Source organism: Coffea arabica, chromosome 10c (assembly GCF_036785885.1).
Source record: "Coffea arabica cultivar ET-39 chromosome 10c, Coffea Arabica ET-39 HiFi, whole genome shotgun sequence".
Taxonomy (NCBI): Eukaryota; Viridiplantae; Streptophyta; class Magnoliopsida; order Gentianales; family Rubiaceae; genus Coffea; species Coffea arabica.
Genome location: NC_092329.1, coordinates 49,516,238 through 49,584,045, shown reverse-complemented (window position 1 = coordinate 49,584,045; position 67,808 = coordinate 49,516,238). Strand labels below are relative to the sequence as shown.

General features: G+C 35.5%; 5 protein-coding genes and 1 long non-coding RNA gene across 11 annotated transcripts; 1 reads left to right on the top strand and 5 right to left on the bottom strand.

Annotated features, from left to right (window-relative positions):
• Positions 1–11,321: 11,321 nt before the first annotated feature.
• On the bottom strand, positions 11,322–14,856 carry LOC140015626 (uncharacterized). Its single transcript, XR_011822267.1, has 7 exons — positions 14,760–14,856; positions 14,381–14,641; positions 12,748–12,810; positions 12,569–12,640; positions 12,083–12,251; positions 11,877–11,974; positions 11,322–11,599 (listed from the first exon to the last, which is right to left on the bottom strand). It is a non-coding gene; the product is annotated as an uncharacterized lncRNA (long non-coding RNA).
• An 8,166-nt stretch (positions 14,857–23,022) lies between these two features.
• On the bottom strand, positions 23,023–27,922 carry LOC113713831 (uncharacterized). Of its 3 annotated transcripts, XM_027237628.2 has the most exons (11): positions 27,161–27,921; positions 26,944–27,054; positions 26,221–26,243; positions 25,639–25,833; positions 25,117–25,545; positions 24,961–25,041; positions 24,722–24,888; positions 24,274–24,406; positions 24,026–24,168; positions 23,673–23,814; positions 23,023–23,488 (listed from the first exon to the last, which is right to left on the bottom strand). In XM_027237628.2, the coding sequence occupies exons 1-11, from the start codon at positions 27,790–27,792 to the stop codon at positions 23,124–23,126; spliced, it is 2,421 nt and encodes an 806-aa protein (XP_027093429.1). In that variant the 5' UTR covers positions 27,793–27,921; the 3' UTR covers positions 23,023–23,123. The 3 variants fall into 3 exon arrangements, with proteins under 3 accessions (XP_027093429.1, XP_071924363.1, XP_027093428.1); XM_072068262.1 differs by having other exon boundaries at positions 23,023–23,425; positions 24,722–25,041; positions 27,161–27,922; XM_027237627.2 differs by having other exon boundaries at positions 24,722–25,041.
• A 2,554-nt stretch (positions 27,923–30,476) lies between these two features.
• LOC113713256 (proline-rich receptor-like protein kinase PERK9) lies at positions 30,477–35,318 on the bottom strand. 3 transcript variants are annotated; one of them, XM_072069501.1, is made up of 9 exons: positions 34,414–35,318; positions 34,207–34,317; positions 33,536–33,558; positions 32,619–33,044; positions 32,252–32,544; positions 31,802–31,955; positions 31,554–31,696; positions 31,218–31,340; positions 30,477–31,058 (listed from the first exon to the last, which is right to left on the bottom strand). In XM_072069501.1, the coding sequence occupies exons 1-8, from the start codon at positions 35,040–35,042 to the stop codon at positions 31,236–31,238; spliced, it is 1,884 nt and encodes a 627-aa protein (XP_071925602.1). In that variant the 5' UTR covers positions 35,043–35,318; the 3' UTR covers positions 30,477–31,058; positions 31,218–31,235. The 3 variants fall into 3 exon arrangements, with proteins under 3 accessions (XP_071925602.1, XP_027092735.1, XP_027092736.1); XM_027236934.2 differs by having other exon boundaries at positions 31,218–31,362; positions 34,414–35,316; XM_027236935.2 differs by having other exon boundaries at positions 31,218–31,362; positions 31,802–31,937; positions 34,414–35,315.
• Positions 35,319–39,599: 4,281 nt separating this feature from the next.
• Positions 39,600–44,678, bottom strand: LOC113714347 (probable serine/threonine-protein kinase PBL3). 2 transcript variants are annotated; one of them, XR_011822258.1, is made up of 5 exons: positions 43,568–44,678; positions 41,753–43,423; positions 41,058–41,416; positions 40,048–40,570; positions 39,600–39,975 (listed from the first exon to the last, which is right to left on the bottom strand). XR_011822258.1 is itself a non-coding variant. In XM_027238148.2 (5 exons), exons 2-5 carry the CDS (start codon positions 42,537–42,539, stop codon positions 41,107–41,109), a joined length of 903 nt encoding a protein of 300 aa, XP_027093949.1. In that variant the 5' UTR covers positions 42,540–43,423; positions 43,568–44,678; the 3' UTR covers positions 40,962–41,106. The 2 variants fall into 2 exon arrangements, 1 of the variants encoding a protein (XP_027093949.1); XM_027238148.2 differs by lacking the exons at positions 39,600–39,975; positions 40,048–40,570 and having other exon boundaries at positions 40,962–41,162; positions 41,281–41,416; positions 41,753–42,072; positions 42,149–43,423.
• Positions 44,679–44,815: 137 nt separating this feature from the next.
• On the bottom strand, positions 44,816–47,529 carry LOC113713363 (protein LYK5). The gene has a single exon (XM_027237082.2). It carries the CDS (start codon positions 47,318–47,320, stop codon positions 45,290–45,292), a length of 2,031 nt encoding a protein of 676 aa, XP_027092883.1. The 5' UTR covers positions 47,321–47,529; the 3' UTR covers positions 44,816–45,289.
• Positions 47,530–50,705: 3,176 nt separating this feature from the next.
• Positions 50,706–54,338, top strand: LOC113713637 (uncharacterized). Its single transcript, XM_027237413.2, has 2 exons — positions 50,706–53,690; positions 53,841–54,338. The coding sequence occupies exons 1-2, from the start codon at positions 50,957–50,959 to the stop codon at positions 54,233–54,235; spliced, it is 3,129 nt and encodes a 1,042-aa protein (XP_027093214.1). The 5' UTR covers positions 50,706–50,956; the 3' UTR covers positions 54,236–54,338.
• Positions 54,339–67,808: the final 13,470 nt, after the last annotated feature.

Sequence of the window (67,808 nt, the reverse complement as noted above, 5' to 3'; positions counted from 1 at the left end):
CAATGTGCATTGAACTTAGATTATTTGCTCTTTATTTGAGTACTATTAAGGTAAATAAGGGGTGTAAATATCCATCCAAATTTGGCATTTTTTTTACATTTTTTCATATTTTTTTTGGCAAACCCCATATACAAAACTATTATTTAAAGTACATAAACCCCGTATATAGTTACTATTATATACTTAACTATTATATAAACCCCGTATATTTTTTCTTATATGTATATATATAAAGTTCATAACTATGCAAATGGCCCATGATTTTTTTATAAAGATTTTTGAAGTCAATAAAGAAATTCTTTTCTTGCATGTTTTAAGCTTTTCCTAAGAATCCAACAATCTTAAAATTCTAACTATTTAACATTTTGCATTTCTTTGAGCTAGAAATTGTAAACATAAGATAAACGGAAATGGAGCGCAAATATTGACAAATAGTTTTAAATGGGAGAAATTTTGATCTTAATCAATAACATTATTAAATCAATTGGTAACATTTTAGTTTTTATTTTGATTACTAACATTATTGAATCAATTGGGAATGTTCAATTCGTTTAAGTAGTACCATAATCAAAATGAAATAATTCTAGACCATTTATAACTAAGATAAAAAAAAATGACATTTAGTACTTAGAATAAGTTCATTTGGTTATCATTTAGAATTAATTTGTTAATTTAGTTGTAAAGAATGTCATTTAGTACTATACTTGCAATAAGTTCATTTGGTTGCACGAAACTGTCTTGCATTAGAGAGGTTATTTTCGTTGATTTTCCACTTTCCATTAACCCAAACGGTGGTTACGCATGTGAATGGCTCCCTCTCCTTGAAACTTCCTCCGTTTTCTCTCTGGAATCCATTCTCTTTTCCTTCTCTTTAACACTCCTCCAATTTGACTTCCAACAGGGAAAGACTAGACAATCTGGTCTTCCCCTGCGGGTAGGAACTCTTTACCTAGTTATTTTCTTTTCTTGAATAAATTCTCTTTTACGGTTTCCTAACGAGAGATTGATCTCTCCTAGGTTTCCTAGTGAGACATTCTTCTTCTCTAAATTTTTTAGTGGACGTTTTATTTTCTCTAAAATATTCTCATGAGAGTGTTTTTCATTTTTCACCTTTTTCAGCTGGAGAAATTAAAGATTTGGTAAATCTTAACAACCAATTTTGGAAATCAAATCTAAAATTTTCTTTGAGCTTGAAGCAGTTTTTATCAAAATTCGACTATCTAACAATCGAACGGTGGTTACGCATGTGAATGGCTCCCTCTTCTTGAAACTTCCTCCGTTTTCTCTCTGGAATCCATTCTCTTTTCCTTCTCTTTAACACTCCTCCAATTTGACTCCCCAATAGGGAAAGACTAGACAATCTGGTCTTCCCTTGCGGGTAGGAACTCTTTACCTAGTTATTTCCTTTTCTTGAATAAATTCTCTTTTACGGTTTCCTAACGAGAGATTGATCTCTCCTAGGTTTCCTAGTGAGATATTCTTCTTCTCTAAATTTTTTAGTGGACGTTTTATTTTCTCTAAAATATTCTCATGAGAGTGTTTTTCATTTTTTGCCTTTTTCAGTTGGAGAAATTAAAGATTTGGTAAATCTTAACAACCAATTCTGGAAATCAAATCTAAAATTTTCTTTGAGCTTGAAGCAGTTTTTATCAAATTCGACTATCTAACAATCAAACGGTGGTTACGCATGTGAATGGCTCCCTCTCCTTGAAACTTCCTCCGTTTTCTCTCTGGAATCCATTCTCTTTTCCTTCTCTTTAACACTCCTCCAATTTGACTCTCCAACAGGGAAAGACTAGACAATCTGGTCTTCCCCTGCGGGTAGGAACTCTTTACCTAGTTATTTTCTTTTCTTGAATAAATTCTCTTTTACGGTTTACTAACGAGAGATTGATCTCTCCTAGGTTTCCTAGTGAGACATTCTTCTTCTCTAAATTTTTTAGTGGACGTTTTATTTTCTCTAAAATATTCTCATGAGAGTGTTTTTCATTTTTCGCCTTTTTCAGTTGGGGAAATTAAAGATTTGGTAAATCTCAACAACCAATTCTGGAAATCAAATCTAAAATTTTCTTTGAGCTTGAAGCAATTTTTATCAAATTCAACTATCTAACAATCGAACGGTGGTTACGCATGTGAATGGCTCCCTCTCCTTGAAACTTCCTCCGTTTTCTCTCTGGAATCCATTCTCTTTAACACTCCTCCAATTTGACTTCCAACAGGGAAAGACTAGACAATCTGGTCTTCCCCTGCGGGTAGGAACTCTTTACCTAGTTATTTTCTTTTCTTGAATAAATTCTCTTTTACGGTTTACTAATGAGAGATTGATCTCTCCTAGGTTTCCTAGTGAGACATTCTTCTTCTCTAAATTTTTTAGTGGACATTTTATTTTCTCTAAAATATTCTCATGAGAGTGTTTTTCATTTTTCACCTTTTTCAGCTGGAGAAATTAAAGATTTGGTAAATCTCAACAATCAAATCTAAAATTTTCTTTGAGCTTGAACTTGAAGCAGTTTTTATCAAATTCGACTATCTAACAAAAAGACATGGATACAGATTTGTTAAATTGTAATGATATACATCTGTTGGAAGATATTTCTGGAGTTTCAATGCTATGATCAAATTTATAATTTTTTAGATTTGTTGTATCATTTGATTTTCAAATCGATAAATATTTGTATCATGTTTGATGTACTTGTTGTCACTAGTGCAAATATTGAAATGAAATTATCCTTTTTATCAAAAAAAAAAAAAAAAAGTTAAACCAAGGGGTGGTTATGCTGCTATTTACTAACCATAGGGGATTATGTGATAATAAGTAAAATCACTGGGCAGGATTTGTAATTTATCCTATATTAGCAAATCTGGTTTCTTGGAATTTCAATTAAAGCACCAGAGCAAGTGCTTGGAAGTTTCTTGCTACGTGCCACGAATGCCAAAGTCATGTCCACAAAATTGAGAATTCTCCTGTCCATACATTAATCTGGAAAACAACTAATACTGTGTCCGGATTTCTTAGCCAATTATCCGGATTTCTTAGCCGATTATCCGGAAAACACCTAATCTGGAAAACACCTAATACTGTGTCCGGATTACTGTTGCAGTTTGTTTGGATAGCCAATTATTCTAAATAATATTTCGTTTGCATCATAAACACATTTTTTAACCCATCTTTTTATATTTTCATCCATTTTTTTATCTCACATACATTAAATCAGAAAAAATGTTACAGTAATTATTCCAAATAATATTCTATCCAAACAAAGTTTGGATCTAAGTTGCAATCAATGTTTTGAAAATCGAACCGGACCAGCCGGTTCGAGCGGTTGAACCACGAACCGGTCATGGCACCGGTCCAGTTCTATACTAAAGTTGACTTTGTAATGAAACCGGTCAAACTCATCAGAACTGGTGAACCGAGTCGAACCGGTGATTTCCAGTTTTTCAACTTTCCCCTCAATATTTTTTTAAGTTTTGCAAAACGCAATTACCAAAGATCAAACTCAAGACCTTTGTGATAGAAAACCAATATAGTAACCATTGTACCATCACATCCTATTAGTTTTTTGTTATAACACATTTATATAAACAAACATCCATCTTTTTTTTCTTTGTTTTTCTTACAAAATTTCATTCTATCATGATTCTTTTTTTCTAATGATCAACTCTTTCTCTCTCTCTCTCTTCTTTTCTTTTGTCACTCTCTTTTTAATCAAACCTCTTTAGTTTTAATTTATTGATGTTTTCTTCCATCTTTTAATTTTATTTTTGTCCATTAAATTGAAAAAAATTAAAAAAAAAGAATTATTTTTCTTTAACTCTAAAAACTAATTATTAAATGCCACAACCATTCACTTTTATCTCATTTTTTGTTTCTTATCAAATTTGCATTTCTATTTTCGATTCTCCTAACTTCTTTCAAACTCCAAATTTCTTTTTTTTTTTAATTGCAATCTCTAAATCTCAAAAACATAAATTAAATTTTAAACTCACAATGTCTAAATTCCCATAGATGTGAATTTTGTATAATTTCAAAATATTGTGGTATTTTTGGGTTGGATTTAAGATTATTTTTTGTTAGATATAATTGAAATTGAAATGAAATTTATTTGTTTCAACTTATAATTTTAAAAATTTATTTTTGAAAATCCAAGTTATTCGAAAATATTAAACTTTTCATCATATAAAGTTTTAAATTAGTCCATTGCATGTCTTATTTTGTGCATATATATATTGATATAAATTATTTTAAAAAAAAATTCATTGAACCAGATTTGAATCAGTCCGACCGGTTGAACCTTGACCCGAACACCTCACCGGTTCAATTAACGGTTTGAGCTTTAAAACATTGGTTGCAATTGGCAAAATCCCATTATGATCTCTACAAAAAGTTTCACGTAAGCTTGGGCTCATTTATCTTTTGAACTTTTTTGAGTCTTTGAACTAATTATCCAATATCAAATCCTTTATCCTTCCCATTGTAATCATATGGCCAAGACCTCTTGAACTATTGCTAGTTTGCTACAACTTTCATTCAGGTTTTCAAACAATAAAAGAGGTGAAAGTTCCCTTTAATTGTGATATAGATTGAGAATCCTCAGGTTCAAGAATCTCTCGTTTGCATCGATAATACTTAGTTTAGAGTTTTTAATTAGTATCTTTACTGTAGTTCTATTGTTATTTTTATTTATTTTAGCAAGGTATTATTGTTGTTGTTTATTGGGAATAATACAAGAGAAAATGACTAAAAATTACAAAGCAAATAATGCAGAAAAATTTCAAATTGTGACTTGAGATCACTTTCTTTTAGGTTTTATTTGTCTAGAAATTTATGTGCAAAGATTTTGGATAAATATCCTTTAGCACAATTTGAAAGATATTTGCCTTAACTCTTGCATAAAATTAGACAAATTTACTTGAACTATGGTGTGCTTTTGCAAAAAAAAAATTAGCAATAGGAAACCATCCCTACTAGATCTTTATAGAGTTGAGATTGGAAATGATCAAGAGTTGCAATCTGTCACCACTAATTTGTGTATTTGTGTTGGCCAAAAGGTTTCTCAACATCAATACAAGTCTTCAGACGATTTTTTGGATGTTTAAACACCAATTAGATGGTAATTAACTATAAAAAATATGAAGAGGTGTCAAATAGATTTGAATAATTTCTAAACAATGCAAGAACCAAATAGTGATGGATCTTATGTCGGGTTCTAAGACGGACCCCCATCATGCTAATGATCAAATTTTGAAAAATATCTAATAATCTCTCATCATTTTCAAGATTTAGAAAATAGACTTCTACTTTCAAAAGGTCACATAATAATCTAACAATTATATATATATATATATATATAATGGTGTCTTTTGATTGAACCACTATCTTAATTAGAGTTCTTTGAAACTAATCAATACAAAATAATGGACCAGTTTTGAGCCACTTGTACATTAGATTAACATCATAAAGACATCACATATAGATCAATACACAACTATAGTTTTTTGATGATACATTTTACGGTCTTGTATCACTATCCTTTCATGAATGTTTCAAATCAAAATTCTTAACTCTGTAGTTTGCCAAACTTACATTCATATAGGCAACATCTTAGTGCCCCCGTCACTAATAGCACTTTCAAGATTCATTAAAAGTCAACAACTCAACCTAACTATGAATAGGGAAGAATAAAATACACTATTTTACCTTGGAATGAAAAATGAAATAGTGCTCCAATCATTAGAATGATGTGCTTAAGGATGGCAATGGAGGCGGGTTCCTGCGCCGCGAGGGTAGAAATGGGGCGAGGGATGGAGCGGGGACGGGGGCAAAATATTTCCCCCCGCCTTAAAACGGGGCGGGGGGCGGGGGGCGGGGGGTGGGGAAACATACACCCGCCCCATCCCCCGCCTCGTCCCCCATATACAATAAATATATATATAATACAATCCTAAATTTCCTAGAGTTGTACCCTTACTTACAAGTACAACGCTAATCAGTATCAACGGCCGTCGCAAAAACTGAAGAAATTTCTTGGACTATTGTTGATTTGTTTGTAACGCCCCCTTCCCAAAGACTAAGCTATCCAATTCCAACCTGTTTTGGTTCTAACCCTTTTTTATTTCGATCGGTTCCCTTCCTCCGCACTGAATGTAACTTGACTTGTTATGCTTTATTTCTATCTTGACAGCTTTTTAATCTTATTTAACATTGTTTATAATTGTATTATTGTAAATAAACATTTATGATAAGTTAATTTTTTCCCCACGGTTGAAACGGAACTGGGAATGGGGCGGGGGACGGAGAGAGTTATTTGATAATGGGATGGGGGGTAGGGGATCCTTCCCCCACCCCAATCCCGCCCCATTGCCACCCCTAGATGTGCTTTCACTCATTGAATTCAAGGTTAGACGTTGTATCTAACGTTGAATTGAGATTCCACCATTAATAGTTATTAAGTTTGGACTTTAAATCCATCCCCATTGATGTTTTTAACATCAAGTCTTTTGATAATTTTTTGTCAAAGTATCACTCAACTTGCTACTAGATTTCACAAAGTCAATTGATATGACACCATTTGTGATCAAATCTTTCACATAACTATGTCTCAACTAATATGCCTTGATTTGTCATTATACACTTAACTATATGTTTCAACAAGTGTAGTTGTACTGTTACTATGTATTGAGATAGGCGACAATGATTTTGGCCACAATGGTATATCATAACGTAAATTTCGTAACCATTCAAGTTCTTTACAAACTGAAACAAGAGCTACAAACACAACTAACATTGTGGAATCGATGATACAAGTTTACATCTTAAATCCCCAGAAAACTGCACCACCACCTAACATAAAAATCCAATCACTTGTCAACGAGTGATTATCTCTATTAGTGATCCAACTAGTATTTGAAAATCTTTCTAAAATTGAAGGATAACTAGTATAACAAATACTATAGTCCTTAGTGGCTTTCAAGTACTTCAAATATCTAATTACACATTGCCAATGTAACCTATTAGAATTCCTTGTATATCTATTTAATATACCAACAGCATATGCAATATTTGTTCTAGTACATGTCATTGCATACATTAAATATCCTATAATTTTGGCATATTCTAATTGAGAAATTGGATTCCTTTCATTTTTCACAAAGGTTATTTTAGGATCCGATTGTGTTGAAGTTGGCACACATTCATCTTGATTGAACTTGCTAAGAATCTTTTCAATATAATGTGATTGAGACAACATTATATTGTTTGTCTCTTGTGATTTTTATGCTCAATATGACATTTGTTTCACCCATGTCTTTCATATCAAACGTGTTAGAAAGTAAAGTTTTGGTGAATTTGACTTGCTCTAAATCAGTCTCAAATATTAACATGTCATCCACATATAAGCAAATTATGACATCTTTACCTTTATTAAACTTGCTATAAATGCACTTATTAGATTCATTAACCTTGAATCCATTAGTAAGTATAACTTGGTCAAATTTTTTATGCCATTGTTTAGGTGTTTGTTTTAACCTATATAAGGATTTAACAGGTTTATGCATCTTGTACTCTTGTCCAAGTACTACAAATCGTTCAAGTTATTGCATGTAAATTTTTTCATCCAAATCACCATTAAAAAATGCTATTTTAACATCCATTTGGTGTACGATTAAAATTTGGTTTGAAACTAGAGTAAGCAGTACTTGAATTGTAGCAATTCTTGCTACTAGAGAATAGGTGTCAAAATAGTCCACACTATAGTTTTATGCGTACCCTTTCACACCTAACTTGGTCTTGAACTTATCAATAGTTTCATCAACTTTCATTTTCTTCTTGAAAATTCACTTACAACCTATTGGTTTTAAACCAAGTGGTAAGTCTACCAATTTTTAAATTTTATTATCCATAATTGAGTCCATTTCATCATTTATTGCTTCCTTCCAAAAGGGATTATCATGTGATCTCATTGCTTCTTCAAATGTCTTAAGACTAGCCTCAGTATTGAAGCAATTAGAGATTTGATTGCTTAACATATCTCTAGTTCTTTCGACTAGATACATATAAAAGTCCAAACCAAAGTCTTTTGACTTTTTAGCTCTTTTGCTCCTTCTTAACTCAATAGATTCATTTCCATCATTTTTTGTTAATTCATCCTTTTTTTAATCCACTTGATTTTGAAATATCATCCTTTATTTTAGAAATGACGGTGAATTTATTTTCTTCAAAAATAACATCTTTAAACTCAATTATGATATTAACCAAAATTGAATCATTAGATTCAAATACCATGAACCTATAAGCTTTGCTATTATATGCATATTTTAACAATATGCACTCAACACCTCGTTTCTTAGGTTTTGGAAGTTTAACAATAACCCTACAATCCCAAACTCTCAAATAGTTGAGATTAGAGTTCCTTTTATTTCAAAGATCATAGAGGGTATAGAATTCCTTTTATTTGGCATTCTATTTAGAATGTGACAAGACATCAATAAAGTTTCATCCCAAAAACCTTTACTAAGGTTAGAATTTCACAAAAGTGCATTAACCATTTCTGTCAATACACGATTTTTCCTTTCAACTACATCATTTTATTGTGGTATATAAGGAGTCGTAACTTCATTTTTAGTCCCTATTGACTCAAAATATATAGTTGACATCAATTTTAATCCCAGTTGATATGCTTCACCTCTATCGGACCTTAAGTACTTCATAAATGTTTCATGATGAAATTCAACTTCACTTTTATAACTTTTAAATTTATGCATGACTTCATCTTTCGAATGTAACAAATAAACAGAGTAGTATCTAAAGAAATCATTTATAAATATGACAAAATACTTATTCCCTCCTAAAGTAGGTGTGTCATGTAAGTCATATACTCCACTATAAATCAAGTCCAATACTTTGGAAATTCTTTCAATTTTCGAAAATGGACTTCTTGTAATCTTTGTTAACATGCATATATTACATTTTCCTTCATTTTTGTCATAATATGGTAAAATATCAAGTTTCATCATTTCATGCATTCTTCTATAATTAACATGACCAAATTTATTATGCCACAAACTAAAAGAAAACTCAACCAAATATGCAGAAATAACATTATTCTTATTGTTAGTAATAGCAAGTATATTCAAGTTGAACATTCCATTACAAAGATAACTCTTGCATATAAATATACTACTCTTGGACAAAACAAACTCGTTAGGCTCAAAAATAAGTTTAAAGCCAAATTTGTTTAATAAACCATCCGACAATAAGTTCTTCCTAACTTTTGATACATAAAGTACGTTAGTTAAAGTTACAATATTTTCGAAAGTTAATTTTAATTCTATTTCATTGACTCCTTGAACCGGAATGGTGGTAGAATTTCCTATATGCACCACATTCATCTGAATGTTTCATGGACTTGGAAGAATTTCTTGTTGTTGCAAATGTGTCATGTAGCACCAGAATCAACCCACCAATCAAAATCATCTTCTACCAAGTTGGTTTCAGAGATCATAGCAACTAGATTTTTGCTTGCGTTGTTCGAAGAGTCTTGTTTCTCCTTCTCCTTCTTGTTTTTAAGGATTTTGCATTCAAACTTGTAGTGTCCTTCCTTTTCGCAATAGAAACATTTTTCGTTCTTCCTTTTCTTATTGTTTTTGGGTTGACTCTTTGACTGTTGGCCTCTCTTGCTACCTTAGAACTTGCTTGATTGTCTCTCTTCAATCACATGCACTTTTGTGATAGAGTCTTCATTCTTTTCAAAGATTTGATTATCATTCTTTTCCTACATGTGAATTTCCTCTTCTAAACAAAGGGATTTAGCAAGAGTTTTAAGAGAGATTTCCTCTTTCTTATGTTTAAGATCCCTCTTAAAATTTTTTCCAGATCAAAGTTGGCATTTTATCTATAATAGAACACATAACAATGGCTTCATCTATGTGTAAGTCGTGTTGATTGTAATAGTTAAAAAACCTTTCAAGTTCAGCCAATTGTTCCACTATATATTTATTGTCTACCATTTTATAATTATTAAAAGATGAAACAAGGAACTTTTTACTTATTGCATCCTTATGCATGTGTTTTGACTCCAACTGGTTCCAAAATTTCTTTACGGTTGTAATGGTATGGTTGACATCAAAAAATTCGTCACTCATGATGTTGAGAATATGTCTGTGAAAAATCTCATCATCATTCTCCCACTTTTGATGCCGTTGAATGTCATCAAGAGTATCTTCCTCAAGATTGATGGTGAGTGGTTTTGCAATGGTTAATACATAGATCACTTGCAGGGATGTGAGAAGGAAATGAACTCGTTTTTGCCACCTTATGAAATCTCCTCCATCAAAATGATCAAACTTCACAAAGTTGGTTGCTAATTCCTTCAATGAACTTGCCATTGTTACACAAGAAGAATAAAGTCTAAAGATTGTTGGAGATAATACAAGAGAAAATCGTTAAAAGTTACAAAGCAAATAATTCAAAAAGATTTCAAATCGCGACTCAAGATCACTTTTCTTTAGACTTTATTTGTCCAAAATTTTGTGTGCAACCTTGGACAAATATCTTTTAGGATAATTTGAAAGTTTTTTGCCTTAATTCTTGCAAAAAATTAGACAAATCTACTTGAACTATGGTGTGTTTTTGCAAAGAATTCTAATAGTAGGAAAATGATCTTTTGCAGCAAACCATCACTACAAAAAAAAAGATTTCTAGTGACAACAATATTTGTCAGGAAAAGATACGTATTTTGTCAGGAAAAGTTTTCGTGACACCAATGTCGTCAGAGAAGATTAGTCACCTATACGCCGTCGGCAAAAGGTTTTCCTGACAACTATTGGAATTGTCGTCAGGAAAGCTGTTACTTTCTGTGACGCATCATTAGGAAAGGTAATCGTGATGATTTGATCGTCAGGGAAAGACCTCATATTCTTGACGATCCTTTGTCGGGAAAGACCCTGAACTTTGTCATTAAATTTTTGATTGTCAAGAAAAGTCCTACATTGAAACTTGTCGGGAAACTTTAATGACAATGCAATATCATTTTTCCTGACGACAGCTGCATCACTATAATATATTAATTTCTAATTTGACCATTCAGCCTTTTTAAGCCCAGCAATTTTAGTGACAACAATGACCATATCTTTTTTTTTTGAATAATAATTTTTATTTTATTTTTAAAAAAATTTTGGCAGAGCTTCTCCTTACAAATGGACGAAATCTCCCTGCCAACAAGCCCAATTTCAAGAAAAATTAAAACTCCTGACTAAACCATCCCATATCATCTATTGAGACACTCCATCCAATCAAAATATAAAAGTATGCAAGCAAAATATCAACCAAAACTTCACAAATTATCATTATTAGGCAACCATAATATGTCAAACCACAAAAGTTAACTATGTCAAACATTTACATATCATCACATTCTATGATTTGAAACCAATATAAACATTGCTATTTCTCCCTAGATAACTGCCATATACCTAACATATGCTAAAACCAAAAGATGGACTTTAATTCCATGGTCAACAAAATACTAGAGATCGATGATATCAAAATAGAAGAGTTCTTCAGTATGAGCCAAAAGCAATCCACAAGTTCACCCCAAACCTGTACAATAAAACCAAGAAAAATCTGAAATCAGAGAAATAATAGAATGGTATGCAAAAGATGTATTTTTGTTATGATGCATGGATGATCACTACAAATTGCTTAGGGACCACCTAATCATGAGTACAAGCAATGCATTAACTTGTACCAGAATAATTACTATGCTGCAAGTAACCAAAAATACACCAGGAAATACAAATCATAACATAAGTTGTTCCACAATAGTAAGTAAATGCACATAAATACATTGGCTTCGAATAAAGATCTACAAACTCACCATTCTAGGAAGACCCTCCACACTGCTTCTGTTTCCAAACAAGGAATTCTTGGAAAAAGGATGGTTGGGCCCTTGCCTTTTTTTTTGCTTTCTTTGATCTGTGAACAATTGTTAAACATGCTAGTTGAGGCTTAATATGAATTATCACAAAAAGGATGTATGCATTGAATGGCAAGAATTAAATCATTTTCAGCATTTTCACTTACCATTAGTGTTTGCTTGAGCAGGATTACTATTATCCGAATTAATCTGGATATCATCACCTGTGGTAGCTGATTGATGCTTCAAAGTTGAGTTTGAAGTTGGTTGTCGTTCAGATTGCAAGTTGGTATTAGGTGGGCAGTTTCTCTTCAACCATTTTCCGGAAGGTGCCATCTGCAATAACACGGTATATGATAAAAAAGGACTCAAATTAGTAAAATTTTGATGTCAAATTATAAACAGATATCAATATTTAAGTTATAGTAAAAACTTAACAAAGAGTTAAAACCATGAAAAGGATATCAATGCAAAAAACCTTTTCACTTGACACTTCTATGCTGTTGTATAGTATATAAGAAAGCATTAAACATCATAACCCATAACTTGATTTACACAAATAACGATGTAAACCATAACATAATTTGCAAGAAACTAGCAGTCATGATAAACACTTTTCATTCTTTATGGTAAGCTACCAAATAACAACGTACCTCAAATTATGCAATCTTTTCTCTGGTTGTTCCCTTTCTTCTCTATCAAGGGAGTGAGAATGCAGGTTTGCTCTGCTGAATATGAAGAAATGCGAAATTAGATATTTTAAGAAAATCATCATACATAATCGACAACAATCAAAAATATTTTTTTGTAACATAAAAAATAACAAAATTACCTTCCTAAAGCCTGATTAGAATTGTAACTATCCCATTGATCTTCTACTCGAACCAATCCCTTTCTAGACAAAAAAAAAAAAAAAAAGAGGGAAAGGGAGGGCAAAACACAGATCAACTTATGGAGTAAAGATTGGTAATGTATATAACTAAAAATTGTGAAAGGAGCAAAAGATGGTACAACTATTATCTTCACCCAAAAATTTAATAGTGGTATAATTTGTTGTAAGTCCTATGTGGAGTATGTTAAAAATCAATGTACATTTTGTAATATTGAGCCATGCAACTTTTTTCCTAACCAATCAAGGCCAATAACAGATTAATAGTTCAAGAACCGTGGCTGCTCCAAATTCTTGATTGTCATACATGGCTACAATCCACCTTTAGACACTCGGTATGATGGATAGGCTGCGATAAATAGTTTTTGCACTATGATATCCTAATGAAGAAGTCCTGCAAAAAACCAAACGATCCTAGACAACTTTCCTCTTACAGCAATATAGATCATATCCCATTCGTTTATTCCTTCAAGGAATAGACAAATACATTTTGCCAGAGTCTTACCATAACATTTGCAAAATGCATCATTAAGGCTCTGAATTTGTCAAATTTCTGAATTAATGTAAGGTGCCTATAAGTGATTAGTGAGTTGGAAAGCAAGGAAAAAACCACACAAGATTTAATGGTCTAGACTACAGAGGGATCATTGGCTTGTATTACTAGAGCATTTACAGGGCAAATGAGAAGAACTATGACACATCAACATAATGCCAAGAATTATGACAGCAGAAATTTGTCCTGTAAACCCTGCCATTCCACCTTTTATCTAGAAATGGGAGAACAACAGAATTTGAAGTCGTACATCCAGTATAGATAATCACAGTAGCAACTAGCATCACTGTCATAATTCTCACATCTCAACTCTGTTAGTAAGCTGAATTCAAGCAATGAGATTTAGGCAGTGGTAAGTCACTAACATGCTCCATTTTTTATTGCAACACTGGGATTTCTCCACCACCAAATTATCCTGGGCCATCTTCATTTTTTTCTATATGGGTGATGCATAGGAAAAAGTGTCAGTAGTGTTCGAAGACTATCCTTGCAGTAAGTAGCAAGGATGCAACCACTGAGAACACATTGTTGGTTTCCCCATAGCCAGTCTCAAAATTTCTTTCAGTGTTCCATGCTGATCTGAAATTTATCTATTATCTTCACCCAAAACAAAATACAACTACCTCATATAAAAGCCACTCAAATGTAGTTCAAACTATATAGACATACGTATAAAAAAGACTGGACAATAGTACACCCATTTTGACTAACCAAGTTGAAATTTCCTCTTTTTTGGCCGTGAAATCCAAACAACATTACCACACTTCTAATCCAATAACCAATATTTGCACCAGGACATATAACCCAAGGAAATATTTAGAAACTTAATTGTAATTTAAGTACATATTCTTAATCTACAACTGCATTGTATAAAAAATAATGCCATTTCATGAAATATCGATCTTTCATCAAAAGGGTAAGCTAAAAATTGTAACTTTTCTGTTAAATAGCGAAGCAACAAAACTGAAAAATTGAGCTGATTGCAAATTTCATAGCCAGACCTGAAAAATTGAATTGACTCACCAGTCAGAGTCGACTGCCAATTCCACTATTGTACTTTCAGTACCTTGAGCAGAGCTGAAAAATTGATGACTTGGAAATAGGAGGAGCAACCAAAACAGGATACCAACTGGGTCAATTTTCAAAGGATCTCTGTCGAGCAAGCGAGCATCAGCAAGAATGATATCAACAAGTTTTCTACTGATTATATCCCCGGGCACAAGAATTTAAACATCTTCTTGGGTTTTGACGAACAGAGAAAGAGAGAGATGAATAAAATACCCACTATAAAAATAAAAAAGGAACCAATTAAGGACAAAATTGAAGGGTGATTTGGAGAAAAGGAACTGATTCAAGACAAAATTGAAGACAAAATTGAAGGATTATTTGATTTTTACATCACCTTAGACCATCGTGTTGTCTCTCTTGTTGAAAGAGATGAAGACAAGTTACAGATTTGGAGAAAGTGTTTCTTTGTCATTGTTGTTCCAAAAGTAAGAGATACGGAAAAATGTTTCTTTGTTTCCCGGTTTCCATGTCATAAGTCTGATTTCCTTCTAAAATTTTTTGAGTCCAAAACGGGGAAAAAACTGGTGGGAAAAAAATGGAGGGAGAATGAAAACTTTTCCTGACGAATTGATGTGGGGAAAGTAACTTTAGACAATGAAAAAAATAGAAAAACATGTTTGCCTTCTGAAGGACATTTGCCTGACGGTTGTCATAAAAAGTATTATTTTTGTAACGAATAGGTAGGTTGTCATGAAAAATTTGTCACGAAAGAAATAATTTTTTGTAGTGCATCCCTACTAGACCTTTATAGAGTTGAGAATCTTGAGATTGGAAATGATTAAGAGTCGCAACCTTTCACCACTGATTTGTGTATTTGTGTTTTCCTCAAATTCAATGCAAGTGTTCAAACAGTTTTTAAATGTTTAAATACTAATTGGATGGTAATTAACTATAAAAAATATGAAAAGGTGCCAAATAGACTTGAACAACTTTTGAGCATTACAAAAATCAGACAATGATGGCCATATGTCGGGTCCTAGATGGGTCCCCGTCATGCAAATGTTCAAATTTTGAAAAATATCTAACATTGTTGGTAGCTAGGGTCTATGTGAAGGAGAGCTAGAAAATAGAAGAAGAAAGTCGCGCACGTCAAACTTCAGAAGAAGTCCAACGCCAAGTCTGGTTTCATACCCGGTGTTGGATATCCTATTGGTGATTCTTAGAGTACATCTGGCCTAAAGACTAATCATGTGCAGGGTTGTTTTGATGTATATTTTTCTATTTTTATATTATTTAGTTTCTTATTCTAATTAGATGTTCAAGGAGTTTATTATTAGTTAAGTAACTAGACTAATTATTTTCTACTCCTCATGTATTCATAGTTGTGCTTGTAGCACATATATAGGCATGTGTAGAACCTTTTGTATTAACCCTCTTTTATCAAATAATATTCAAATTTTGATTGGAAATTCCAATTGTGTGAGTTTTCTCACGTTTCTAGATTCTTGTTAAATCTTGACATTTTCAAGTTTGATAATGAATCAACCCCTGTTTCTTCCTTATGGAGAGTGTTCATGAAACCCTTATGATTTATCACACTTTCGCCTCATGTGACTTGGTACTTGAGCAGGTTTTTCCTGTTCCTAAATTAAATCAATGGTCGGTAACAAATTAGGTGATAGATCTTCTACCTCTACAATTGAAGCGTAGATTTAAAATGAATGCTTGGATTGTTTGGAGCATATTTGCAATGACCTAGGAACCCATTTTACTTGCATGAAAAAGACCCTTGATGTGTGTTCAAGACATGGATTTATAAAGCAACCAGGGATAGAATTGACAAGGCGATCAAGACGACAAAGTATCTCTTAACCAAACCCTAGTCAACATAGAGCAAAGAAGATCTTATAGAGAGTAAGCCTATCAGGAAAATAAGTAGTCTCTCCGTCCCAATTATTTGGTTCTATTTCAAGAATCTACTTTTTAAGAATAATAGTTTGATTGTGATGTTTGTACTTCTCTTTCCAATTTTGAATTGCCCCCACAAATTCAATATTTGAATTTGAATGATAACATATATATGATTAGAGGGAGGGGTTACATTGGAAAAAAAAACCAAAAAAGTGCTTTAACTTTCTCAACAGGACAAATATTTTGAGACATCCCAAAATGAGAAGTAGGATACTTTCAAAGGGACGGAGGGAGTAGAACAATGAGATGTTAATTGATTTTGGTAGGGAAAGCCCTAATTAAAAGGGTAATCAATGTCGAAATTGAGAGCGTACAAAGTTCAAATTGAAGGTGGATGTTCCCTTTGTCATCAGTAATTTGGAAATCAATGATTTCTTGGATTGAATTTTAGAAATGGATAGATTCTTCGATTACATGAACGTCCAAGAAAATTGATAAGCCAAGCTTGTGGCTTATTGATTAAAGGGTGGCACGTTGTCTTGGTGGAAACAGTTACAAGCTCAAAGGTGTCACTTAGGAAAACAGCCTGTAAGGACATAGGTCCAGATTAAGCATCTTGTGACTGTTAGATTTTTACCACCGGATAATGGCAGTACTTGTTCTCCCAATTTCAACACTATACCCAAGTTAATAGGTCTGTTCATGAATATTAAACTAAATTTTTGCAGTTACTTTCCTGTAACAACATTACAAAGACCGAGGGACAGCTCATGTCAAGATTTTTAGATGGTTTGAAAAAGAGTATATATATATATGGGATGAAATTGGTATAAAATAATTCTTACGTTGTCAAATGTTAACAACTTAGACTTGAATGTCGAATTAAATTTGGCTTGGAAAAGAAATGCAAGGAGAATGAGTTCGCGAGGATCATGTAGAAGAGTCCATAAAACCGCCAATTGATGAGAAGTCTTAGCCAGCACCAACGGTTCATCAAGGCAGGTATAGAGAAGATAAAAAGCAAAATGGTGAAATGAAGGGGGCTACAAAGAAGCAATAATAAAAACTAATGCAAATCCCTATGCCAAGCCAATGGCAAATAAGTGTTGGAGGTGCGAACAACTCGGACATCATTCAAATAATTGTCCACAACGAAAGCCAGTGAATTTTACTAAAAATAATGGAGCCACAAGCAAACAAGGAGAAGAGGAGGGAATATATCTATGAGGACAAGGATGAAGAGGAAGAAGACTATAAGCGACTAGTGTACGTGGTTCATCGAATCGAGCCAAAGAAAGAAGCTAAAACATAGCGTGAGCAAATCTTTAGGTTCAGGTGCAAAATTTCTAATCAACTTTCTGATTTGGCAATTGAATTTGCCTATTGAACTACATCCTAAGGCTTACATGATTAGTAGGATAAAAAATGTACAGCCTGTTAAAGTAGTTGAGAAGTGTTTAGTTCCTTTTTCAATAGGCAAATATTACACCAATAGTGTTATTGACAAGGTGTAAATTGTAACTATATGGGTAGTTTTGTGACAAAGTAGTGATATCTTTTTGCACCTGTTAGAAAATTGGCTTAAATTCTTTTAACTAGATTTTTTATTTTATGTGGAAGTAACTAGTTTTCTAATTGGTTTTAGTTACTTGAAGTAGTAGCCAAGGAATATTCTATTTAGTTTAGAATTAGAAGTTATTTCCTATTTTGTGTAAGTCTACGAATTAGAATTGATTTCCTATTGTTATTTGGGTTTTGATCAAATAATGTTCCCTATAAATAGGTGGATTAGTATACTATACAAGAGACACACAAGGGACATAAGGGCATCATGTAGCCTTATACATGGGATGTGAGAGACAGTTCTTGGGAGATGAGAGATGGTATATAAGGGTTGGATTTGAGTTCAACTTGTATTCTTGTATAGGATTTTTCTCTCATAATAAAGAACGGATTTCTCTCCGTGGACGTAGGCTCAATGGTGGAGTCGAACCACGTTAAATATTGTGTGTCGTTTATTTTTCATGCTTATGGCTTGTTTGTCATTAAATTATTGTATACTTGATATCTCAATAGTTGTGTGTTCCGTGCTTGGATCCTAACAAGTGGTATTAGAACTCAGTTGCGAGATTGGGTTGCTCAGAAACACTTGGATCCTAGCAAATGAATGGTTAGATCAAGTGCTTGGTTGTTCAAAGTTGAATCCTGATTAACTATTGAGATTAAGTGGGTTGGTGGTTGTTACCAATTGAATAATTTAATGGGTGATACTCTTGTTTCAATGGCTTGACAAAAAGCATTGATGGTGAAAAATTGAAAGCTGAAAAGCACGGAGGCGCTTGACGGTGAATCTAGGCAGGTGATTTAAGAGTCAAGGAAAATATTGAGTCCAATATTGATTATGGACGTGAATCGGTAGAAACTTTTTCACACCTCCAACGGTTGATATTTCATTCCGGTGGATTTTAGATTTCGATTATGTTCTTTGGATAGTGTGGCACGTGTCCCAAAAAAATAAAGAGATCTAATTTTCACGCGCCAGAAAACTCTGCCAGTTACGAGTTGTTTATTTTAGGTGGAGTATTGAAAACCACAAGTGGCGAGACAGTCTTGAGGATGAAAAAAAAAATATGGTGATTTTCCCATTTGATTGCCTCAATAGTTATGGTTAGAGCTCACAGAAGGGGATCCCGGATTGCAAGTAGTGGTGAGAAGAAATCCTGTAAAGGAAGATGGTGAATTGAGCCACCTTCTCACGAGTCAACTGGAAGTTGGACTCGGAGTAACTATACATGTTCATTTGCCAATTGAATCAATTTGGTGTTAGGACTGTATTGATTCGGGTGTATAATTCGATATCATATGATTTGGTAATTGAAATCAAATGATTGCTAAAAGAAATTTTTGTCAAGGTGGAGATTTGCTAGATAATTGGCTTAATTTCTTTTAGATAGATTTTTTGTTTTGTGTGGAAGTAACTAGTTTTCTAATTAGTTTTAATTACTTGAAGTGGTAACCAATGAATATTCTATTTAGTTTAAAATTAGAAGTTATTTCCTATTCTGTGTAAGTCTAGAAATTAGAATTGATTTTCTATTGTTATTTGGATTTTGACCAAATAATATTCCCTATAAATAGGTGGGTTGGTATACTACACAAGAGATATAAAAGAAGACACAAAGGCATCATGTAGCCTTATACATGGGGTGTGAGAGAGGGTTCTTAGGAGATGAGAGATAGTATACAAGGGTTGGGATTGGGTTCAAGTTGTATTCTTGTATAAGGTTTTCCACTCATAATAAAGAACGGATTTCTCTCTATGGACGTAGACTCGATGGTAGAGTCGAACCACGTTAAATATTGTGTGTCGTTTATCTTTCATGTTTGTGGTTTATTTTTCATTAAATCGTTGTATACTTGATATCTCAATAGTTGTGTTTTTCGTGCTTGGATCCTAATAGCACCCATCAGGATATAGAGCCGCTTAATTTAGTATTGTTTTGATGTTGCAGGAAAATGACAAGGTGTTAATCAGAAACGGCTAAGAAAGGAAACGAATTGAAGTTTGAGAGACCAACTCCGACACCAGTGTTTGCACTGGTCCTATCGCTGGTGTTGGTCTGACGAAGCGAGCAGCTGAAGTCCAAAGGAACTTCGGCGCCGGTCTTCATCAGGTCTTGACGCGCACGTTTGTTTTAAAGCTGAAAGAAACCTAATCCAAAGGGGATTCACTTGTAACTTCTAGAGGTTATAAATAGGAGTTATTTAGGTCGTTTTAGGGGAGGAAAAACACTAGTTTTAGCAAGAGCAATATACTTTTACATCTTTTTATAGCTTGTTCTTGAGAGATCAAGATCAACAGAAGAGAATCAAGGAGCACAAGGGAGAAAATTGGCGACGAGCATTGGGAAGTTTTTCTATCTCAATCTCTTCCCTTTGTATTACTTCTTGAACTTGTGGTTTGATTCCTTCACAATGTTGCACTCAATTTACTCTAGGGTTAGGGTTCTTATAAAGAAGACTTGATTTCTTACAAAGAAGACTTGATTAACTTTCTCAATTAAAGTTCTTTTCTTTTTCTATAATTTATTTATCTTGCCTTTTTATCGCGTGTTTATGGCTGATCACCATGAACATGACTTTAGGGTTTGTATCAAATTGAGAATGGAGATGCAACCGTGCACCAGATAAATTAACATATTTAACTTAGTTACGAGAGTAGGTTAGGATTGTATAACGCACTTATATCACCAAAGTTGTTAAAGGGTTTAATTAAATGTTTGTGGTCTCGAGAGAGATGTAAAATTTGGTTAGGCACAATTTAGATGCATCGAGAAATAATCCAAAATATAATTGTGTGATGCGTTAATAGCTTGACAAGAAAATAATTAGGGAATTAATTTAACCTCTGGATTAAAGCTTATCAATCAGTCATGCGTGATGTTGTAGATATGGATGCATATTATGTATTATTTGGGAGACTGTGGCAATACATGATCGGGATGTGATTTTCTATGGAAGGAAAAATGTCTATTGATTTGTCAGAGATGGCAAAAATATCATTCGAATGCAATTGAAGCCTAGTTCACAATTTAGGTCTAATCAATTGAAAGAGACTAATTTGTTGTTTATAGATTATAATTTTAAAACAGGTACAAAGGAAGTTGAAGGCGCCAAAGACATTGAAGTTCGTAATTCAACTGCTGAACTCCAACTAGATTTGGCGTCTAGTAAATTTGACGATGTAATTGTGATCTAGGATGATGGAAATAAAAGTCCTTGTGGATATTGAATCAACAAAATTCCTCCAATTGCAAATCCATCGCACTTCTTGGGTTGTCCATCACATTCATGGGATCAGCTGTTTTCCCCAGCCAAAAAAATACCACTTTTGATGGAAAAATTATGTTTGATAAATTTTCTTCTATTGACAATTTTATGTGAAGAACAGGTTGAGTTTCTTGTCAATCAGGGAAACATCCTAAAGTTTATTTGACTATGGTTTAATTTTGAAATTGTCTCAGGATCATATACAACTTCCTACATTCACAATTGGGTGTAAAAGTTTCATTGCAAGCATCGATCCTATAAAATTCATGGCAGGATCATAGCTATGTCTTTTCATGATTCCTTATTAAACTTCTCTGTAGAACTAGAGGACAAGTTCTTTTTAAGTGAGAAAGTCTGATACAAAATGGAGACCCCACGGATTCACGAGTCTCTTGTTTGTATCGGTAACGCTTAATTTAGGGTTCTTAATTAGGATTTTTTTTATCATTTTATTGTTATTTTTATTTATTTTAGTATGATATTATTGTTATTGTTGGTGGCGAGGGTCCATTCGAAAAAAAGCAGGAAGAAAGAAAAAGAAAGCCGTGTGCGTCAAAATATAGAGGAAGCCCGACGCCAAGTCTGGCTTCATGATCAGCGCCGGATATCCTGTTGGTGATCATCAGAGTATGTCCGGCCTAAAGACCGGCGTTCAGGGTCGTTTTGATGCTTGTTTTCCTATTTTTGTATTATTTTGTTTCCTATCCTAATTAGAAGTTTTAGGAGAATCTTATTAGTTAAGTATCTAGACTAATTAATTCGTATTCCTTATGTATTCATAGACATGTCTAGAGCCTGTTGTATTAACTCTTTTTTTATCAAATAATATTTAAATTTGATTGGAAATTCCAATTATGTGAGTTTTCTCATGTTCCTAGATTTTTATTTGGATCATGATATTTTTAGGCTTGATCATAAATCAACCCTTGTTTCTTCCTTATGGATGGTGTTGGTGCCACGCTTCCACCCCGCATCACATCGTTTCATAATCAATGTGGAGTCGCCAATAACCGATAATTACACAATTAGACTCATGATCATGCTAAAAGAAAAAATAACAGACAGACAAAAATATACAAAAATACTTCATTCCTGGTGTGAATGAAAACCTTCCGAGTTCAGAACACAGCAAACTTCCGTTGGTGTGAATGAACATACTGCGTTCCCTCTTTGTTACCTCCTTTGTAGTTCCAAAACACAAAATATTCCAAAAAAAAAAGAACCTGACAGGGCAGAAACAGTAATCTAATGCTATATAATTTTGTTATAATTTGCTTTCTTTCTATATTGTTTTCCTGTTCTTTAAGTTTTTCTTGTGTTCTGTTTTCTGTTTTGTTAATTTTCCTTTTCATTTACGTTCTTTTATCTTCCTTTTTCTACCTCAATTACAAATATGTTCTTCTTGCCTTCCGGAATCCATTAACATTATCATTTGATCATTACAATAGGCCCGAGGTAATGGGTGAATTTAAAGGGGCAAATTGTTCAAGCTAAACGTTAGTTTTAGTCTTTGTAGAAGAAACCAGAAGATGCATAGTTTTGAGGGCAATAAATCTTACAGTTAACCTTTCTTGGAGTGACCACAACTTTCTTGAGTTGCAATGCTTCAGCTTCAATTGGAAGGCTGTTACAAGTGCAAAATTATTGAATTTTGACTTGGGGTAAATCTTTTCTCAAGCTAAGAGTTGAAGCCCAAATATTTAAAAATGACATTTGGGAGTTGATTGATAATGGATTTGTAGTTAACCATGTACAGTTACTGTTTGCGAGCATGTACGCTTATTATTTTCAGTGATTATCACTTGCAACCGTTAATTCATTTTGGTCCACTATTATCTTTTACAGACAAATGAGGTTTAGATTGCCAGAGCAATAGGAAGCTGTAGAAGACATCAGTTAACTAATCAGGACAAACATACGAAAGGATCTGTTAATTTTTAAGAGAGAAAACAACAGTTAGCTATTATCGGCTGGATTTCATTAAAGCATTGATAGAATTCTAGAACTATTGAGACTGCTAAAGTTGCTGGACCTGTTGATAAGCTTTCTGATTTATCCAGGGCTTTTGTGTTTCCACCTTAGCAGCTGCAACATGTTCAAGTACCTCGACAACAACTTTCATCGATGGTCTGAATTCAGGATCATGTTGAAGACAAATGGAAGCAAGAGAACCTAATTTTTGTGCAACTTTAAAAGAATATTGGCCTTTTAGCTTTGGATCCATAATTTTCTCCAATCTGTCTCTTTTGAGATCCATAAAGCACAGAACTGGATTGATTTCACCCCAACTAAGCCGCTGTCTCCCTTTTGTAGATAAACCTGTTAGCATTGCAACCAATACCACACCAAAACCATACACATCACTCTTCACATTCATAAGCCCTGTTACATGAGGGAGACAATTTTTAGTATTATACTCTCATTTTTTGTCAAGTCAAAGTTTTTTTTTTTTTTTTGGAATCCGATTAAGCTACCACTGGAGTTTTAATTTCTTTGGTAGTGCTTTTGTAGCACAAGATCCCAACCGGTAGTCTAGAATCTCAAGAGATCATTCTGGATGGGTTACCTGCATTTGCACCTGGGAAGACATTCTCAGGAGGAGCATCAACATATCTTCCATTCCTAAAAAAATTAGGATGTACATCATAGAGATAACTTAGAGGGGTTATCTTTGCAGTGCCAAAACCCGATATCTTCGTATTGTAAGCCTGAAAACAAGATAGTAAACCAAAATTGAGATGGATGAGAATTGCATCAGTAAATGATTTGTCAGCAGTTTTGCTGAAGATATAAAAAGGCGGCATGCATTTTAAATCTTTTGAAGTAGTTTGATAAACTCTGGTGGATAATTGGATATATATTATTTGATTGCACATCCAATAAACTTGTCTTGGTCAAATATTTTGCTTCTCTACTTACACCATCAAGCAAGATGTCTGAGGTACCGAAATATTCATAAAAACCTTGCTCCTGTGTTGCATGCAAGAATGCTAGGCCTCGAGCTGCTCCAATTAGAATGTTAAGTCTTGTGTCCCAGGAAAGTGGCTGAACTTCAGAGCCCGCTAAAGACATCCAAGTATTAAGATTGTTTCAATGGAAAATTTATACAGGCAGATGATGCTTAGATTGTTTAAGATACTAATAGAGCAATATAATCAAAATCTCACCTCCAAAGAGTTGGTTGTCTAGGCTGCCACTTTGCATAAATTCATGGACAACACATAGCTCTTTGTCCTCGCAATATCCAAGGAACTTGACTAGGTTAGGATGAGAAAGTCTTCCAAGTGAGCTTATACGGGACTGCCCAGAAAATGCAATACTAAAACATCAGCAACTGATAGAAGTTTGAACAAGTTACCACAAAGCAAACACTCTCGATTACATAATTTCCGATTACCACCGACTTTGGCAATGATAGATTGTTGGAATAGAGCTGACAGCAAAATATTTTTAGAACGCTTAGGAGGATATGTTCTAGTGTTGTATGAGGTAGAATGATCATTTGAAATAAAGAGCAATACTTGTGAGATAAAATGAATTAGATACAATTGCGAGGAATAGAGTTTGTTAGAGTATCTAAATTTAGTTACTACTCACAAGCTTGGTTTCCATTACCTTTAATAGCTGCTTAGTTTCGGAGGACAAATTTCTAACAGCAACTATGGATCCCTTGCCATGCATCAACGTGGATTTGTCTTGAAGCCATGCTTGGTATACTCTACCAAATTCCAGTTCTCTCATCCCTATATCACTTCCAAAATGTCTAATTGCAGCCTTGAGTTCTGCATAATAGAAAATAGTTAAATTGGGCTGAGAGAAAATCCCTCCATTTGGATAGGTCTCCTCAAAGTCACCAGCTTCTGAGATTCGATGGTTCCTTGAGGCAGTGCCTCCGCCTAGAGTTGTTCCAGAAGCAGTTGCCTGTGCTGTCCTTCCTGCAAGATATAGTTTTATCTTTGGCATTCCTCATTTGAAATTATCAAAATGCTAAGGACATTCACAAAACCAACCTACTATTTTGCATCCCCAAAGTATCTTTGCAATCTCCATAGCTGCAGATCTAACTGAGTCATGATTACCAGTAAAGTTGAGGTTTTTATTAGTGAAACTTGCTGATTCAATATGCTCTAAAGCCAGATGTATCTGAGCCATCCGGGGTCGTTCAGAAGATTCAGGACTGAGACATGCCTTAGCAATAAAAGAAACAGCCCATGCCTGGGCCAAAAGATGCTTAGCTCTGAGCAAAGACGAGTCAATGATGTTTACAACAACTTCCACATCATGAGGGAGAATATAAGACAGCACATTTTCCATCCAACCGTTCAATGCGGAATCATCTGTGGCACTTAAACCCAGCTTTCCAGTGACTAGCTCAAGCAGAACCTTTCCAAAGCTATAAACATCATAGGTACATGATGCATAACTGTCATTAGATGTACCTGATCTTTTAAGATAATAGACTAATTTAGACAAGATTATGCAGCACATTAGCAACCATTTTAACTGTCTAAATGAAATTCACTAATGATTACCGGGAGACAAAAAAGTTACTGGCCTCTTGTCATCCATTTTTAGTCCTGTTCTTGTCTTTGACCCTTCCGGAAGTAATGATCTACCACGTGTATCTGAAGCTGGAACTGGGACAGAAACATACCTACCAGCTTCTTGGTCCCAAATGACTGATGCCCTCTTGATATCTTGTCGTAGTGAAGTTGTTGGTGCTGCAGCTGAGAGCAATAATGGTTCTGTTTACTTTAGCAATTGTCATGTAACATTGGGAAGAAAAGCAACCCCTTAACTGAATTGGAAAATTCTATTCAATATCTCTATCATTTCCTTCTTTTAACAGGGAATATCAGTCCAATACTGCTCCATGTATCCTTATTACCGTAAAATGCTCATAAAGACGGTTTTTCCTTGTATGGTATAGCATATACATCTACATATGAGGTTCTTTTAGCAAAATCAGGTCTATACTAGAATAAAGAATATACAATTTTTTGAACTGAACTCTTAAGTATTTAAGGTTACACTATGTATCCTTTATGCTGATTCAACCATTTGGAATAATCTATCAGATGGTGTAGAACTAAAACTGAATGAAAATTACTTACCAAAAGTGCCTTCTCCAAATGCCCTGTGTACAGGAAGAATGAATACAAATCAGAAGTAAAATTCGAAAACTGGGTAAGCAAAAGAATGAATGGTTAATTTCACTTTTGCAGGCATGGCTAAGACACCCTGCAGGAACCAAATACTTGTAGAATCATGGAAAAGAAGAATGTAACGCCAGTCTCACATGTAAAATCTCAAGAGCATAGAGTGTCAATCCAACTGAAAGAAGTCATATCAACTAAAGATGTTAATTCTTGGTCCCTTTTCCATGTTCAAGAGGGCAGATGGCTATTCAGGGATGTTGCAATCGTGATGCTATGCCAGTGAAGTATAAGGCTAAGCTTGGCTTGATACAATAGACTGCTTTGCCAATAAATTTTGTTGAAAGGGATCAGGTTAAACATACACTCTCTTAATTTGATCTTTTAGCATTACACGCCGAATCCGGATACCCTCAACCTACAACTATGATGTCTACCGATGTCAAAACAAGAAATGGAATCATTGCTGCAATCATTTTGACTCAGTTGCTGATGCTTATATTAATTTCTTAACTTATAGATACGCTTTCATTCTCGTAAAGAATTTTAGATATAATTACTCACATGCCACTTATCTCTTTTTCTGCAACCACAAAAACTAAAATACAGATAATTCTAGAGAAATACTGAAAGGATGCCACAATGAACACAAGAAATATTAACTTAGGCTACTGCACAAACCTGAAAGTAGCAGTCTGACGCATGTCTTTTTCTTCAGCACAGACTTCATAAAGGCTTCCTAACTTCACATCAAACTTGTCATCAAGAAGTATGCTACTTGCTTGAATGTCGCTAAAATAGTAAAGATAAGCTGCAGGTTACGTTCCAAAAACCAATATAATAATGCAAATAATAAAACCCTGCTGGGCACAAAATTAGTGAGGAAAAACTTTGCTACCTGTGAACAAGGGGAGGGACACATTCATGTAGATAAGACAGGCCCTCAGCAACTTCAGTTGCTATCTTCAACCTTGTTATCCAGTCCAGGAATGGTAATTTTCTTCGATTACCTGATTCAATTTTTCTAGACAAAGAAGTCGACAAATCCTTATTGGCCATAAGCTCGTAAACCAAACACTTCTCATTCGCGTTCTCCAAGCATTGACCAACCAGTGGGACGAATCTATGATGATGAGAAACCTTTCCAAGAACTTCCAACTCTGACACGAAAAGGGATTCTTTGTTGACCGATGAAAGATCGATTTTCTTAACTACAACTTGAGTTCTTCCTTCCAAAACTCCATAAAAGAGATCCCCAGAGCTACCATGCTTGATGAGGTTAGATTCACTAAACCAATCCGTCGCTTGGAGAATTTGCTTGTATGAAAACAATTCCCCAGCCAATAAGCTGGAGAAGCTGAAAGATGAAACTCGGCAAGAGGAAGAAGCAAGATTAAAGGAGGAAAATGATGATAATGATGCCAAGGAAAGCTCGCTTGGAGTTGGGGTCCTCTGAGCAATGATGCGGTCGTCTTCTCTCCGCAGGGTGGCCGTGACCAGCCTTTCCCAGTTGTCATAACTCCTACCCATCTATGATCTATCGATCACTAGAATCATACTTTCCTTTGAGAATCATGTAATCAATAGTAATAAACCATTAAATTCTTTAATAAGAGCAGCAATGTATTTCAGTTGAAAACTTGTGATGTAGACAACTGGGAGAATGAAATATTTTAGTTGGCATATTATTCAGTCGACTTTGAAAGCGAATCAACATGTCTTCTCACGAACACTTTGAACTAATTTGTATATATGTACCCGTGGTTTCACTTAATACCACGGAATCCCCCCTATGATTTAAAAATGGCCACTCAACCCCTTGTGATAATATGTAAAGAGTAAACCAAATGAAAATTGCCTCAGGAATAGTGTTAGTTAAAATGCTCGTTGGAAAAATAAAACCTAGCACCTCCTTGTACACACTCGAGCCTTGATGAATTCGTCTAGAGTAGAAAACCCATAAAAAAAAAAAAAATGGGGTTATCTCCCCTGGAATACACTACAATGCTTAAATTAGTAAAGAATCCTAATTTGAAAAATAGTATTGTTATTAGAAAAGTGGATTATCTGTCTTACTTTTTCTCCTTTAGCCGCTTCCTATTTATTTACTCGGCACAATTTTTCATGTGCTCGCCGCCACACATTATATTGAGATCTTAATGTCAAAATCTTATTATAACGTGTCAAATTGAAACCTGCCCAACCTTTTTTTTTACTGTGAGTTAATCACTCATCAATTCTTTGAATAACTTGTTCTCTTGTTATAATAAATGTCATGTCACTTGTCAAGTCACCAATTATCCCTACATGACTACCATGTACTTCATTTCTCTTCAATCGTTATACTTTTAAGGAATAGATTTTTATATATTTCTTTGTTTAGTTGTATATGATTTGATATTACACTTTATTTATATGTTCATGAATCTTGTGATTTTTTTTTTTTGTCATTAGTCTGACGGTTTACTCATCTAATGTACATCTTTTGATTCAAACTTACACTTAGTTAAAATGTTTGATTTACTTGTGATTTTTATACTTGCTTTTTTTATTAGATTTTACAACTTGTCATTTAGTATTTACAAGTTCATTTAGTTATATAAAAAAAAATGTTTGCCGAAGTTCAAACAAAGCCAGCTAGCATCTGCTTGGTTCTTTCTCGAAGAGTGTGCCTTTAATAGTTTTATTTGAGAAAAGTCAACCATATGAGACTCAAAAAGTCAACCATATGAGATTGGCAGCTCCTAGTTCTGTTCATACTTCTTCCAAAATTTTAAATATTTCACTGTCTCGTTTAATTGAATCCCACTGCAACCTCCTAGTGAACCAAAGAACGAAGAATTGAAAATGCTACTACCAATTTTTAGGAAACAAGAAAGATCACTCTTCTTCTTTGAGAATGGCAGTTCCCTATTAGAGGAGCTAGTTGCTTCTTTTGGTGGAAGATACAAAAACACCCATTCGTTGCTTCACACTCATGGGTGCGATGAACAACTTCACCAGAATAATTGACCTCACAGATACTGGACATATGTTTCATGGTGTTGTAAAGAAACAACAAATTTCAGACGAGGGATTCAGTGGTAAAGAGATCAGCTCTAGAGCTTTTCATGGCACTATATTCCTGTTTGTTTCAAACCAAATCTTGGGCCAGATCAGGTTCAGAGAGTAAGGGAAAATTTCCCTACAGGATCAGGCACCAAATCGGGCTCGAAATTCCAGCTTTGGTATCTGAATGAACTGAAAATTGACTGTTTCCTTATATTCTCCACATTTCAGAAGAGAACAAATGCGCCATCACTTCAAACATTAAACCATTGATGACGTTCTATCAAATGATACATAGAATCCTTAAGCAAGAAGGGCCTAGAGTGTAGTTCCCCTCCCCTTCTCTTTTATCTGATGTCTCCAAGAACAAATTCCTATCCAGTCATCGAGTCAGAGTTACAACAATCTTTGCCAGAAAAGTTAACCTGTGGATATGATCTTCCTGAGTACTTTTTCCTCACTACACTCCCCTTTCCTTTCCAGTCCCATTATGAAACTCCATTTTTTTCTCTGACGGTTGATTTTCACAACACCATGTTAATTGTCCTTCATCAGTAATCTAAAGATGAGACCATGGTTCAAAGACTCGACTGAGCCCGGGATGACTCAGCCGAGTTGTCACCGGAACAAGGCTTCTTGATCCGATACCGAGACGAGATAACTTTGAGATAATGAATCATCGAAAACTCGGCTGAAACATCTCCGAAACGGATAGAAACGGCCTAGTTGTCCCGAGTCATCCAGAGTCAACTCAAATTTTTATTATTTTTGCTAATTTTTTAATTATTTTTGTTTATCATTTTTTTTACAATTTTTATAATATTAAATATTTCAAAAATTTGCGTTTCGCCGAAACCGAGACCGATATACCAAGACCGATGTGGAACGGTTCGGGCCGCAACCACAACCACAACCGTGACTTTGAATCATGGATGAGATTGAAGGACTCAATCCAACAAATTATTATCTTGTATTACTTCAGACTCTAATTGCACTTACATTTTTTTCAAAGTCAATTCAGTGTACAATTAGTTGTTTGTTGAATGCTAAACTAATTCATTGTGTAGGTATGCACTCTTTGGTCCGAACTGATTCTTCGGAGAACTTGCTTTTAAGCCAGTGTAACTCTTAACCTTTCAAACAAAACGAAGCTGAGACTACAAAAAGGAAAGAACGAACAGATTACATATCAACCAACTAATCAGGACAAAAATATTTAAGGATCTGTTACGTTTAGTTATGAAAGCAATAGTTCAGCTTTTATGGGACGGATTTCCGCCAATGCTTTGCAGAAGTGGAAAACTAAGAATGCTGAAGGTGGTGGTCATGATTATAAGCTGTCCGATTTGTCCTGGGCTCTTCTGCTTACTCCTTAGCAGATACAATGCATTCTAATATCTCCACAACTTCTTTCATTGATAATCTGGATTCAGGTTCATCTTGAAGACATAAACAAGCAAGAGATCCTAATTCTAGAGCAGCTTCTGCTGGATATTTTCCTTCTAATTGTGGATCCATAATTTTCTCCAATGGGTTCTTCCTCATATGGTACCTGAAAAATGGAACCAGATGGTACTCTAATGGAACCAGATAGTGCTCTCTCCAACCAAGTCGATATCTACCTTTTGCAGATAAACCTGTTAGCATTTCGGCCAATACCACACCAAAACCAAACACATCGCCCTTCACGTTCATTTCAGCCAATACCACACCAGAACCAAGCGCATCGCCCTTCACATTCATAAGCTCTGTTACATATGAGTTGATGATTAGAATTTATAACATTTTTCTTTTGTTACTCAAATTTGTTTTAAATCCAATCGAGCATGTCCAAGAGCTTAACTTTGGTGACTACTCAGTAGTGGGCTCAATTTTAAAAGCTCAAACAGTCAAGCTGGCAATATTACCTGTTGGGATATTTTTTCTCAGATCATACTCAGGAGGAGCATTAAAATACTTTCCCCTTTTATACCAAAGAGGATGTTCTTCATTAAAGACTTTTCGACGAACAATCTTTGTTGTGCCAATACCTGATATCTTGGCATTGTAAGACTGTCAACAAAAAATATGACCAAAATCCAAAGAAAATGAGTTTTTCATTGGTAATAGATATTGACATCAATAATTCAAAGAAAAAACTCAGCATTCATGTTAAACTTTATGTAGCCCTGATAAGTACAGAAACCTGTAATTTTTGGCAAATAGATTTCACGAGAACATTGCGCAAATAGATTTTAACTTACACCATCAAGCAAGATGTCTGAGGTGCCGAAGTATTCATAGTAACCTTGCCACTCTGCCGCATGCAAGAATGCCAGGCCTCGAGCTGCTCCAATTAGAATCTTGATTCTTATGTCCCATGAAAGTGGCCGAACATCGGAGCTTGCTAAACACGTCAAAGTAAAATTATTTCATCTGAAGCTTACTGTCAGTAAATGATGCTTAGTTAGTCTGAGTAACTATTAGAGCCTATTAATAATCTAAACCTCACTTCTGAAGAGATGGTTCTCTAGGCTGCCATTTTGCATATATTCATGAACAACGAATAGCTCTTTGTCTTCCAAGCAATATCCAAGGAACTCGACTAAGTTTGGATGTGAGAGCCTTCCAAGCAAGCATACCCGAGACTGCTCAAGAAAATGTGACTTAGAAAAGATTGGACAAAGCAAGTTAGACTTCTTCACTATATACTTGGAGGAGTTACTAGACTCATCTAATGCAATTACCACGTCGATGCCAACAATAAATTCCTTAAAGGGGAGATGAGATGATAGCATACATTTGCAGAAAGTGTAGGAAGATTATGTTCTAGTATTGTAAGAGCCAGAAAAGACCAATTGAAATTTGGAGTAACAGTTGTGAGCCAAAAGGAAATTGGGTTCCAAATGAACTGCAAAATTTTGTCAGAGAAGTGGTAGTTTCTGCTTGCGGGTTAATCTACCTGCCAATCATTTAATAGTAGCATATTCTGCGAGTAAAATTTTCTAACAGCAACTAGTGCTTCACTGCTACTCTTTGATGTGGATTTGTCTTGAAGCCAAGCTTGGGTTATTGCACTGAATTCACCTTCTCTCAGCACTGCATCACTCCTGAAACCTCTGGTTGCAACCATGAGTTCAGAATAAGAGAAAATAGTCAATTTGGGATGAACAAAGATGCCCTCATTTTGATAACCCTCTTTTAAGGCGGTGCGGCTGCCTAGCGTTGCATTGCCAGTTGCCTTTGGCCTCCGTCCTGCAAGATACACTTATTTTTCAGCATTTATCATATCAAATTTCTTAGACTGCTAAAGAGAGTCATAAACCAACCTACTATTTGAGATCTTTGTAGTATCTTTGCAATCACCAGAGCTGTACTCACTGAGCCATGATGACCAATAGGCTTGAAATTTTCATCACCAAACCTTGCTGACATAATATGATCTAAGGCTAAAAGTATCTGTGCCATATTGGGCCTTTCAGAAGATTCAGGACTGAGACATGCCTTAGCAATAAATGAAACTGCCCATACTTGGGACAAAAGATGCTTATCCAAGGATAAAGTCGACTGCACAATGTTTATAAGGAGTTCCTCTTTATCAGGAATGATATAAGCCAGCGCTTTTATCATCCAATCCTTCATGATGGAATTTTCAGTTGCACTAAAATCCTGCTTTCCCGTGACTAGCTCGAGCAAAACTTTCCCAAAGCTATAAACATCATAGGCACACGTTGCATAACTTGCATTAGATGTACCTGGCCATTCAAGATAATATGATTTGGAATGCTTAACAAGTAGCTGATGGTAACACCTAAATTGGAAATATTTCACCTCATTCTTGGAACAAAAAATAATATTTGCGTAACTTAATTGCAAAGTTGTACTAATTTTCTTCAATCATTTCTTCTGTTATTGGGGAAGATCAATTCCTAACTGCCTTATGATGCTCAACTCTGGAACATGGTCAAGCCAAATGGTTTTTCCAAATATGACACAAAAGGCAAAAGTGGGGACTATTGTGAGGCTTTTCTAGCAGAATCTGGCATGTGCAAGAATACAAACTTGAATCTGAACTGAAGCCGAGGCAGTTTCTATTAAACTAACACGTCTTTGAGTAATGTTCATTTCTTGTGACTACTGAGCAATCTCCTCACGTAATCCAAAATTGGCTTCATACACCATGTCATTTGAACAGATTCAAGTGGAATGATAAACAGAACATGGTTTACAAGTATCCTCTACATACCAGGAGTGCCTTGGTTGGATCCCCTGTATAACAGAAGAAAGAATGTCACAAACTTAGTACAGAAATAAAACTCACAAGTTAGCAGTAAGCAAAAGAGTGGAAAGTTGCAGTTTCATAGCTTAGCGATTCCCAAATACCACATATTGTACACTCATGGAAAAGCAGAATCTATCCTTAGTCTAACAAATAAACATCTGAAATTTGAGGAGCATCAAAAAGTCTCAAGTTTATAAGGCAGAGTTGTCAATCCCTCGAAAAGTACATATATATTTCAAATAAAGAAGTTTATTTCTGGCCACCTTTCATCCTAAGCACAGAAATTGTTGAACAAAGTGGTAGATGTGACAGCAAATCATGGATACTAGATAGTAGCAATGCTGATATCCAGCCAGAAATTTTTAAGCTAAGTTATGGTAGATAGGACGCGTAGCTCTTGCTGTAGAGTGCTTAAATATGTCTTGAAGGAGTATCTATGTTTCAGACAAATGTTTTCAACTCCCTAGCTGATGCTTGCATTAGAATCACTATGAATTTTATCAAATTACTCTTTTAACTGACAAATATTCTTCCTTTGTTATAAAGAATTTGCAGTCTTCATTAGCAGGGCATTGCTATATTGCAAAGAGAAATCCCACATAAAGTTGAGAGAGTATCAGAAGTACCACCCTAACCTAGCAATGGTATTCGGAGCAATGTCTTTTTCTTCAGCACAGACTTTATAAAGGCTTCCTAACCTCACTTCAAACTTGTCGTCGAGAAGTATGCTGCCTGCTTGAATGTCTCTACACGAATCAAAAGAGGACTTAAGCTTATACTATTTATTTTTCAAAAAAAAAAAAAATCTGTGCTTGGTCTAAAATGATGAGAATATTTATTACCTATGGACAAGGGGAGGGACACACTGATGATGTAGATAATACAAACTCTCAGCAACTTCAGTTGCTATCTTCAACCTCGTTATCCAGTCAAGGAATGGTGATTGTGTATTATTACCTGAAATATTTTTCCTGGACAAACAAGTTGACAAGTCCTTGTTAGGCATGTACCTGTAAACCAGAAACTTCTCATTTCCATTCTCCAAGCAATGGCCAAGGAAAGGGACAAATCTATGATGATGAGAAACCTTCCCAAGAACTTCCAACTCTGCTATGAAAAGGGATTCTTTGTTGACTGATGAAAGATCAATTTTTTTAATTACTACTCGAGTCCCTTCTTCTAAAACTCCGTCATAGAGATCACCCGAGAGACCATGCTTAATGAGCTTGGACTCATTCAAGTAATCCGTTGCTTGGAGAATTTGAAGACGTGTAAATGAAACCCCCGCGAATAAGTTGTTGAAGTTGAAAGATGAAACTCGGCGAGAGGAAGAAGCTAGATTAAAGGACGAAATTGATGATAATGATGCCAAGGAAAGCTCACTTGGAGTCCTCTGACCGGTGAATCGGAGATCTTCTCTTCTCAGGACGGCTGTCACCAGCCTTTCCCAATTATCACAACTCCTAGGCATCTATTGATCTTTCGATCATGACTATCATCAGTTTCCGATTGAAAATCAGGTAATTAATGGTGACAAATCATCAAATTCAGATGATCTCAGGTTCAATTGGAAACTTATGATGCAGAAATGTTTGAACTAGTCGGTGCATTGTTCAGTTGACTTTGAAAGCTAATCAACTAGTCTTCTCGCAAACACTTTGAACTAGTCTGTGTACATGTATTATATTGTCCTGTAGTTTCACTTAATACCACGGATATTCCCTAGAGGCCACCCAATCCCTCGTGTTCGTGGTTCCCTGCAATTCTGAGAAATTTGACTCGCTGAGAAGCCACGAAGCGTTGTAACGGTCGAATTACATCGATTTATTCCGAATTATCTTGAATCAATTCGAATTTTTATTATTTTACTAATTTTTTATTTATTTTTATTTATTATATTTTTTACAGTTTTTAGAATATTAAATATTTCAAAAATTTGTTTCTCGTCGAGATTGTGACCAATATGCCAAAACGATGTGAAACAGTTCGGACCACGACCGCAACTTTGAACCATGATCTGTATAACGTCATTCCTATTACTGTTAGTCTTGTATAGAAAATCCAGTTTCTTGCCTTTTTTCTGCTTTCTAAACACTCCCATTAAAACCTATCCAATTTCTCTTTTAGTAAAGCTGGTAAAACAACGTCCTGGACTACTAATCCTTAAATATCTCCTCATCAACCCCATCTCTTTTTGTTTGTAAGCAATGATAATGTCCATCGATATATTAATAATGGTTAACATTTTCTTTCTTCTCAAACTTCTACCTAAAATCCGAGACCAGAAATTCCCTTCATGTTGAATCATAAGTAAATTATAGGTAAATACCAAGAACTATGAGCAAAATACAAGACAGAGTTAATACCCAAAGAAACAAGAACAAAAACAAACAGCCAGGTAGACAGCAGCTTAGTACATGGAGGCCTAATGGCTAATTAAGAATTATGTAAATTGCTCAATCATAGGTAAGTCAGATATTTCTTTGTCCATGCATGTTAAAACTAGGTGAGATGTGGTGGCATGTGAAGGATTATGCTATTGCATCATTCTGCTTTTGCATCCAAGTGGAAATATTCTTAATGAAACAAATGATTGCGAAAGGTCAAACAAAGCCAACCAACATCTGCTTGGTTCTTTCTTGAAGAGTGCCTTTCATAGTTTCAGTTAAAGAGGTCAACCATATGAGATTGGCAGCCAAAAAAGAGAGAAACACTGCAACATGCAACTTCATAAGAACTGGCCTTGCAGATACTGGACATATGTTTCATGGTGTTACAGAGGAACTGCAAATTTTGGTCAAGAGGTTCAGCAATAAAGAGATCAGCATCAGCCCTTTCATAGTTTCAATTAAAGAGGTCAACCATATGAGATTGGCAGCCAAAAAAGAGAGAAACACTGCAACATGCAACTTCATAAGAACTGGCCTTGCAGATACTGGACATATGTTTCATGGTGTTACAGAGGAACTGCAAATTTTGGTCAAGAGGTTCAGCAATAAAGAGATCAGCATCAGCTCTAGAGCTTCTAATGGCACTATTCGTGATATAATATAATGGTCTGCTCCCAGATGACGTTGGGAACTTTCAAAATGTCTGGTGACAGCAAAGCAACATAACGGATCAGGTCCTCTGCTGTCACCAATGGCGACAGTAGGATGAATTCGAACAAAATAAATATAGACACTAAAACAATAAATAGGGATGACAATGAGGTGATTTTAGGACAAGGAAATGTCTCATTTTCCAAACCCCCCTCCCTCCACCACCCTTGTGATACACCCGCTCCGCCCTACTACCATTATTATTTTTATTTAATTAAACTTTTTTCATCTATATAAATCTTATAATAATTTTATTAATCATTCTTTTGAAGTTTTAATAAAAAACAATTACATCATTTTGTCATGACAAGTTATGTTATTTATTTCATATAAATATATTTATATAATAACAATAACGTAGCATTTATTTTGTATTATACATATTAAAATATACATATATGTTATACCATATCAAAATTTAAGTGGGGCGGGGAAACATCCACCCCAACTCCTGTCTCGTTCCTTCCCTACAGAGTAGGCACTCACTTCTATTGCTATCCTTAACAACAAATGTAGATATCAACACATCAACATGTAAAAATCGAACAAATTTGGGACGCATATTTCAATGATAGAAAAAATTTCTTGTGTTTGTTCACTTTATTTTGTTAGTAGCCATATTTACTAAATTAGTGTCTACATCCTACATCTAACTGCATGTCACTGTCACCAGAGGACCTTTATCCCAAAATTTCCATTGTTGGATGACAAAGACGCAAACGAGTCTTAGGCGGTTTGAGTTTTTAATTTGGGTAACCATTGTTATGGGTTGTGCTGGATTAGTTGAGTGTTCCCTGAAAAAGACGTAAACGTGTTTTGGACGGTTTGAGTTTTTAAATTGGGTAGCCATCAACCCAAGTACTAGTACCTAGTAACTCAGAGCATCTGCCGCGGAGTTATACCTCCCATGATACTGCCCATTACACGGCCACCCATTGTAGCCGTATAATGCTCATTACATGCATCATTCTGATACTGTGTATAATAGTGGATCAGTGTCAGCAATGGACAAAATTTTTTGAAGCTGCAACGATCGAACGATTCTTGTGACTTAAGAATTGGCCGAAAATTTTCAATATTACCTTTAGAGAAACGCGGAATTACGTGATTGAGAAATAAATCATCAATTTCGATCGAACTTGGTTGAGCATATTTGGGAACGATTTGGAGGCAATAACAATGAAAACTAGTATTCATTATGTTATTATTTGTATTTTGTTTGATCTAAATTATGTAATACTATGTCATGGAGTTCAACTAATTACATAAAGAATTATTAATTAAATATGGATTATTATGATATCTTCGCATTTGAGGTATCACATATTTGTTTAATAATTACATAATTATTTTTTAGAAAATAACAATATATTATTTTTGAGAGATAGAAAAAGATATATTGTTCAAACTTGGAAATTAATATTATTATTTTTTAGAAAATAAAAAATCCAAAAGGTAACAAATTTAATGAAAGTTAATACTTTATTTTTTAAAAATAACAAAATTATTTTTTTAAAAAACTACTTTATTTATTTATGGGATATGAGTTGTACATTATTAAAATAAATGTTTGATTTAATTATGGACCCATGCTATTACACCTTGTGAAATGTAATCTATTGTGAGTAGAAGTATAATAAAAGAGGAAAAAGTGAAATACTTATGTGGCATGTAGATTACACATTCTAAAGAGTGTAAACCACTGTGGATGCCCTTATGATGCTTAGATGACCTCATCTAAAATGACATTAATCAATCAAAATGACATTAATCCGTATATGATCTTAGTTTTTTCTTTTCGGTTTTCCTGCAACTCCTTTTCTTTTTTGTTTTGTTTTCTTGCATTTCCTGGTCTTTCCTTGGCAAAACGGACGTGCAATTGTTCGAACACCTATCTAAGTCATTGTCTGGAAAGAGCATGGACACGTTAATGTCAAAAAAATTGTAATGTCTGGTTGTGGTTCAAAACTTGCTATCATCCTCGAAAACACAATGCAAACATAGCAACACAGACAAACAAAGAGAGCCAGTTAAGACAACAGCTTTCAATCAATCAGGATAGAATATTTTAGAATACACTACTGAAACAAGAAAAAGATATCATTGACATAATTGTTATTGCATTTAATGTTCCATTATTTGCATGCAAGCTTGTGAAGGATGATGGCAACTGAAGTTTTTCCAAGAACTTGCATGGCATCTATGCATTCAATTCTACCCACATTGTATATTCCAACTATTTCATACCCTTTATTTGAATCATTGCCAAAGAAAGTTTTCTTAACTGTGATAACTTCGAACAGATATGGTCTGTCTCCTGTCTATCACCAATTAAGTGTGTTTAATATTCATGTGATGCTTTTTCTGTTACATGAGATAGATTCATTTAGGCTCTTAATCTGGAAATCTAAATCATGTCTCAGAATTTGGTGACTCCTTTGATTGCATTTTATGTGATCTGATTTGCTTTTGAAAAAGGATTTTCTGCTCTTGATCCGTCCATCCAAGTAGTTTAAAAGGTTAGAATATAAATAGGCTATTTATATTCTAAGTGGTTATTTAGCCGCCAAAGGATGCCTCAGCTTCAGAAATACTATCTGATCACTTAAACCACTTACGTGAACACCTTTTTCTGAATGAAACAAAGCCTTAAAAGAGTTGTCTAACAATTAGCAATAAGATAGCACTTTTGAAGATCAACAATCCAAACTATAAAAGATCACGTGGATGATTGATTTGCCATATCAAATGCCTCATTGCACATACTCAAAAAGTAAATGAAAGATTCAGAATATTCAGCAAGAAACAATGCACTACATGCTCAGGCTGGGAGACAATTATCCACGACATTGTGAAATTTCCATGTGCACGTGTAAAGGAAAGCTGGACAGCTAAACGATGAAATCCAAAAAGATAAATCAATAAAAGAATCACAAAAATCCGTATTGTTGCTATAGAAGTTTTTATTTGGTCTTCAGAGTTCAGGAACTAAAAGATGGACTGTACATTCTGAGAGACGTGGACAAACACATAGTTATACCGTGAACAGTTACCAATCGATGCAGAGCTATTAGATTGCAATTATAGGCTTCATTGATTTGACCTGCCTTAAAAATTGTGGAAGGGCATTCATCCCAAAAAAAGAAAAACCTGCTTAATGAATCTATATATCGGGATATGGCCTATAAGGACATGGATGTGTTTTAAGTTAAGATGAAAGAAGGCCTACGGTCCATCTGCTATGACATGCTGTCTTACCAAGTCGCTCCGCAATGCTGGGAACACATAATAGCTATACCATCCCTGCAAAGATGGCCACTTTATTTCCAGATTAATTTAAGCAAATATTTCCCAAAAGAGGACATGTTTGTTTACCTGAGCCTGAGAGTCGTTCCTTACTTTTTGTGATATCCATCTACCAGTCACACCATGCCAGAAGAGCAGGAAGCTAAGGTCTAAAAGACAGTTTTGGCTGATCTTGTTTATGGTTAGCCCTGGATTTCTTGGTACAAGTGGAGGACTAAGACTGAAACGTTCTTGACCTTGTTGGATGAGCTGTTTATCCATGGATTTTTGGTTTTCCTGGAGCAGATTGAATGTGTTGAAGAGTCTCCACAACTTCTTTCATCCATGGTCTGCTTTTGGGTTCAGGGTCAAGGCATGTTAGAGCAAGCAGAGCTAAATGCAGTGCACCTTTTAAGGGGTATTTTTCTTCTAACCGGGAATCAAAAACTTTCTCCAACTGTCTTCTGTCAGACAAATGGGACCTGAAAAACTCAATCAGATCACATGAACCTAATCTTGGTAGACTATATTTGCCTTTCCCTGATAGACCAGTAAGTGTTTCCACCAAATACAACACCAAAACCATATATGTCACTGTTGGTGTTCATGAGCCCTGTTAAATATGAGTTAATTAGTAGAATAATAATGTCATCCTTATCTGTAATCTTTCTAAGAACTTGTCCCAAGTCTAGACATGCATGTCATTTCGAGCTTTACTTTGGTCAGCAGTAGCATAGTACTGTCAGGAAGTAGTCAGGAGCAGAATAGACACATCTTCTCTTACTATAGAAACGCAGATGCACATCATCAAAGGGCTTTGGACGATCTATTTTTGCTATGCCAAAACCCAACATCTTTGCATTGTAAGACTAAACAAATTCATTGAACAATGTTAACTCTTATAAAGATTGATTAATAATCAAGCTCGTTGTCATCTATACTGATTATCAAACTTGACATGCACATGGAAGTATAGAACTCTAAGCAGAAACCTCCAAGCTTCAGTTAAAAAAAAAAAAAAAAAAAAAAAAAAAAAAAAAAAAACCAACTTCACATGCGATCGACTGACTTTACTTCTTCAATTTAAATATGTATCTTACACCATCAAGCAATATGTCTGAGGGCAGGAATGCCAGGCCTTGAGCTGCTTCAATCAAAATTTTCAGCCTTATGTCCCAGGAAAGTGACTGAATGGAAGAAACCCCCTAAGTAAATAGAATAATCGAGAGTAGATCTTGAGTGGAATGTTATTACCAGTTGACCAGTAGCTAATGCAGAAGGATTATTCAAGATAACATTTAAGCTGCATAATCAACATCTCACTGTTAAAGAGGTGGTTCTCCAAGCTTCCATGTTGCATAAATTCATGAACAAGGAATAGCTCTTTCCCCTTCAAACAGTATCCAAGGATCTCAACTACGTTTGGATGAGAGAGGCTTCCAAGCAAGTGTGCCTGTGACTGTTCAAGAATGTGCAAAATAGAACAGTTACAGCAGCTCAGAAAAGTTTGTAGCAGTAGAAATAGAATAGATCAAGTTCTCCATTTGGACCACAATTGGAGAAATTACTATGTCGAAGAAACGAGAGAGCAGCACAGTATTACCAGCATCAGTTGATACTGTTTCCAAAAAGATGGCAGTATACATTAGCAGAAACAAATATGTTATGTTTTGGATGAGAATTTAACCATATTTAAATGGGAGGGAAAAGAACTTGGTAAAATTAATGAAATTAGATATCAGCTCTCACACATCAGCTTGAGATAAGTCACGACTTACAGGTTGAGCTGAATTACCTGACACAAATCTAATACTTCCATATTCTGAGAGTACAATTTTCGAACAGCAATTACAGAACCACTGCCACTCTTTGACGTGGATTTTTCATGAAGCCAAGCTTGGTATATAGTCCAAAGCTTTGTAGCTCCAACCATTGTTCTAGAATTCCTGGTTGCATCCATGAGTTCTTGAAAAGAGAACACAGTTAAATTGGGGTGAGCCAGGAACTCTGGATTTTGACAAGGCTCATTGATCCCTCTAGGTTCCAGGATTTCATGGTTTCTTGAGACATTGTTGCCCAAATATGTCCTATTTGTGGTTGCCTTGTATGTCTTTCCTGCAACATATGCCCAAATTGCTACAACAATGTAATTTTGAATTTTTGAACTGCTAATAGAAAGTCATTAGTCCACCTATTAGTGCAGATCTCCCGAGGATCTTTGCAATATCATCAATTGGATCAAGTGGCCTGAAATGACCAGTGGGTTGAAAGTTTCCATTACCCAGGCTTGGTGATGTGACATGTTCCAAAGCCACCCGTACATGTGGCATTTGGGATCTCTTAGAAGGCTTGGGACTAAGGCAGGCCTTAGCAACAAGAGCAACTGCCCATGCTTGCATCCGAAGATGCTTATCTACTATTAAAGGCGGGTCCAAGATCCTGACAACGAAGTCCTTATTGTCTGAAGTTATATAAGACAGTGAACTTTCCATCCAATCCTTGATGGCAGATTCATTATCAGCACTGAAACCCAGCTTGCCTGCAATTAATTCAAGTAAAACCTTTCTGAAGCAATACATCATAGGAGCATATGGCGTTAGTTGTACCTGGCCATTCAATAGTAGATTTAGAGAATAATCACATTAGAATAGGCTACCCTTGTACCCTATTTTAAAAAAAAAAACAAAAAAAAATCCACTACTGGTTCTCGGAGAGACAGATAAACTGGGGGCTTGAAGATTAAAGTATGGCCAAAAATGGAGTATCATGTGGCATGGAGAAGAAGAGTAAGTTTCTGACAAGCTTCCAAAAGGTTCTACTTTTTGGTAGCCGATAAACTATATTTCTTAAATCAAGTGCTTTACAGTGAGCTTCATAGCAAAATCTGGTAAATGTAGGTACTAGCTGGGGTTGAAAAGGATGAATTACTCATATTTTAGCATAGTTTCTTAAGGACATTTATAGCTGGCCAGGCTACATATCATTTTGTCTCTACTCAATTTTCAGGTAATGATGAAATTGGCAAGGATCTAGGCCAAACTTCCACCATACAAAGGTAGGTTTCTGTCACACTAGATAAGTCATGTACCAACATTTTGTGCTTGGATCCTCCTGCTTGCATCAAAATCCATCAACTTTTCCAATGAAATTGAAAACAAAAATTATGCCTCTACAATAATGAAAAATTTACTTCCCAAGTTCTTCTTGTATAGTTTGTTTCTCCATTTAAATTACTAAGGCATGGCTAAACTTTGATATTTTATCAAAATATTGGTCAAAATAGAATAAGTATCACATCATTAATAACTTTGGGAACTGCAGGAACTTGGGAATCGCTTTCCGACTGATTCTTATAGAGTGCAACTTATCTTGACTGATCCTTTGTTCTTCATCAGAGATGTAACAAAGGCTTCCTGATCGCACTTCAAACTTGTCATCAAGAAGTATGCTGCTAGATTGAATACCTCTACAAGAAGCAAAACACAAGAATGCCAGGTGAACACCACAACACAATAATCTGAAAATCAAATAACCCTCTTCCTTATTAAACAGAAAAAATAAAAATGAATAAAGGAATCTAGCACATTAAATGAAAAAATACTTGTGCTACCTGTGAACAAGGGATGGAACACATTCGTGATGTAGAAAAGACAGAGCTGCAGCAGCTTCACTTGCAATCTTCAACCTCACAGTCCAATCCAACCATGGTAATGCTTTATCATAATCTGAAACAACTTCCATGGGCAGACAACTTGACAAGTCTTTGTTAGGCATATACTTAAAAACCAGAAACTATTCATTTTCAGAGTCCAAGCAATGCCCCGAAGAGGGACAAATACAGAATCAGATAACTTCCCATGTACTACCAATTCTGAAATGAAATACAATTCTTTCTTAACCAATGACATATCAATTTGCTTAACAACTACTTGAGTCCCACCTGCCAAAACACCATAAAAGAGATTCCCTGATTGACCTTGCTTGATGAGATTGGACTTGCTTAAGTAATTTGTTGCTTGGAGAATTTGAAGATAAGTAAATGAAGTCCTTAAAAGCGAAATTGAGAAGTTGGGTGAAGGACTTAAACTGAAGGAGGAAAATGATGATAATGATGCTGAGGAAAGGGCACTGGGAGACCTTTGACCACTATGGCGAAGATCCTCCCTCCACAGAGTAGCTGTGACCAGCCTTTCCCAGAAGTATAAATTCTAGCCACCTATGATCTATCTGTTACCATAACCAGTATAGTTTCTGTTGAAAATCATGCTAGCATTAATAAGAGAAGATCAAATTCATTAGTCGCATGCACGTATACTGGAAATCAGAGATAGAAGGTGCTGAAAACTTGGATGGTGGGCTAGTGACAAATTATTATTTAGTCGACAGACTCAGACATTTGATCTGCTCCATCTATTTCTATTTTAGATTTGGGCAGTTGACTTTGGACCTTGGAGGCTCTGCAGACGTCAATTTATCATCTTCTTTTATGTTGATTCTATAATTTGACAACCATCTACTACCTGAATGCCCATTAAATCCATGTATAATGTATTTGTCCAAGTATTTCTCTGGCCTTTCCAAATTCAAAATGTTGGTCACGGTTCCCATCTACCTCTCTTGGCATGGTATGCTTTACTGGCTTACTACCTTACTACCTATATTTTCCGTATCATTTGCTGCAGAATGTAACAAATTGAGTTCAATTCTACTTAGATATTGACAATTTGGATAGAACCTGAAATAATAATTTAGGTACTCAAAACTTTTCACAGCACAGGTCAAGATAATTTCGCAATTGTATTCCACGGATGAAAGTCTGAAATATGCTTTAATCAATTCAAAGAAAACAGTGTGAAAGTGGTACTGCACTGTGGCTTTATTCAAAGCAATCTTATTGTGCAACTTGCTCTTCAACAAACTTTGTACTATACACCTAGTATATTTAACAAGTTTGTCATCACTTCATGCATGACAAGCTAGCAGGAGATAAGCTACTAATTACATCAACAAACTTCACTTGGCATTACAAGTTTTCTTTTTTTTTTTTTTAAATAAATAAGAGAATTTCATTCATTCAGAGGATGCTGCACTAATGGCAGCAAATACATGAAAAAAAATGCACAACAGGGGTTTCCTTTAGATCTGAAAGACCAATACAAGCTAGAAGTGACAAATAAATACATTAGGTGAAACCTGTGCACAGGATGTACCTATTATCAGAAACATGGTATATTGAGACTATTAGGCAACGAAAGCTGGCCAGGCCAATGCTCACCATTTGATTTTCTCTGATCATGCTATGATAAAACAAAGATTGCATTAGCTTCTTATGCTATCTGGCATGATCTAGTGATCTAGAGCGTTCAAGTTCATCTGAAGGATCCCAGTCCAAAGATGAGGAAAGAATCTTGGACAGTGTCACAAAAACCTCAGCCATCGGGGGACGAGTATTGAGATCATAAGCCACACAATTCCTAGCCAGTTGAGCAACTGAATGGGCCAAGTCTAATGGGTACTCATTTCTGAATTGAGGATCCATAAAGTCTTGTAGCTTTTCCCTCACGTTTTCCCCATCTAACACCTTATTAATAGTTGCATAGAGTAACTCCTCTTCCCCAAGCTTTCCCACTTCACCTTGATGACGGATTGCCTCCCTTCCAGATAATAGCTCCAAAATCACCACTCCAATGGCAAACACATCAAGTTTTGGGGTCACCAATCCGTTCTCGATGTACTCTGGCGGCATATAACCATGAGTCCCAATAACATGCCTTGTCATTTGCACATTCAAGCTCCCTTCATTTTGGTTGTCAGCATTCAAAGGCCTTGCAAGACTAAAATTGGAAACCTTGGCCCTCATGTTACCATCCAAAAGAATGTTGCTGCTTTTCAAATTCTTATGAATGTAAGGAGGATTAGCATAATTGTGAAGATAATTTACAGCATCAGCAACATCATAAGCAATCTGAACCCTCTGTTTCCAATTCAATGTACATGAAGAAGAATAACCTTCCTTTTCAAGTAGACCATAGCTATCACTTTCTTTATTCTGAGAATGCAACAAATCACTCAAGCCACCTTTCTCTGCATACTCATACACAAGGTATGTGTTACCATCATGCAAACAGAAACCAGAAAGCCTTATTATATTTGAATGACTAATTTGCTTGAGTACATTAATCTCCTCTAGTGCCTCCCCTTTTATCATCTTCACTGCTGCATAATCCCCCTTAAAATTGCCTCGATAAACGGATCCCCTGATTCTGTTGGCTTCCGCGAAAGAACCTGTGGCATGCTGCAATTCCTCATACTTATACATAGTGAGACTTTCAATTGCAAACTTAACCCCTTCAGACCATGACTTACTTTCTGATTCTGGCAAAGCCCTGTAAACATCAACAGATTCAGAAGCAAAGTTGTTATCACCGTGATCCTTAGTCTCTGCCAGTGAAGTACCTTTCCGGTGCCTATACCGCAGGAACCAAACAAGAAAGCCAACCAATAAAAGCAGCAAAACACCAACACCAATTCCAACTCCAATAAAAACCCATTTGCGAGAGGAGTTATTACTAGTAGGTGGTGCAGGCACCACAGGCAGCTGTGGAGGGGAAGGAGGTAGGTGAAATGAAAGCAATGAGGTATTGATATAAGTAGGCTCAGATTTATATGGGATCAAAAGAGGATTGAAGGGATGAATAAGATGGTTAGGAGACAACTCATTAGCAGCATATATACTCTGCACATCAGCATTAAACATGCTAGCAATAGCCTCAAAAGAATCACCCCATGTTATAAGATAAGCTAAAAGATACTTAAATCCAGAGGCAGTCTGATTTTTGGTAGGACAAGCACACCTAACTGGAATATTAAGCTTCATATTCACTTTCAAATTCCTGAAATTATACGAATTCTGAGCTTGCAGTGACTGGCAAGTAGTCAAACCTTGATAAGTTTCATTAGCAACAGCATAATAAGTCTCCACGGTTCCTTTCAACACATAACTTGCATTATGCTGATAAAATTCACCAGAACAAGAACAATTTACAGGAACAATGATCAAAGTACCAGAAGGAATTCTGCCCACATCCGAAACATTGTTGATTCTGGCAATTTCAGTCGCATCTGTATCCAACAAATAAGCTATGGTGACTGGACTGTTGTAGGTTGAAGTTGCCCTGAAAGTCAGGTATGACCTGCAAGATTTAGCTGCTCCATTGCATTTAAATCCCATCGCTGTGCTCCAGTTTACGTTACAATCAAACTGTTTGTTGTTAAGATAGCTTTGCTGACCGTACGATTGGTCAAATTGATAAACAAGAATGAGTAAAAAAATGTACTGAAAAATTGCAGTTGCAGCAGCCATGGCTTTCTTGATGAATTACCACTGGAAATTTTGTGTTTTTTTTTTTTGGATAGACAAAGATATTTAAAGAAAAGGGATGCAGCAAATAGCTGAGTAAAACACTGCAGTCACTATCTGAAGGGGAGAAAAATTGAAGCTGGATGTGGAAAGTTTGGCGAAAACGTGTTGTTTAGTGGAAGAGAATTAGCAAATGATAAACTTGAAAGATTGGCAGTGGACAGAAACAGTTGAAAGAGTGATTATTTTAACGCGGTTTTTGTCGTCGAAAGTTGACTACTTTCGCCTGCTTCGATCATGACTCCGCTCAGTCCTCGTTCCAGGAGTCTCTTAAAAAAAAAAAAAGTTAATTACACTAGACCTCCTAGTACTTGGGGGTAAGTGGTAGTTTGCCCCACCTGAGATTATTTTATCATCACTTTACCCCAAGAATTAACGGCCAGTAATTATTGATTTCTCCATCAGAAAATATGGCAAAAGATATATCGATTGCCTTTAGTAATTAGTATATGTGACTAATTTTATGTATACTATCAGTGTATACAACATATGAACTAACCTATTTTTTTTTTTCAAATTTTCTTTTCTCTTCTCAATTTGCCATGCCACCATTTTCCCCCTTGCCCTACTATTTAGGAAACTCAAAATATTATTTTTTTCAAGTCATGTCGGATCATTCTTTTTTTTTTTTTTAACAATGATAATCATTTTTGTTTTTTGTTTTAAATTTTTCATTTTTAATAGTGAATTCATCATATACCAAGATACCTGCGTAATTAACGAATACAAGTAACTAAGAATACTAACTCCTCCCTTTCAAAATGTTGATTTCATTGACTAAGATTATTCTTCAACAACTTAAAAAGAAAATAAATTAAGTTCTTTCTACGAGTTTCCGTGTTTTTTCCCCTATCGCATTAAAAATACATCACAATGAAAAGACGTGGCTTTTAATTTTAAATCATATTTAGTCAAGTAATTCAGCTCTAAAACGCATAGTGACTAACCAATTTCTAAAATGAATGTAACAAATTAAAACTTACAATAAATTAAAATAAGGCTAAATAGAAAAATATTTTTATACGAATGATTGTAACTAGTGTGAGAAAAGCAGCAATACATTCATAAGAGATGAAAAAGAAAAGGAAAAAATGGATAAGAAAGGGCAAATGTGGTAGTGCACTAAATATGCAAGGGTATAAAAGATTTGTTTCTTATGCTCTTGGACGGTAAAATTATCCTATATAGTTAGCCGCTAGTCTTAGAGGACAAGTTGTTGATAAAATGATTTATCAGGGGCAAAGTGCAGTAAATGCCTAACTACAATTGGGTATAATTAAGGCAGAAATAGAAAATTTAACTCTTAATATTTTGGTGGTTTAAATTGTGTTTTCTCATGCCTAACTCAGAACATAAGTATAAAATTTTTTCTGGCCAATGTTTTTATTGTAAACTTACCACTTTGTGGAGTAACAAAAAATATGAGGATTTAAAACGCAATATGCCTTTACTTCTCCCTCTTTTAGTGTATACCAAACTTGTAGCACATGTGAGATAAAAAAATGTGCACATAATTTGACTTCATATAATACACGTTTCCACTCAGTAATGTACATTTCTATTCGATTTTCCCATTCACGTTATTGGTTGCGAGTCTTGTGACGCTAAGGGTCCGTTCTTAAGTGCAAAACGATTGGAAGTCAATTGAGTAACTCGCTAACTTATACGGTCAAAATTTGAGTTCAAACTCACGCTGATTGACTTTGTGCTTGAATTCAATTAATTCAAATAACTTGACGAGTTCAAGTCCAAACCTAATATGTTAAGTTCGAAAGCTCGTCGAACTTAATCCAATTTAATTGTGCTTCACATTTATATTTTTTAAAAATTTTTATTTATTAGTGTAAAAGTCTATCTTGCCCTTTGTATAAAATAATATAAAATATAAATTTATACTACTTAAATTTGATTGGACTCGATTAAACTTGATTGGGCTCGATTTGATCAAGTTCGAGCAAGGTAAAAAAAATCAAAATTGAACTCTATCTCTTGCACAACTCTCAAGAGTTCAATAAGTTTAAACTCGTGTTCAAGTCCAAATTTTTTTTAACTCAAATCGAATTTAAGTAGTGTACTACTCGATCTCCAATTGACTCTAATGCACCCCTTTCACTAACTCGAAGAATAGAAGTTAATACTCGCAACTTTTCCCCGGTGTATCGAGGACCAAAAAAATGGTTCTGCAATTATCAATGAACTGTCCTTCTAATAACAACATTTTTCTTTCCCAATTTTTCAGAATTTGGCCATCCGCTTTACCTTTATTTGGGCTAGAAACCAGTTGTATCATGTATGCATTAGGTTCAATCCAATTTGCCTCTTCAAAAAATTACCCTTTTCCCACCTTTGCCCATATTATAAGTTAACAATTGCATCAACCTCTCCAACGACTTTTAATTTTCTCCACATGACTACGCAATTTGGAGTTTTCCTTTCACAAACCATACAATGTGGGATCTCAAGCACATTAGTGCCCATGCCTTAGCATAAATTCTTGTCCAGGAATACAAACAAAACCATTAGAATAATTGGCTGCAAAATGTCAAATTTTCATTGAATTGAGTGTGGCCCTTAAACTCTTTCCAACGAATCAAATGTAACCAAAACCATTCGATTATTTGGTTGGGAGTGTCAAATTTCAATTTCTTCGGATGGTATGCAAACTTGATAGTTACTGGTGAAGAAATATTCAAGTCAAACTTGCACATAAATGTTTGAGTTCCTTTCAGAAAAATCAAAGGTTAAATAGTATGCATTACGATGATGACAATTTCAAAAGTATGACTCTTTACATGACACTGCATTGGACGGAATGAGTGCCAGTGCGGTTTTGGTTCCGTGTAATTCAATTTGGTCATTATACTTGTTACAAGTTGATCCCCGTTGAGGACAATTATTGTATAATGCTTCCAATACAATTAGAAACGGTATAGATGAATAAAATATCCCATGCACTCATCCTCCAAGAATAGAGTAATTGGACACGATAAGGTATAACAAGTAAACCCAAATATAATTTAGGACAAGTTATGTTGAGATCTCCATGCGCATATTTGATTGGTGTATATTGTATATAATTTAGTATGCATGAATATTGTTTTACTATATACATGTGTTCATGTACATTAAATTAGTATAGTATATGAATACAATCACGTTTGTAAACGTATGCTAACTTTTGTAAAAAGTATAATAATCGTACCAATTGTATCAAACGTCAATTATACGGTCAAATGTACGCAAAAACCTAATTAATAGTTTACAGTCGTATTGGTCCCGAGTCTACTAAGGTTTATTGTACAGCTTTTCATTTAGAAACAAAGAACTTAAGCTGGAGTCTGGTTACTCTAAAATGCAAGCGTTATCCGGAATGATTGGGCGTAAAGTCTGCGGTCAATTCCCAGGACTCAAGTCTAGCCCTCAATGCATTTTGACTAGCATCTAACCTCAATCTATCAATGCTTGAATCTGTCCTTGCACAAACGGAGTAACCTATGTACTGATTATCAAATTTCACTAGTCTACTGCAAGTATTTTCCTACTCGAGAGGGAATCTCATCCACAATTCCACTCTGGACAATGGCAAGATTTTTAATCTCAATTCATGCAACTGAAAGGATTTGTCTCGCGCTAGCACTGCTGACAGTATTGGTGTTGCATGCCAAAAATCTTCCTTTGGACACGGCTTCCACAAAAACCATGGCCAGAAGAGAAGCACGTAATCGTGATCGTGATCGTGATTCTGTTGCTTTATTGGATTTCAAGTCAAAAATTCAACATGACCCTTATGGGATTATGAACTCATGGAATGACTCTGATTTCTGCTCGTGGAAGGGAATTCTATGCGGTCGCAAGCACAAAAGAGTGACCAGCATAGATCTTCAAAGCAGAGGCTTGGTTGGCTTCTTGTCACCTTTTCTTGGAAACCTCAGCTTTCTTCGTACGTTGATGCTAAGTAACAACACCTTCCAAGGTGGAATCCCGCCCCAGTTTGGAAATCTCTTCAGGCTGCAGGAACTGAATCTGTCATGGAACTCCCTGGAAGGCGAAATTCCAGGCAATCTATCCCAGTGCTTCAAGCTTTTGCATCTTAGCCTAGGCTTCAACAAGCTAGTTGGGAGTATACCACCAGAATTTGGTTCCCTGAGGAACCTTAAATCCCTCGCAATTCGCGACAATAACCTAACAGGAAATATCCCTCCTTCCATGGGGAATTTTACTTCCCTGAGTCTCCTATCTGCGGCTGCAAATCATTTGGAGGGAAAAATTCCCGAAGTATTAGGTCAGTTGAAAAGGTTAAAAGGCATTGGACTTGGCGATAACAGACTAAATGGTAACATCCCCGTTTCTGTCTATAATCTTTCTCAACTGGAGGGTCTGTCTCTGCCAAGCAATCAGCTACATGGAACTCTTCCTTCAGCATTAGGTCTCATGCTTCCTCAGCTTGAGTATCTCCAGTTGAGAGACAATCAGTTCTCGGGGATACTTCCAGCCTCTTTGTCAAATGCCTCTGAGCTAGGCTGGATTGACATTGGAAACAATGGATTCAGCGGCAGAATAACAGTTGATTTTGGAGGCCTGCAAAATTTTGGTTTGCTATTTGCATTAGATAATAATTTTGGAAGTGGGGATGTACTGGATGGATTGCAGTTTCTCAGTACCATGACAAACTGCAGCCAATTACTTGCAATTGACCTGGGTGGCAACCAACTAAAGGGGATCTTGCCCAACAGTATCGGTAACTTATCATCCCAATACTTGTTACTTGGTGGAAACCAAATATACGGAGAAATTCCTTCAACGGTAGGTAATCTCATCAGCTTAACGACTTTATTTCTTGACAGTAATCAACTCACAGGGACGGTTCCTAGTACAATTGGTTATCTTCATAAAGTCCAGCGGCTGTCTCTTCATTCCAATAAATTGTCAGGAGAAATTCCAGAGTCTGTAGGAAACCTCTCACTGTTGAATGAACTATATTTAGCTGATAACCACCTGGGGGGATCCATTCCACCAGCTCTTGGAAACTGCAAGCAGTTGTTACTCCTAGGACTTTCTCAAAACAACTTGAGTGGTACGATACCAAAAGAGATTTTTGGGATTTCTTCCCTGTCCATTTCATTAGATCTTTCTCAGAACAGTTTATCTGGAACAATCCCATCGAAGGTTGGCACCTTGAAAAATTTAGCTGGATTGGATCTCTCACAAAATCACCTGTCAGGTGAACTTCCTGGGACCTTTGGTGGTTGTAGTAGCCTTGAAATCCTTTCCCTTGCTGGTAACTCTTTCCAGGGATCTTTTCCAGAATTTATCAGTTCTTTGAAAGGTATTCAAAATCTTAACCTTTCTAGTAACAATTTTTCTGGACCAATCCCCCAATTTTTAGTAAGAATGTCCATAAAGGCCCTGAATTTGTCCTTCAATGATTTCTCGGGTGAGGTGCCAAGACAAGGTATTTTTGGAAATGCCAGTGCAGTATCAGTTGTTGGGAACAGGAGACTCTGTGGAGGCATTCCTGAACTACAGCTGCCAAAGTGCCACCCTCTAGGAGAGTCAAAGAAAAATATGAAGCCTCTCAGGTTCATCATGCCGGTGGTAATTACAAGTTCATTCCTGGTGATAGTGGTAATCTCAATCTCAATTTTCCGACTACGGTCATTTAAAAGGAGAAGGACCCAACCAAAGTCACCAAACTTCTCAGGTAGACTCTTCCTGAGAGTCAGCTACAGACAGCTTGTTCAAGCTACTAATGGTTTCTCTGCAGAAAATCTAATTGGTACTGGTAGCTCTGGCTCCGTATACAAAGGAGTGCTGACTGAAGGAGGAAACTTGTCCGTGGCTATCAAAGTCTTTAACCTTCAACACCATGGAGCCTTCAAGAGTTTTATTGCTGAGTGTGATGCAATGAGAAACATCCGGCATCGGAACCTCGTGAAGATTATAAGTTCTTCCTCAGGTCTGGATTTCCAAGGGAATGATTTTAAAGCTTTAATCTACGAGTTCATGCCCAACGGCAGTCTAGAAACTCGGTTGCATCGAACAGATGAACATCAGCAGCACATTTTTCCTATACCAAACCTTCTTCAGAGAATTAATGTTGCTATTGATGTGGCTTGTGCCGTTGATTATCTACATCACCATTGCCACAAGCAGATTGTTCATTGCGATCTAAAACCAAGTAATGTTCTACTGAACAGCGATCTGGCAGCCCATGTTGGAGATCTTGGGCTGGCAAAATATGTTCATTCAGCTCCAAATTTACAGGAAACGAGCTCTGCTGGAATCAGAGGAACTATTGGATATGTAGCTCCAGGTAAGAAAGTACAAATCTGACTGATTTTTTTAAATTAATCTTTCTTACCTATGTTCATTCAACATCGTATACAAAACAACAAATTTTAAAACTGAGCTATTTTTGACAATTCATACTTTGGCTGTCTGACAAGCTTCAACATTAATGCAGAGTATGGCTTAGGTGCCGTGGTATCAAGTAATGGAGATGTCTACAGCTTCGGAATCCTATTGCTGGAGATGATGACAGGGAAGAAGCCCACACATCCTTTGTTCACTGGAGGCCTTGATCTTCATACATATGTTGAAATGGCAATTCCTGAGCGCGTGATGGACATTGTGGATCCAGTACTTCTGTGTGAAGATCACAGAAGAACTACAGCAGCCAATAACAGAAGCAGTCCACTAGGAGAAACAAAATGCAATTTACTAGAGCAGTGTTTGATTTCATTGCTTAAAGTTGGCTTGGCTTGCTCCATGCACTTGCCAGAAGATAGAATAAATATGACGCAAGTTGTTTGCAGATTAAAATCTATCAAGGACAAATTTACCATGGCAGAGCTTTAAAATAGCTCGAATAAACAGAAAAACCATGGAAATTCATAGTGTACTCAAAGGTTTGTATTATGATCCACGAATCTCTCATTTTAATGTAAATGAACTTTTACTCTTCTTGGCTTTACACATTTGATTTGATCAAATCCCCCCAATTTACTCTCCACATTGCAGTTAATCAAGTCAATTTAACACTAGCCTTTTCGCACATTCTCGAATGAGTTGAAAGTAAATTGTTCAATTCACCTTAATGCTTAAATAACAGTTTCTTGTTTCGGATCAACTCAAGTTAATAATGTTTATATGTTGTCAGTGTGTGGCAGTGAACTAATTAACTTCAGGTGTGACAATCTTTAAGCAGCAATGACTGACCTTTTGCTTAATGATCTGAGGAACATTGAATTACAAGAAGGTTGTTTTTGTTTTGTTTTGGGAGAGGGGGGGGCGGGGGTAAGAGATTTCAGTCTTTCATCTTGCTATTGCATTATGATCCAATCCATATAGTATGAGCCTTTGAAAAATGTTGGACATTGGGTTAAGATTCAGCTATAATTGATGGTTTTCTGTAGCAGTAGTAGAATGGGATGCATAACAATGGTGAAAATCAGCAGAAAAAGGCTTAGCATGGGCTCAAGATGAAGTTGGATCAAGCTCTAAGTTTCCAGATTAAATCCATACGTGTATAACCAGATGTTCAGGGAAAAGAAGAAAGAAAGAAAGAAAAATGCCGGGGTGTTTGGATAGGAATTATTTGTCAAAAAATTGTTTGCTTGCATCGCAAACACATTTTTCAACATACTATATTTTCTTTATCTTTTCAATCATTTTTTTATCTTACATACATCGCATTGCAAAAATACTATAGTTATTATTTTGACTACTAGTTTTTGCATCTGAATTCATTCTGTATTGTCTAATGTGACATAAGTCATTTTGTGTGGAAAAAAATTATAGAATGATTAACAAAAAAGAGTACCATGTAAAACTTTTTAGTAAAATTGTTATCAAAGTTTTTAACTGTCCACGGAATGCATAAGGGATGTATAACCATATTTCTATATGACCTTCACTTATTAATGTTCATAACTTGAGGAGGAATATTTTGGATAATAACAAAGTTTTGAATTTATTTAATTTGATGATTTTTTTAATAGAAGTGGAATATTTTGGAAATTTATTTCTTGATTTCTCAAAAAACAAAGAAAATAAAATTTCAGCACTAAAAATATGGATGATAGGAGAAGTTTGGGCAGTATGAAGAAGAATGGATAAAAATAAGAAATTGGAACCCTTTTTTTTAAAGGCAAAAAGTTGATGTGGCCTAGGCCAGGGAAAAAAGTGCAATAAAGATAATGTAGGGGAAAAAAATTCAAATCACTCTAAACATTAAGAGGTTTAGTGCATTTAACCGTAGTTTGAGAGGGGTTCACTTCATCCCAGAATTAATCTCAAAACTTTGACCCTTTCAATTTTTTTTTTAATCCCAATAGTGGAATGGTAGAATTTAAGAAGTCGAAAAGGGTAGAATTTAAGAAGTCGAAAGGAATAAGGCAAAAGATTCAAAACTAGGAATGACAACCATGGGGGCTAATAGGATGGGGGGTGAGGCGGACTCCCTTGATCCGCCACTCGTTAGAATATATATATATATTTATTTATTTATTTATTTATTTATTTATATGTATATATGTAATATTTAATTTAATTAGTTACAAACTTATAATAATATTATTATTATTTATAATTATTATATAATGTATATATATATATATGTATATGTGTAATATTTAATTTAATTAGTTACAAACTTATAATAATATTATTATTACTTATAGTTGTTATACAATGTATATTAGTATATGTAATGTAATTGATATTATCAATTATACTAGTAATCAACTACATGGAAGTCTTCCTTCAGCATTAGGTTTCATGCTTCCTCATCTTGACTATCTCCAGTTGAGAGACAATCAGCTCACAGGGTTACATCCAGCTTCACTGTCGAATGCCACTGAGCTAGGCTGGATTGACATTGGAAACAATGGATTCAGATAGCAGTTGATTTTGGAAGTCTGCACAATTTTAAAACACAAGCGGCATCCAGTAATAATTTCGGGAGTGAGGAAGTAAGGGATGGGATGCAGTTTCTGAGTACCATGACAAACTGCAGCAATTTTGGTTGCAGTGAGCCTACAGAACAACCAAATAAAGGGAGTCTTGCCCAAAAGGACCGGCAACTTATCATCCCGATTCTTGTACTATATGGCACTTGGCGGAAATCAAATATATGGAGGGATACCTTCAACATTAGGTAATCTCATTGGCATAGAGACTTTGTATCTTGAAAGGAATCAACTCACAGGCACAATCCCAAGTACATTTGGTAATCTTCAAAAGCTTCAGCAGCTGGCTCCTATTTCCAACAAATTGTCAGGAGAAATTCCGGAGTCTTTAGGAAACCTCTCATTGCTGAATGAACTATATTTAGATGATAACAACTTGGAGGGAACCATACCACCAGCTCTTGGAAATTGCCAGCAGTTGTTACTCTTAGGACTTTCTCAAAACAACTTCAGTGGTTTGATACCAAAAGAGATTTTTGGGATATCTTCCCTGTCCATTTCATTAGATCTTTCTCAGAATCATTTATCTGGAACCATACCATCAGAGGTTGGCAACTTGAAAAATTTAGCTGGATTGGATTTTTCAGAAAACCACCTGTCAGGTGAAATTCCTGGGACCTTTGGTGGTTGTAGTAGCCTTGAAATCCTTTCCCTTGCTGGTAACTCTTTCCAGGGATCTTTTCCAGAATTTATCAGTTCTTTGAAAGGTATTCAAAATCTTAACCTTTCTAGTAACAATTTTTCTGGACCAATCCCCCAATTTTTAGTAAGAATGTCCATAAAGTCCCTGAATTTGTCCTTCAATGATTTTGTGGGCGAGTTCCCAACACAAGGCATTTTTGGAAATGCTAGTGCTATATCAGTTGTTGGGAACAAAAGACTCTGTGGAGGCATTCCCCAACTACAGCTACCAAAGTGTCAGCCCCTAAGAGAGTCAAAGAAAAATAAGAAGCTTCTCGGGGTCCTCATACCAGTCGTATCTACAACTACGATTCTGTTCATTGGAGTAATCACAATCTCAATTTTCCTAATACAGTTGCCATCGAAGAAGAGAATGATAAAACCAAACTTATCAGGAAGATTATTCCTGGAAGTCAACTACAGACAGCTTTTCCATGCCACTAATGGTTTCTCTGAAGAGAATCTAATTGGCGTTGGTAGCACTGGCTCTGTATACAAAGGAACACTGACTGAAGCTGGAAACTTAGCAGTGGCAATCAAAGTCTTTAACCTTTTCCACCATGGAGCCTTGAAGAGTTTTAGTGCTGAGTGTGAAGCAATGAGAAACATCCAGCATCGAAACCTTGTGAAGATTGTAAGTTTTTCCACTAGTCTGGATTTCCAAGGGAATGAATTTAGAGCTTTAATCTATGAGTTCATGCCTAATGGGAGTCTAGAAAAATGGTTGCATCCAACAGAAGAAGATCAGCAGAAGATGTTTCATAGACTGAACCTTCTTCAAAGAATTAATGTTGTTATTGATGTGGCTTGTGCCCTCGATTACCTACATCATCATTGCCACAGGCAGATTGCTTATTGCGATCTTAAACCAAGCAATATTCTTCTTGACAGTGATCTCCTAGCCCATGTTGGAGATTTTGGGCTCGCAAAGTATCTTCATTCACCTCCCAGTTCATTAGAAAGCAGCTCTGTTGGAATCACAGGAACTATAGGATATGTGGCTCCAGGAAACAAAGAACACATATATTTGATTCTTTATTGTTTGTATATATAATTATGCAACATCATATAAAAAACACGAAAATTTTCCCTTGATACACAAGTTATTTTTGACATTTTTTGTTGCCTGAAAAGCTTCAACATTAATGCAGAGTACGGCTTAGATGCCGAGGTATCAAGTAGTGGAGATGTCTACAGCTTTGGGATCCTAATGCTGGAGATGATGACAGGGAAGAAGCCCACGCATCCTTTGTTCGCCGGAGGCCTTGATCTTCATAGATACGTTGAAATGGCAACTCCTGAGCATGTGATGGATATTGTAGATCCAGTACTTCTTTGCGAAGACTACAAAAGGGCTACAGCAGCCAATAGCATATGCATTTCACTAGGAGAAACAAAAAGCAGTTTACCAGAGCAGTGTTTGATTTCATTGCTTAAAGTTGGCTTGGCTTGCTCCATCCACTTGCCAGAAGATAGAATAAATATGACGCAAGTTGTTTGCAGATTAAAATCTATCAAGGACACGTTTACCATGGCAGAGCTTTAAAATAGCTCGAATAAACAGAAAAACCTTGGAAATTCATAGCGTACTCAAAGGTTTGTATTATGATCCTCATTAGAAAGCCTGAAAAGAGCCTATTTTTTTTAATCTCTCATTTTGATGTAAATGAACTTTTACTCTTCTTGGCTTTACATTTGATTTGATCAAATCCCCCAATTTTCACCACATTGCATTTAACACTAGCCTTTTCGCACATGTATATGAATGTGAATTTGGTTGACTACTAGTTTTTGCATCTGAATTCATTCTGTATTGTCTAATGTGACATAAGTCGTTTCGTGTGGAAAAAAACTATAGAATGATTAACGAAAAAGAGTAAATCTTATTTTTAAAATTGTTATCAAAGTTTTTAACTGTCCACGGAATGCATATAAGGGATGTATTACCATATTTCTATATTACCTTCACTTATTAATGTTCATAACCTGAGGAGGAATATTTTGGATAATAACAAAGTTTTGAATTTATTTAATTTGGTGATTTTTCTAATAGAAGTGGAATATTTTGGAAATTTATTTCTTGATTTCTCAAAAAAAATAAAATAAAATAAAATTTCAGCACTAAAAGTATGGATGATAGGAGAAGTTTGGGCAGTATGAACAAGAATGCATAGAAATAAGAAATTGGAACCCTTTTTTTTTAAGGAAAAAAGTTGATGTGGCTTAGGGGAGGGAAAAAAGTGCAATAAAGATAATGTCAGGGGAAAAAATTCAAATCACCCTAAACATTAAGAGGTCTAGTGCATTTAACCCTAGTTTGAGAGAGGCCTGCCTTTCACTTCATCCCAGAATTAATCTCAAAACTTTGACCCTTTCATTTTTTTTTTTTAATCCCCATAGTGGAAGGATGGAATTTAAGACATCGAAAAGAATAAGGGAAGGATTTAAACTCAAAACCTCTGCGATCTCAAGCCTCCTCAATCTTTTACATGACACTGTATTGGAGGCATACGTGTAGATAATTAAAATCTAAAATCTTTTATCGGGGTTGCCACATTTGGTCATTTCAATTCCAACATGTTTTTTTTTAAGGATTTCAAAAATAATAAATTTTTTTCCTATAACAGTATATCAAAAACTTACCCCCTTCTTATAATTTTCGAATCCGTCTCTGCCCTTTTTCCAATTTTCCCAATAATTTATGATCTGGTTGCAACAAAACATCATCGTCTCAACTTTTGGTGAAGTGACATTGTTCAAGTGGACTAGTCTCAAGAAACCTATTGGGATTAATATACATATGTGTGTATATATATAGGTAGATTGATCAAAACCCCTACCTAAACTCTTCACCATGATGTAGCTTTGTAATCAATCGCCAGTCCTATGATGTTAATAGTTAACAGTCCTAATCACCACCATTTTTTCTTGATGATTCAAACATACAAATTGAGATGATCAAATAATCAAATTACAGGAAAAATTACAAGATTTTGGATTTATCTAATACAACCAGGACGAATTCATGTGAAAGATGTAAAGAAAATGTTTGGATAGGAGATTGTTAGAAAATATTATTTGGAATAACACTAGCGTTTTTTATGGTGTAATGTATGTGAAATTAAAAGACAGTTAAGAATATTAAGAAAAAAAGTAGTTAGAAGATGTGTTTGCGAGACTAACTAACTATATATATATATATATATATATATATATATATATATATATTGTTTGTGATATATATTTAGGTAGAAACTTGTAGTATTGTTTGTGATACAAACAATATGTAAAATATCTCGGATATTATGTAGAAACCCATAATATTTAACAACATTTCTATTTAAAGTGTTCAAGACTAGCCAAATTTAATGGAGTTCAACTGTATATTTTGTTCTTTTACTTAAGCATGAGACTATTAGTTTTGTTCAAGCAATAAGCTTTAATTGGTGTTGGTAGCACTGGCTCAGTATATAAAGGGACACTGACTGAAGCTGGAAACTTAGCAGTGGCAATCAAAGTCTTTAACCTTTTCCACCATGGAGCTTTTAAAGAGTTTTAGTGCTGAGTGTGAAGCAATGAGAAACATCCGGCATCGAAACCTTGTGAAGATTGTCAGTTCTTCCTCTGGTCTGGATTTCCAAGGGAATGAATTTAGAGCTTTAATCTGTGAGTTCATGCCTAATGGGAGTCTAGAAAAATGGTTGCATCCAACAGAAGATGTAGGAAACAAACCCACAGGATAAAATAATATAAGCGAATCACACACTCAAAGGAATAACTTGGCAGCGGAATGTTTATAACAAACGGAACAGCTAAAGAAAGAAACAAAAGGTGACAAAAGCTTCAGGAGGCAAACTTCTCAAATTGTTTCCAATTCTCGGCTACTTTACATATGACACACGCATCCAGGGACGGAGCCAGAAATTTATTTTTGGGGGGGCTGAAGTGTATTAAAAATTTTTTTGTGTGACGAAATAAATATATTTAATAAGTAAAATTTAGAATCAATAATTATAAAAATAATAAAAACATATAATTATACATACCCAAAAATTTGTTATTGATTAACACTTGAAGTATTGGTAGTTGTTGCACTCGAATAACGAAGAGGAGGCAATTGCATTCTGCGAGTCTTCATCCGTTGAAAACGCTGCAATATTTGCTCATTTTCAATTGTTGCAAAAATATTCGCTTTTTTGTGAGTCAAAATATATTTAGTCCTGCTAGTTTCATTTTACCTTTACTCTTAACTGAGCTTAAAGTTGGAAAAGTCAATTGCGGAATGGAACCTTGGAGGTCCATTTGCAATACAATTTTCTCTTTTCAAAATTTTTATAAAAGAAATGCAGTTTTAATCTAAATCTGCTTTCTGAGAAACACTTTTTAAGCTGCTTTGAAAAAGCTAAAGCATATGAGAAACAGCTCCTTAGCCTTAGCTCAATAAACATGTATTAGCAGAAATGCTTTAGTAATGCTCTCAGCTGGCACTCTCATTCACTCTTGTATGGGCTCCTGTTGTGCAGAAAATATATATTAAATGGGATTTAGAATCAGACAGTTCCAGGAGGATTTGGATTGGGGTATTAATGTCATCTTTAGAATTAGATACTTTAGCTAAATTGCATTAATGTCCTTGAACTAAAACTAATTTGCAAACAAAGGTCCTCCAATGGACAGGTCGTACCCATCCATCATCTACCATCAACAACGGTCCAAAGAACAAAGTTAGTAATCGATGTAAAGATCACCTGACTCCAAATAAACCCCCAAAGAAAGATATTTCCATAAACCCCAAAGAAAGATATCATCTGATCGCATAGATAGTGGGCTGGGCTGGGCTGGCCGCCGGAATCCCCTGTATTAGGGGGTTTTCCGGCGGCTTGGGGGGGGGCTTAAGCCCCCACCAGCCCCCCCTTAAATCCGTGGCTGCACGCATCAGACTAGTACTACACATATGTATATATAAGCACCAAGTCTCCATGATCAGAGACCACATTAGAATTGGAAATCAAGCATCCTAGTTAGACTTGAACTCAATTAGCTAGACGTAGCCCTGAACTATACTAATTCCAACCAACTCCAACTAACAAATAATAATCTTGATTTAATTCCTACATTGCCTCCCTTAAATCAAGATCTTCAAATTTCACCATGCCGAGCATCTTCTTCAATTTCATGAATATCTCCAATTTGAGCGGCTTTGTCAAAATATCAGCTACTTGATCTTCACTCCTACAATAATCAATGGCAATTTCTTGCTCTTGAACTAACTCACGAATAAAATGATACTTGATGTCAATATGCTTGCTGCGTCCATGAAAAACTGGATTTTTTGTCAACTCAATAGCAGACAAACTATCACAAAGTATTATGGTAGGACCATCTTGCTTGTGTTGTAAAAATCCAAGCATTTTCCGCAACCAAAGTGCTTGAGTAGCACTACTTGTGGCCGCCATGTACTCCGCTTCTGCTGTGGACAAAGCAACCACCTGTTGTTTCTTTGAGGACCAAGAAAATACACCAGATCCCAAGTAAAATGCATAACCAGAAGTGCTTCTCCTTTGTATTGTGTCACCAGCCCAATCACTATCAGTGTATCCAACAAGGTTGTTATCATATGAAGATGAATAAAATATACCGTCAGATTATGTACCTTGAACGTATCTCAAAATTCTCTTAGCAGCTTGCAAGTGAGACTGGCGTGGAGACTCCATGAATCTACTAATCAAACCAACTCCATAAGTGATGTCAGGTCTCGTAGAAGTTAAATATCTGAGACTCCCCACCAACCTCCTAAAATAAGTAGCATCAACAAAATCACCAGTACCATCTTTGGTTAATTTCAAGTTTTCCTCAACCGGTGTCATCATTGATTTAGCCACATCCATCTTAAACTTCTTCAGAATATCACTTGCATACTTCCTTTGTGAGATAAAAATTCCATCATCCAACTGATGAACCTCAATACCAAGAAAATAAGACATCAATCCCAAATCTGTCATCTCAAATTGACTAATCATGGCCTCCGTGAATTCAGAAATTAGTTTGGGATTGTTGCCTGTGAATATCAAGTCATCCACATACAAGCATACAATAAGGACATCTCCTTCAAGGTTGAATTTGATGTATAAAGTGTGCTCATATGGACATCTCAGAAAACCATGCTCAACAAAATAAGTATCAATGCGAGTGTACCAAGCTCTAGGAGCTTGTTTCAAACCATATAATGCCTTTTTCAATCTATATACTTTGTCTTCTTGACCCTTTCTAACATAACCTGCAGGCTGCTCAACATATACCTCTTCTTCAAGAAAACCATTTAAAAATGCGGATTTCACATCCATTTGATGAATTTTCCAGCAATTATTTGCAGCAAGTGACACAATCATACGAACAGTATCAAGTCTGGCAACTGGTGCAAAAATTTCAAAATAATCAATACCTGCCTTCTGCTTATAGCCTTTGACAACCAATCTCGCTTTGAACCGATCCACCTCTCCTGTTGGCTTATACTTGGTCTTATATACCCATTTCACTCCAATTGACTTCTTTTCAGGTGAGATAGTGGTAAACTCCCATGTATCATTTTTCTCAATGGCATGAATTTCTTCATCCATTGCACGAACCCAACGATCATCTTTGACAGCTTCTTTAAATGAGACAGGGTCACAATCTGCAAAAAGAGCAAAATTTACAATTGCTTCATCAGTTAAATCATCATCTGTGCCAACAACATAATCATCAAATCGGGCTGGCATGCGGCGTTCTCTCTGTGATCGACTGGATGTCTCAACCTGAATAGTAGAAGGTGAGGGATCACCATAAGAGTGCACAACTTGCTCCACTACTTGCTTACTAGCACTCGGTCCCATAATGGGAGAAATGGATGGATATTTTGGTGATGTTTCGAGATCTTTTCTAGACCAATCCCAAACTCCATGTTCATCAAAAGTTACATCTCTGCTAACAATCACCTTTCCTGTGTTTGGATTGAATAACTTATACCCCTTTGTCTCATGACTATATCCAATAAAAATACACTTCTCTGCTTTGTCATCCAATTTCTTTCTTAACTGATCTGGAACATGCGCATATGCAAGACAGCCAAATACCTTGAAGTGAGAAATATCCGGTTTCATGCCAGTCCAAACCTCTTGTGGGGTTTTCCCAGAATTGCATCTAGTAGGACACCTGTTCAAAACATAAATAGCACAAGATATTGCTTCTGCCCAAAGGGATTTAGGAATACCTTTGGAGTGCATCATAGATCTCACCATGTCCATCACAGTCCTATTCTTTCTTTCTGCCACACCATTTTGCTGAGGTGTTTATCTAGCTGTCATTTGATGTTTTATACCATTTTCCACTAAATAGTCATCACAAACAAGATACTCAGTGCCTCTGTCAGTTCTCAAAATTTTAATAAAGTAATCACTCTGCTTTTCTACATAATATTTGAACTTTTTAAACACATCACATGCATCAGATTTATTTTTTTAAAAATACACCCATGTCTTCCTACTGAAATCATCAATGAAGGTAATAAAATACTTACTACCACCATTGGAAGGAACTTCAACTGAGCATAAATCTGAATGAATCAGTTCAAGCGGTCGATTAGCCCTCCAAGCCTTGCCCTTTGGAAAAGGATCCCTGTGTTTCTTTCCCAAAATACAAGACTCACACTTCTTGTCAGGAAACTCAACAGAAGGCAACCCAACAACTAATTTTTTTCTTGCAAGAAATTTCAAACTCCCAAAATTCAAATACCCAAAACGCATATGCCATAACCAAGAATCATCACAAGTCACAGAATTAAAGCAAGGTAAATCACCACAATTAAGAGAAAGAGGCCACAAACGACTACGGTTCATTTTTACCTTGGCAATTAATCCCAATTTCTTATCACTTATGGTGTCATCACCATATTTAAAATGCAGATCATAACCTTTCTCAGACAGTTGTCCCAAACTCAACAAGTTATGATATAAACTTGGCACATAGAAAACATCAGAAATATAATTTGAAGACCCATCTTGCAAGATAATTCTGATTTTCCCTTTGCCAAGAACAGGCACTTTTTCATTGTTTCCAAATCTCACAGATGCATGAAAAGATTCATCCAAGTCAGAAAACATCTCCTTTTTACCACACATATGATTACTACAACCAGAATCAATAAACCAATCATTCTTCATAGACTCTTCAGATGTAGAACTAGAAAACAACAAGGTCTCCTCTCTATCACTACTATTTTCAGCCACTTTAGCATACACCTCTTCATTGGACCAACATTCATTCTGATAATGACCAATTTTACCACAATTATAACATTGGACATTAGATCTATCACGCCTTTGAAAACTATTTCTTTGACTTTGTTGTTGACTATTTTCCTGATCCCCATTAAAATTATTTCTAGGTTGGTAAGAATAATTACCTCTTCCACGACCACGAAAGTTACCTCTGCCTCCACGTTCTCTACCTCTGAAATTCTGGCCCCTTTGATTTGTGTCCATACGATTCACCCCCTCTTTTCCTTTTGGGTGATCTACCTTGGCTTGTAACACCTCCTCTACTGTATCCGATGGCTGCTGATTCAGGGACATCTCATACGTCAGCAATTCACCTTCCAATTCAGCAAGTGACAAATTGTCAAGGTCCTTTGTGGCTTCAAGGACCGTCTTCTTTGTGTGAAATTTGGTAGTTAGAGATCTTAGAACTTTTTCAACAACTCTAACCTCTTCCAAATTCTCACCATTGGACTCCATATCATTGACAATTTCTTTAATTATGCCAATAAAATCTTTAACTGACTCCGTGGATTTCATCTGGGCCAACTCAAATTGTCTCCTAAGTTCCTGCAATCTGATTTTTCTCACGTTAGCAGCACCTCGATTTGAGTTCACCAAAATTGTCCAAGCCTCTTTTGCCGATTTTGCATGTATAAATTTTTTGGCAACATGCAACTGGACTTGAGTGTTGAGATAGTACATTGCCTTGCAATCCAACTGTCTATTTCTCTCTAATTCTTTAACTGCATCGCTTGATAATTCTAGACCTTCGATCGGCTCCGTATATCCTGTTTCGACAATATTCCAAACTCCAATATTTTGGAAAAAATTCTTCATCATCGATCTCCAAACCTCAAAATCATTTTTACCATCGAAGATAAAAACGTGACAATTGTGCAAATAATTTGGATCCATATTTTAATTTCTCAGGATCTCAAACAAAGCTCTGATGCCACTTTGTAGGAAACAAACCCACAGGATAAAATAATATAAGCGAATCACACACTCAAAGGAATAACTTGGCAGCGGAATGTTTATAACAAACGGAACAGCTAAAGAAAGAAACAAAAGGTGACAAAAGCTTCAGGAGGGAAACTTCTCAAATTGTTTCCAATTCTCGGCTACTTTACATATGACACACGCATCAGACTAGTACTACACATATGTATATATAAGCACCAAGTCTCCATAATCAGAGACCACATTAGAATTGGAAATCAAGCATCCTAGTTAGACTTGAACTCAATTAGCTAGACGTAGCCCTGAACTATACTAATTCCAACCAACTCCAACTAACAAATAATAATCTTGATTTAATTCCTACAGAAGAAGATCAGCAGAAGATGTTTCATAGACTGAACCTTCTTCAAAGAATTAATGTTGTTAGTGATGTGGCTTGTGCCCTCGATTACCTACATCATCGTTGCCACAGGCAGATTGCTCATTGCGATCTTAAACCAAGCAATATTCTTCTTGACACTGATCTCATAGCCCATGTTGGAGATTTTGGGCTCGCAAAGTATCTTCATTCACCTCCCAGTTCATTAGAAAGCAGCTCTGTTGGGATCAGAGGAACTATAGGATATGTGGCTCGAGCAAAGAAAGAACACATATATTTGATTCTTTATTGTTTGTATATATAATTATGCAACATCATATAAAAAACACGAAAATTTTCCCTTGATATAATTGTTTTTGACATTTTATGTTTAAACGTTGGCTGTCTGAAATGGTTCTGCAATTATCAATGAACTGTTCTTCTAATAACATTTTTCTCTCCCAATTTTTGAGAATTTGGCCATCCGCTTTACCTTTATTTGGCTAGAAACCAGTTGTATCATGTATGCATTAGGTTCAATCCAATTTGCCTCTTCAAAAAATTACCCTTTTCCCACCTTTGCCCATATTATAAGTTAACAATTGCATCAACCTCTCCAACGACTTTTAATTTTCTCCACATGACTACGCAATTTGGAGTTTTCCTTTCACAAACCATACAATGTGGGATCTCAAGCACATCAGTGCCCATGCCTTAGCATAAATTCTTGTCCAGGGATACAAACAAAACCATTAGAATAATTGGCTGCAAAATGTCAAATTTTCATTGAATTGAGTGTGGCCCTTAAACTCTTTCCAAAAGAATCAAATGTAACCAAAACCATTCGATTATTTGGTTGGGACTTGGGAGTGTCAACTTTCAATTTCTTTGGAGGATGGTATGCAAACTTGAAAGTTACTGGTGAAGAATATTCAGGTCAAACTTGCACATAAATGTTTGAGTTCCTTTCAGAAAAATCAAAGGTTAAATAGTATGCATTACGATGATGACAATTTCAAAAGTATGACTCTTTACATGACACTGCATTGGACGGAATGAGTGCCAGTGCGGTTTTGGTTCCGTGTAATTCAATTTGGTCATTATACTTGTTACAAGTTGATCCCCGTTGAGGACAATTATTGTATAATGCTTCCAATACAATTAGAAAC

Excerpts from the sequence above, each read along its gene's own strand:
- LOC113713637 (XM_027237413.2), top strand. The coding sequence starts at position 50,957 with ATGGCAAGATTTTTAATCTCAATTCATGCAACTGAAAGGATTTGTCTC. Across the intron at positions 53,691-53,840 it reads TATTGGATATGTAGCTCCAG|AGTATGGCTTAGGTGCCGTG; the intron begins GTAAGAAAGTAC and ends ACATTAATGCAG.
- LOC113713256 (XM_027236934.2), bottom strand. The coding sequence starts at position 35,042 with ATGCCTAGGAGTTGTGATAATTGGGAAAGGCTGGTGACAGCCGTCCTG. Across the intron at positions 31,363-31,553 it reads CAGACATCTTGCTTGATGGT|TCTTACAATGCCAAGATATC; the intron begins GTAAGTTAAAAT and ends TTTTGTTGACAG. Across the intron at positions 31,059-31,217 it reads GAGAAAAAATATCCCAACAG|AGCTTATGAATGTGAAGGGC; the intron begins GTAATATTGCCA and ends CATATGTAACAG.
- LOC113713363 (XM_027237082.2), bottom strand. The coding sequence starts at position 47,320 with ATGGCTGCTGCAACTGCAATTTTTCAGTACATTTTTTTACTCATTCTT.
- LOC113714347 (XM_027238148.2), bottom strand. The coding sequence starts at position 42,539 with ATGATGTATTGCTTCAGAAAGGTTTTACTTGAATTAATTGCAGGCAAG. Across the intron at positions 42,073-42,148 it reads CGGGAGATCTGCACTAATAG|GAAAGACATACAAGGCAACC; the intron begins GTGGACTAATGA and ends CATATGTTGCAG. Across the intron at positions 41,417-41,752 it reads AAGTATTAGATTTGTGTCAG|TCACAGGCACACTTGCTTGG; the intron begins GTAATTCAGCTC and ends ATTCTTGAACAG.
- LOC113713831 (XM_027237627.2), bottom strand. The coding sequence starts at position 27,792 with ATGGGTAGGAGTTATGACAACTGGGAAAGGCTGGTCACGGCCACCCTG. Across the intron at positions 26,244-26,943 it reads CGTCAGACTGCTACTTTCAG|GGCATTTGGAGAAGGCACTT; the intron begins GTTTGTGCAGTA and ends TCCTGTACACAG. Across the intron at positions 25,834-26,220 it reads ATTTGGAGAAGGCACTTTTG|CTGCAGCACCAACAACTTCA; the intron begins GTAAGTAATTTT and ends TATTGCTCTCAG.